The sequence below is a fragment of the Echiichthys vipera genome, assembly GCF_963691815.1.
Source record: "Echiichthys vipera genome assembly, chromosome: 3".
Taxonomy (NCBI): domain Eukaryota; kingdom Metazoa; phylum Chordata; class Actinopteri; order Perciformes; family Trachinidae; genus Echiichthys; species Echiichthys vipera.
Genome location: NC_139828.1, coordinates 13,791,525 through 13,852,897, shown reverse-complemented (window position 1 = coordinate 13,852,897; position 61,373 = coordinate 13,791,525). Strand labels below are relative to the sequence as shown.

At 39.9% G+C, this 61,373-nt stretch overlaps 4 protein-coding genes across 7 annotated transcripts; all 4 read left to right on the top strand.

The window, feature by feature from the left end:
- Nucleotides 1-7,302: 7,302 nt before the first annotated feature.
- On the top strand, nucleotides 7,303-13,078 carry rx1 (retinal homeobox gene 1; the record flags this gene model as incomplete). The annotated part of the gene is made up of 3 exons (XM_083940095.1): nucleotides 7,303-7,612; nucleotides 10,967-11,220; nucleotides 12,590-13,078. 3 exons carry the CDS (start codon nucleotides 7,303-7,305, stop codon nucleotides 13,076-13,078), a joined length of 1,053 nt encoding a protein of 350 aa, XP_083796221.1.
- A 9,860-nt stretch (nucleotides 13,079-22,938) lies between these two features.
- On the top strand, nucleotides 22,939-28,773 carry LOC310945122 (fizzy-related protein homolog). Of its 3 annotated transcripts, XM_083911119.1 has the most exons (14): nucleotides 22,939-23,053; nucleotides 23,724-23,829; nucleotides 23,927-24,055; nucleotides 24,228-24,291; nucleotides 25,005-25,135; nucleotides 25,366-25,448; nucleotides 25,542-25,725; nucleotides 25,817-25,882; nucleotides 25,976-26,078; nucleotides 26,596-26,780; nucleotides 26,874-27,107; nucleotides 27,756-27,860; nucleotides 27,967-28,059; nucleotides 28,161-28,773. In XM_083911119.1, exons 2-14 carry the CDS (start codon nucleotides 23,761-23,763, stop codon nucleotides 28,200-28,202), a joined length of 1,488 nt encoding a protein of 495 aa, XP_083767245.1. In that variant the 5' UTR covers nucleotides 22,939-23,053; nucleotides 23,724-23,760; the 3' UTR covers nucleotides 28,203-28,773. The 3 variants fall into 3 exon arrangements, with proteins under 3 accessions (XP_083767245.1, XP_083767244.1, XP_083767243.1); XM_083911118.1 differs by lacking the exon at nucleotides 22,939-23,053 and having other exon boundaries at nucleotides 23,640-23,829; nucleotides 25,008-25,135; XM_083911117.1 differs by lacking the exon at nucleotides 22,939-23,053 and having other exon boundaries at nucleotides 23,640-23,829.
- Nucleotides 28,774-29,643: 870 nt separating this feature from the next.
- On the top strand, nucleotides 29,644-36,869 carry haus5 (HAUS augmin-like complex, subunit 5). Its single transcript, XM_083911224.1, has 19 exons — nucleotides 29,644-29,956; nucleotides 30,518-30,580; nucleotides 30,820-30,852; nucleotides 31,079-31,103; nucleotides 31,279-31,411; nucleotides 31,508-31,667; nucleotides 31,774-31,870; nucleotides 32,474-32,565; nucleotides 32,670-32,724; nucleotides 32,821-32,948; nucleotides 33,031-33,112; nucleotides 33,250-33,404; nucleotides 33,723-33,885; nucleotides 34,061-34,141; nucleotides 35,067-35,212; nucleotides 35,284-35,380; nucleotides 35,977-36,115; nucleotides 36,302-36,434; nucleotides 36,710-36,869. The coding sequence occupies exons 1-19, from the start codon at nucleotides 29,859-29,861 to the stop codon at nucleotides 36,810-36,812; spliced, it is 1,983 nt and encodes a 660-aa protein (XP_083767350.1). The 5' UTR covers nucleotides 29,644-29,858; the 3' UTR covers nucleotides 36,813-36,869.
- A 1,465-nt stretch (nucleotides 36,870-38,334) lies between these two features.
- sin3b (SIN3 transcription regulator family member B) lies at nucleotides 38,335-59,458 on the top strand. Of its 2 annotated transcripts, XM_083911221.1 has the most exons (20): nucleotides 38,335-38,699; nucleotides 40,261-40,367; nucleotides 40,777-40,930; nucleotides 43,007-43,372; nucleotides 43,711-43,776; nucleotides 44,645-44,800; nucleotides 45,231-45,359; nucleotides 45,545-45,634; nucleotides 45,787-45,905; nucleotides 46,486-46,699; nucleotides 47,058-47,174; nucleotides 47,362-47,600; nucleotides 49,568-49,751; nucleotides 51,163-52,087; nucleotides 54,450-54,619; nucleotides 54,711-54,884; nucleotides 56,690-56,782; nucleotides 56,886-56,980; nucleotides 57,829-58,027; nucleotides 58,177-59,458. In XM_083911221.1, exons 1-20 carry the CDS (start codon nucleotides 38,586-38,588, stop codon nucleotides 58,411-58,413), a joined length of 3,948 nt encoding a protein of 1,315 aa, XP_083767347.1. In that variant the 5' UTR covers nucleotides 38,335-38,585; the 3' UTR covers nucleotides 58,414-59,458. The 2 variants fall into 2 exon arrangements, with proteins under 2 accessions (XP_083767347.1, XP_083767348.1); XM_083911222.1 differs by lacking the exon at nucleotides 43,711-43,776.
- Nucleotides 59,459-61,373: the final 1,915 nt, after the last annotated feature.

Below are 61,373 nucleotides of genomic sequence, written 5' to 3'. Positions count from 1 at the left end.
CAAACACGTATTTGTATTTTGCGTCAGGGAGGGGCGCTGAAAAAGATTAAACATACACATAGGAATAAAAAAAGATGAAAAGGGTATTTCCTGTGTTTAATCACAGATCGGCCAAATCTGCTTGTATCCCAAAATGAATGCTCAACACTACGACATGGACTCAGGGAAAAATATTTAATGTTATTGCTGGTTTACGGTGAGAGAAGAATTTATGTATACTTTATAATAATGACAATGATAAACAGTGTTACAGGGTGAAAACATAACAATATTAAGAGCAATAGCACTGTAAAAAAATGGCCAAATAACATAAAACACAGTAATAAAACATAATTAAAATGAAAACAAATGGCGTGTTGAGGAAGACAGAAGGATCCCAGGAAGGCGAGACGTTCAAAGTGCGTTCATCCTGATCTCCTCAGAAAGTCTGCTTACCACATAATACTTACTTTATAAAGAAAAGAGGTTCATATGCAGCAGATACTCCGTAGGCCTTTTGTTAATTCAGTAGTTTTTTGACCTTTAAAGATTAATTTGACTTTTTCAGATTAGTTATTTTAATTTATTATTTTTGGAAACCAATCTCCATACTAGCTATTTCTGACCCTCGCGCTCCAGCAGTCGGCGTACTTGGAGCTTGATTCACTTGATTCAACTTTATTTCATAAGACTAAATTTATAAGGAAAAATGTGTTTATTACTACTTTCTCTTCCCTATTTATGAGGATTTTGAGATTACGAGAGTGACTTTGTGTTATCCACCGTGATCCACACAGTTACGTATTCTATTTATCAATTTATCTGTGATTGTCAGCTGTTTTTTTTGTTTTTTTTAATGAAAATGTTCATCTTTCTGAGGAGACTACTATACTTTCAGTTCAAAAAGACCAAATTAATAATGTTATTTGATTTAAGTCTACGTAAGCCTGGTATTTGTCTTTGTCCCAGGAGACGGACCTCAAATTGAGGTTGGATCCTCCATCTCTTGCTTTCGTACAGTGCGAGCGAGGATCCTCCGTGATTTGTTCAATCTGCTCTGTGTTTCCCTGAAGCTCTCTAATGGGATGAGCAGCAATCTTCTGGACAAGGATTTATAAAGGAACCAAATGTAAACATAATAATAAAAAAGATGATAAAAGATGTGCTGTGTTTGATGGCAGATGAGTGATGAGAGAAGGAAGTGTGTATTTTCATATTGAGACCAGCTTTTATCCTGGTCTCAATATGTTAATGAATGAGTTCTCAAGATGTTTTCTCAGAGGGTCGAACGTGCGCTTTCTAAGATGTTAAAGTGCTGACTTTCAGATTCAGTTTTAGGGTGTTTACATGTGACCAGCAGGCGACCAGTCTGGTCTCAGATGCCTCTGCCTTTATAGTTTATTCACATATTCCAGACTCCAAATGCAAATGTCACAGTGTAACGCTGCTGTCACACTGTTAATGCCTCACAGGCCTGCAGCCTATTTACCCTGCACAGCTCAGACTTTCTTGCACAAGAATCGTGCGACCACATGTCATATAAACATAAACCATGTAACTTAAAAAACACTTAAATGTTGCACGGTGGCATTTAGTTGCATTGAACTGCGTCTTTTTGACAAGTCGCACTTTGTTTGTTGTATGTTTGTATGTTTTTTTCCGTGTTTTCAGCTGTATTTCATTTAAGCATTAATCTTCTATAGCGCTTATGTTTCTTTATTTCATTTGAAACTGGCTTCCTGCTCACAGCGAACAAACATAATAAATAATTGTGAACATGATTGCGTTTGTTGAACGTTAACAGCAGTTAACGATTGCACTTGAATATAAAATGTGGTTTATCAAATTTACATCTAAATTTTTATTGAACTTATAATAGCATAATTATTGTAGGAATTATCCATGTTTTTTTTTTAATCTGGGTTTAGTTTTCAGTTGTGGTGGTGCTTCAAAGGGTCTTAGGTCAAAAGTAAAGGTGCTTGCTCATAAGCTAATACGTGAGTTAAGATGCTTTTCGAAGAAAACGTCTGAGCTATCTGCTCATTCCAAGAATGGGGCTTCCCTTAGCTGCAGAAATTACCTATAGCCCGTCCAAATAAAGACCCCACCCTGTACAACCAGACTGTTCGGTGCCCTTTTACCTGTTATCCTTCTGTTCGCCATGACTACCATTTCACTCACGTAGTCCTTTAGAAACACCTCTAGCTGCTGGTGTCTGCTGGCTGAATCCAAATTTAAGAACAAGAAGACTTAAAAAGAAAGTTTCCCTTATTTATGAACAAAAGTTAAAAAAAAGAAATTTCTACCCATATTCTCTCTTATGATTGCTGTGTCTCTCGCTATGATGGTCCTCAGCTGAGGGGACCTGACTAGCTTTAAAGCGTATCGTACATTAATGTAAGGGTACAACTTTAAGCATTGTCGTGATAATGATCCTAGTGTGTAGTGAATCAAAACTGGAACCGTATGCTTCTGAGCTTCTCAATTCCTTTGATCGCTGCCAGCATGTTTTTCTGACGGCTGCTCATGCAAAACAAAAGCATCAAACTCGTGCATCTACACTGCTGGAAACTTGCAGCAACGCCGAGATGAAGAAACGGTCCAAGTGTGGTGTTATAATAACGTTAGCGCCACGGGAGGAGGCAGCAGATTTCTTCTTTGGAAAACCTGAAAACCTAAATAAAAAGAAAGCTGAAGTCCATCTACACTGTGTCCAGGCTCATAGATAGTTAAATAGATGTGTAGATAGTGAAAATCTGTGTAGGACTACTTTTTTCACACAGAAGATTGATCTTGCAGGAATCAATAAGGGAAAAGATAAACGATCGAAACCGATCAGTAGAGTCGTTACCCACCTGATCGATCCACACCCTGCAGGGGACGGTTTTCTGTATCCTGTCCCGCCTGCTCCTGCTGGATTTCTCACCACGATTAAATAATTTCATCCCCATTAAAGTAAGCTGGAGTACTAGATTACACTAATGAACTAAATTAAAAATTTAACTAATCTTTTTTAGACGTGATAGTTAATAGGAATTAACAGGGCCCCACCTTGAACGCTGTATCCATTTCTCTTTTCACATCCATGGACGTGACTAGAAGGCCAAAGTGGACGTAAGCCATAGAAACAGAATGAGTCGAAAGGACATTGAACTGTTTTCAGTTAGCATTTGGGGAATGGGGATTGTTGCTCGCCTGGAGGAGAGCGGAGGCAGCACGCTCATTTTCTGTCGAATGAACGCATGGGGGAACTGGTTAGTTTGCTAATTCCCCAATGCTTTAATGCTACACAAGTTACGGAAAGTGAGACGAACAAATGTCCTTTCATCTGGTGAGTATGTGGATAAAGCTTTAAAGATATAATCTGTAAGATTTTCATCAAGTTAATCATCGGCCAAGTTATTATCTATCAAAGAGTGAGTCAAAACAATGGTGACTGATCATATGACCCGCTAATGATAGTACTTGTACTTGCATTTTGCTGAGTATTTCAATATTCGTGTCTGTGGCGACATTTCCGGGCTAGATGTAAATGAGCCTCCATGTTAGTGACACTGCCTACAGCAGTTGGTCTGTCAGTACACCTGGTCATTGCCGGTTATGCTGCGTTCACATGTAATGAGAAATGAGGAACTTCCAACTTCTGCGTCAGGCTAGTAGTAAGGGCAGAAGTGTGTGTGTGTGTGTGTGTGTGTGTGTGTGTGTGTGTGTGTGGATTTTAGAGGGTAACATATAGGGGACAGACTGGAAGTAGAGAGGAGACTGCGTTTCAATAAAGTTTTCAAAAGAGCAATAAAATAAATAAACACACATAGTGACCATGAACTTGACAAGATGGAGGGCTCTGAAAGAACAGACTCGCCTGCAGTTACATCTTACCGCCAAGGAGGCAGCTAGAAACAAGATATCCCAAATGTTTCTGATCATGGCTTTAAGTTGTCAAATTTGACTGATTTAGCGGCTGCACGTCGGTTCTACGAGGGAAGCATGCGTGAACAAGTTGTCGGCCAATCACAGCAGTGTTCTCTATTTCTGCAGTGTATGCTTTTGCATGACAGAGAACTAGAGAATCACATGAATTCACCTTCGCCATCATCACCCTTTCTCTCCCCCTCCCCTTCCTCCCCCCTGTCGTCTCTCTCCACCTCCTTCAGTAAGCTGACACTGTGCATTTACACGTTAGCTGCTTTTACCTCTAATAGGATCAGGGAGACTTACATTGTCATCTGATAAAACTAAGCAGCTTGATAACGGCACTGCTCCTTCTTAACCTATTTATGTGAAATTACACTAACAGGGAAACAGTGGAAGGACAAGAATCTTTTAACAATGATCAGGGAATGAACTGGTTCCTAAGGCAATCATAACTCCGTAAGCTTAATGGCAGTGATTCACTTTGAAAAAAACAGGCTGGTTGCTCTAATGGGAATAAAAGGTTTTAGCAGCACAGCGTGAGTTTGCACTGACTGTCCCATCAACAGGACCGAGGTAGTGTAGAGGTTAGAGCATTCAGAAATCACTGCAGCATTATCTTTCTTTCTTGCCTGAATGATTTTGCCCAAATTGTTGTTGAGTTTCACTTCATAACCACTGACAAAACTGAAGATGTGGTTTCCTAAAATGGTGATCACAAATGCTTTTACATTGACTATTTGCTCCAATGCCATTTGAAACAGTGTATGTGTGATGAGATGCTGTTTCCTGTGTGAAAATTCTTTTTGTGCAGCTTTTTGAGTCAAAGGTTTTTATCTACAAAGGTATCTCCTGGGAAGAAATAGTAGAAATACAGCAACACTTTTAAAGATCTTTTCCATGACATTTAACACCTCGTTTTCATTCCAAACTTCAGTTTTACACATTGTTAATTTACACAAAACCACTTAAATTAAGTATGTTTATTACGTAATTGAAGTAGTCAACATTGACTTTTGGTTTCACACTGTTCACAAACAACTAGGTGAAGGTGTTTGTTTGACCCATCCATCCAGCTCGTCCTCCTCTCTATTCAGACTTTATGGTATGTATGTTTTTTGTGGTGGTGTTGTTGTTGTTGTATTGAATAAGACATTGTGCACTAGTTGGCACATGTTTTAAGCCAGTACCTTTAGACACAACTGGGGTTTTATTGGTTTTAGCTCGGATGTCTAATCTGTAACAGAGTCAATGTAAAGAGCCTAAGTAAACAACTAAGTTGGTGAATGTAATTGAACAGAGATAGACAAACAAGATGAATGGATTCTGAATTATGGATTCCCTGATTTGAAGAACCCACTTCACATTTTGTTTCTGAGCATTTACCGCTCAAAATCTCGCGCCCACGTGCTCGCACACTCCAGAGCCGCGGCTAAGTACCGGCCAGAGCAGTGAGACTGAACATAGTTGACACACAGGACATTTAATTTAAAACATTTTAAATGCTTTTTTGAATATTGCTAAAATAAGCTTCTGTTTCTTGCTCTTACTTTATTTTTTTATTTTCAAATTTATTTATTTATACCAAGATGTCTGAACCAAGACAGGTCATATTGTAGGAAAGTCACAGAAACTAAGATATAGACATTTAAGACAATATTACTTAGTAATGTCAGTTTTGAATAATAAAATAAACATTATGTTTTTGGTGAGATATTATGCAAAACATTTCTACTATGATTGAATAGGTTATCAACATGACGATGCTGATATAGTAGTTTTAACCCCATGTGTTATCATTTCAAAGTTTCCTTTTCTTTGTTTAGGTCCACGTAAGGGGGGGCTGGGTGTGCTTAGTGAAAACTTTCAGTGGGTCTTTTGTCTTTAAAACAATAAATTTATGAAAGAAAGTCTTGTGCAGGCTTCATTAGCCTGGGCCTCCTGCTGTGGGGGTGAATGAAAATGACATTTAAAACAATTACTTGAGCAGAAACCAGCTGCCAATCACTCTTACAGGGGAAGGATTCCAATTAATAACCCTCTCCTAATCCCCTCGTTTCACCTCCTACGCCCCCTCAGCTTTGTCCACCTCTCCCTCTCTGTCCTCCTCCTCTTCCACTCTCCTCTCTGAGCTGGAGTACATGGCGTCTGAACTCAGTTGTTGAACGCTCTTTGCACCGAGTGGCTTTATTCAGTTGCACTTGAAACAGCGTGTTCTTTCAGGACTGTTTGCTACATAGAGAAGTTATTCAGAGAGATGCAAGGTAAGCAAAGCCAGCTGAGTGACTGCGAGCGGTGCACGTTGCGGATCTGGGAAGAGTGAAGTTAGAGGGTGAGCTGCCAAGAGGAACAGGTGGAGCACCGGCATCAGCAACTTTAACAGCTCAACGTAATTACTTCCAAAAGGTAGGCTCTGCTACTGTCTGCTTTTATACTTTAATACTTTTCACTGACACTGAACTCACCATGCAACTGGATATTTGTGGGTCTAAAAAGATAGTGGTGTGCTCAGTAGGTAAATCTCAGCATGCACTGAACATCCATGCTGGAAAGGTTTTTAATCAAAACACCACATAATCCTGTTCCTCTGTGTGAGCACCTGGAATCTGATCTTTTTCACACATCTGTAGATTTATTTCTACTGCAAAGCAGAGCACAAATAATAAACAAATGAGGAATCAAAATTGTGCACATTTCTTCCAATTGCAATCCAGTCACTTTACTTAACTCACTTAATTAAGTATGTATATTTGTCAGAGTGATTTACTGGGTGTCCCAGATTTGGCCAAAAGGCTCTTTTTCGTCTTTTGCAGACGTATCTTTAAAAGCAAATCCAAATTTAATTTTTTCCTCAGCAACATGCATTATTTTATCCAAACATTATACGACCTATGAATGAATTGCTTCATAGAAACAGTCCAACACTGCAGACATTGCACCTGTAGATATGGAAATGTTTCTCTGATTTGGATCTTTTGGGATTCTTGTTATGAGTTTACAGTATTTTAAGTATTGGGAGGCAACATTATTAGTAGAATGACAAGATATGTGTCAATGGTGTGTCTAATAAAGTATTTTCTTTACTCCAATAGAGGGACTTTGATTTATATAAATCTAGGTTTAGCTATTCATAATCAACACTGTAGGGTCATTAGTGCTGATCATTCCTTAAAAAAAGTTCAAAAAGTATGGATTAAGGAGGAACTTGTGTCATTATTGTGCATCAGCATTCTCCTCAGTACGTACTGTACTTTGTTAAAGGATGGACTTCTTGTGTCTCTGCAGAGGATAAGCTGGTTTAGATAGATGGACAGAGTTGGCTGAGGCCACCAGGTGATCTCTGTCCTGCTACTGTACCTTTAGTCCTTCACTTAAACCCCTTTCCTCTGATTGCAGTGCCCAGACGCACGAATGCATTTATCACTGGATACCATGAGCATGGTGGATGACAGCTGCCTCTCACCCAGCAACTTCCACGAAATGGGCAAAGGTGGGGGTGTCACTGTGGGGGGCCGCGTTCACAGCATCGATGTCATCCTGGGTTTCAGTAAAGACCAGGACCCCCTGCTCAGCCCTACTGGGGCCCCACAACACCATAAAGTGGTCATAGATGTCCTGGCAGAGCCTGGGAGGCAGCAGGAGCCCTCGTCACACCCAACCTACAGCGGGCACCTTTCCTCTCTTAGAAACGGCAGCACAGAGCACCAGCAGCAGTACCATGGTGAGTCAAGCTGCTGCTGATTACATGACCTCCATCCTGCCATGTTTCTATCCCCTTAAAGAGCACTTCACGCCACCTTGTATCAACTTTGTATTGGTTGAGTTGCTTCAGTGCGGCTTCAGAGTTTTTTTATTGAGGATAAAGTTTACGAATCATCTGATCTTTTTCCTCAGAACATACACAAACAGCAGCACCTCTGCTCTGGGAAGGCTGAATAAGTATCAGCGCTGGGTTTAGTGTTTCAGAGATTTGAATTGGATTAGATATAGGATTGATTTTGCTGCACTGAAGTTGGGATATTGACACCTGTGAGCAAACATACGTGTTAAGTTTTCTGGTCACCAACACAGTTTCAGTCTTTCATGGTTCAGACTTATTCGAGAGCCAGAATCAACTTGTGATCTCATGAAAAACTTCAAAGCCTAAATATAAGTTTGCACCATTAGCATTGAAGTTTTTCATAAGGAACTAATCAAACAGCATGTATAACACACAGTGCATGCAAGGACATACTGTATTATTAATGAAACCTATGGCTTTAAAAACTGTTTCACAAATAGCTAAAACATTTCCTATCAAATAAAATGTAATGTTTGCATGTCGACAAGTTTGGAATAATATATGTTTAAGAGAAAGAGGCTACTAATAATCAGAAGCCCTAGTTACTGTAAAGACTGTAAACCGTATGTGTTGGTGCAGCATTTCTGTGCCGTTTGCATGCATGTATAACCACTCACTTGCGGATTCACTGTTACACACAGGGCTGTGTGGGCTGAGATTGAGAGATAAATCACAGGACAAGATGGTGGAGGGGGTTTATGTCCCCAAGCCCAATCCCATCCCCATGTGGAATTCCCCTAATCTTTTCTGTGCAGATTAGATTGTATTGCATTCGAGTGTTATTGTTATCGTTTTGTCTCAGAATCAAATTCATCACGTTTAATCTGAAGCTATTTTCACATGCAGGATCTGGCAGGTGGTTGGTGCTTCTGTGGCAGAAACAAAAACAACATTTTCCATGGACATGGATATATTTTATACAGAAAAATGAAACGGTTCAAATTCATTCTCTGAATCCTGGCAGACGCTCGTTTTTCGTGATTAACGTACATCAACACCAATGACATCACTCTTTTGTATGCAACTGTCCTGTGAAGTCAGCCCAGTTCCCCCTGAATGAGCAACTTTTCTGTGTTTGGTATCTGTCGGCCCCCTCCTCTCTGAGCTGAGATGTTCTGCTGGCTGATAAACAGTGGGCAGCCTTCAGACCAGTGGCTGTGATGGGCTGACAGGCCAAGAGCTGGTCACTGAACCAGACCTGACCTCTGCCTTTGTCAGAGCCTGGCCTTTGTCATAGCTGCTTAATGAGAGGTGGATAAATGAACCCCTAAAATCCTGGTTTGCCTTTGCCTCTGCTCCCGTTTACCAGTTGAAAGACCACAATGACCCCCCCCCCCCTTTATCTCCATCAACACATCTCTGTCACAGAAACATGCTCACATTTACATTTCTATACTGTCAGTTGTCTTGCTGAAGCAGTGACATGTGGAGAGTGAAGTTTTGGAAAACCTATCAACAATGACACAGAGAAAATGTCAAATATAATCAGAACAATTCATCTTCACACCGACAGTAGTAGTTAATCATAAATTTGTTTTAAATACTGGAAATTACAGCTATAATGTACATTTTTACACTAACAATGTATGAAATGACAATGTGAAAACTGTGGCCGGTATCTAAAGATAAAGAGAATTATAATTCTAACCTTCAGCTCCCTTTGGATTTACGTTAATTTACTGCTTTGTTTTTGGTCACTTTTTTTCTGTGAAAAAGCCCTAAAAACCTGCAGTACACTACCAAACATCAGACAGACACAGTTATCGACTAGGTGGTGAACATAATGAAGCATTTAACAGCTAAAGAGCCAGATATTTCCCTCAGGAGTTGGTGGAGACCTAACACAGAGCTAAAATAGAGTGAATACTGGACTCCACCAGGTGGACACAAACACAAGTCTTGACTCGAATATTCAGCTGTTGGGATTCAGTTTTCAATTTTAAGGTTTTAAATATTTTTTTTGTTATTTTCAAAACCATAGAATAACCACATCTTTAAAAAATAATGCACATGTTGCAGCACAGTGTTTCCATTTCAGCTCAGTGTTAGAGTCTTTACTGCATTTTGCTTTTCTCTCCTCCCTGTGCAGGAGCTGCAGGAGAGATTCCCTATCTTGTTGCTCTCGCTGCCAATATTAGCTGCTCTGTTTTAACAATGTTAGGCTGAAAGAAACGTTCATGCAGGCTAAAATTCACGGCGGTGCTCTGAGCAAATGAAGTCTGCAAGTTGTTAATTTTATACAGTGTAACATTGCACAACTGTGCACTGCCGTCTGTCTCACCTGAAAATTATTTATTTCTGCTTCGATGCCAAATATGCACTTCTTATATGAAATATAAAATATTAAAAATACTTCTACCAGGAAAGTAATTAAAAGTAACTGAAACATTGTCCCAAACAACCTGAATGATGTGCAGTACCTGATTCAGGTCGAGAGTAGCTGCTTCACAAGAGCGACTGATCTAATTGCCAAATCATTATCTTTGTACTTTGCTTAATTCAATTACTTACCAGTTAGACTAATTAATAGTCTTCTCTTGACAGGGTTAAGTTCTTCATTCGTCTCTATTTAATGTTTTCTGCATTATCTGGTGTTGAAAGAGGAGAATTATTATGGAAGATTAGGAATGAAGGGGACGAAGAACAATTGAGAGGAATAATAAAGGAACTTGTTTATAAGTGTTAGGAGGAGAGACAGCTGCAGTAAAAGCCTCGTAGTGTCAGTTAACAGATCGTCAGTGGCTGTTGACAGGACTTGGTTTTCATGTTATTGTAGCTACAACTTTAATCATAATCGTCTATACTGTGAGAAATTACTAAATTGGTGGTTTAATTGGTGAGTCCACTGTCAGTAATAAATACTGTAATATATTATATGTGATAATATGCAATTAACACTGTGGTTTACAGTTCAGTCCATACAAAGAAAGGGAACGCTCTTGTTTTTAAACATCTTTATGAGGACAGTTTTACCAGATCAACACTGGAAACAACTTTTATAAATCCGATTAGGAATGTTTTTGAGCTTCATTGAAGTTCAGGGGATTGCTTGCTTCACTGACCTACAGTAGCCTATTGTCGCAAGTGTTAAACTAATGTCTGTTCAACTGGAAAGTGGTCACTACATTCTTAATTTCAGTTTGCCACTATGCTTTTGTCATATTTGTAACAAATTTTACACTTGTATAAAAAAAAATATACAGTCCTGACTCATTTTTCTCGTGTGCTGAACAGATACCGGCTTATTCACAACCAAGTGTGATGAGGAGCTGAGTGAACTAGGGAAGAGTGTAGAGAGCGATGAGGGCAAGTCTCCAGACCCATGCAAGGACGAGCAGCCCAAGAAGAAGCACAGGCGCAACCGCACCACCTTCACTACCTACCAGCTGCATGAGCTGGAGCGTGCCTTTGAGAAGTCCCACTACCCGGACGTGTACAGCCGGGAGGAGCTTGCCATGAAGGTGAACCTCCCGGAGGTCCGAGTTCAGGTAGGAGGAACCACAACATCACCACATCAGAATCAGAATAAGCTTTATTACCAAGTAGAGTTTCACTTACGAGGAATTTACCTTGGTGTTTGATGCATAAACATATTAAGACGAAGTAAAACATAAAGGCTGAAACAGTCAAGCATAGAATAAAAAATGACAACAAAAAAAATAAAAAATAAAAAGATATGTCTAATATAGCTGTTTTAGAACGCTAAAGCTGCACAGTAGGGCAGCGTGTGCTAACACATGAGTCTATTATAAGAGTCAACTTTACAGACATAATAAAGCCAAATATATTTTGTCTGTACATAAATAAGTATGCATGTTTGTGTTTGTTTTCTTATAGTTTTCTCTTGTGTTGGGCCATATATTACAGCAGTAGAATAATTAGACAGCCACATTACAGGCTGACAGGTAACCTTGAGAGTTAAATTGGCGTGTTTCCAAATGCTGAGCTGCTCTTAAGGAAAGCACAAACATGCCAAAGTTCAGTCAGTACTCAGGTGAGGAGGTGAGGTGAGGAGATCGCACCAGTCATGCAAGCATACTTTCTAGCAGGAAGGTAACAGCAGCAGAAAACCACACTGACACTTTACTAAGCACCAGGTGCACCTAATAAAGTGGCTTGTGAGTGTATATGTATATATCATTCATATATATATAATTAATTTAAAGGAGAGTTCAAGTGTGTTTGTAGGAGATACTTATTGAGGTAACCTACAGTAGATGATGGTGGCGGAAACTCAACAGTAACAGTATCAGTTTAAGTGTCCGCTATTTTCACTGCTTTACCTGGCTGCAATCAGATTGCCCTTTCCTTTGGCACTACATTTTCTCAACGTATTCCTACGCATGTGCGACGCCACAGACCAGCTGTTTGAGTCAGACTTACAGACATGTTTATGGAATACACAAATACTTTACTAAAAAACGATTAGCCATTGACTGTGGAGACAAGAGGATAACTTTATGAGTCAAAGGGCACAGAAGAAGGACTTTTGCAGAGGGAGACTGGAAACTGGAAGATACTGCAGCCATAATATTCTAAATATAGCATATTTAAACTGAGATAGATGATTCTAGGTGTGCCTTTTTGAGGTGGCTAAAATATGCTTACAGCTGCCCCAATCCGCAGCAGTACATTGCTAAGCTTCAGTGTCAGGACACCTGAATGCTTCTCTAAACTGCCCATGTGCTTACCGTCATCTAATGTGGGTAACACACTAATTATCATTAACAACCTCATACCACCTCGCTTCAAAAAAGCCAAACTATGCCTTTAAATGTACACTGTGATCCCTTTCGCTCTCTGAGGAGAATGTAATTTAGGTACACTTCATGAGAACTTGTTTGTTTTGTGCCCCAGGTCTGGTTTCAGAATCGCAGAGCTAAATGGCGCCGGCAGGAAAAAATGGATGCCAGCTCCATGAAGCTCCACGACTCGCCCATGCTTTCCTTCAACCGCCCAGCTCCAGTTCACACTAGCATGGGTCCGATGACCAACTCCCTCCCTTTGGATCCCTGGCTGTCATCTCCCCTGTCCAGCGCCACACCTGTGCACAGCATCCCAGGCTTCATGGGTCCAGCTCAAGGCATCCAGCCCAGCTATCCCAGCCACAGCTTCCTCAACTCCACTCCTCACCCTCACCCTCCTCATCATCATCACTCTCATCCTCATCCGTCCATGGGCCAGGGGATGCAGAGTATGGCTCCTCCTCCCTACCAGTGCACGGCACCGTACCCTGATAAATACCCTCTGGAGGACGTGGACCAGCGCAGCTCTAGTATTGCTGCTCTGAGAATGAAAGCCAAGGAACACATCCAGTCTATGGACAAGACCTGGCATCCCATGTGACTAACAAACCTGGCTGTCCATGTGCATGACTTTGGGAAAGGGAGACCTTGAAGTTGTTTCTTGGGGTTCAGGGTAACAGACGTTGAGTAAAATATTGTTAAATACGGCGTGTGACCTGTCTAATACCTACGGAGAAAAGGAAATGGATTTTGAACTGTGAAAACTGAGAATTTTAGGACATTCTTTGAACTTTTTATTTTTATGTTTCCTCATCTCAAGGACAGGAAGCAGACAAGTGAATGCTATAGTCTTGTTAAATTTTAAACTGCAAATTACCAGACATCTGTTATCCCTCCAATCTAAAAGTGTTTCCTTTGGTGCTCTAAAAGCAAACGTCTTCCTGGTGACTATTGCACCCCCGGAGCACCGTCATTTCTTTGCTTATCAATCAATTTGTTTTGTTTTTTATAACAAACTATAGTAGCTTTACAGGCACACATCCCTTTTGGATGAATGCATAGTTCCATTCATATTCATGAACAGTTTGTGATACAGGCAGGTTTCCATGGGTCAGAAACGTACTTTGAATGCAGATGTGAGAAATGGTAAAAAAAACGTTTCTAATGTCTCAAAGTTTAAATGGAAGCTTGCTTCACAGACAGGGATTTAACTTGAACACATGAAAATCACCTAAATATGGGGATAATTATTGTCCTCATCACTTTACTTTGAACCGTCAAACATTGAAACTGACAGAACATCCTACATTCAGCCATTCGTTCTTTCTTTTTTCACTTTTTTTTTTACCAAGTTTGTATTTTTACTAGTTAATCCAATTGTCTCATATTCATGGGTCAGCTAATCAGATTTTAAGAGGACTTTGATGAAAGTCCAGTCTCAGTTAAATGTGAAAGCAGCTTTTATGAATCACAGTTGCTGTGGACTCATAAAAAAACGTGTTACTATCTTGCAGCTAAACTCCCAATCATAGCATGGTTTGTGTTGCTGTCCAGTTTAGAGAATTGAGCGCGTAGCTTCGATAACCTGTTATGACTGGAGGAAGACGCCAGCCGAGGATCAGTGAGGCATAAATGTCTGCTGTAAAATGTACTTTCCTTTGGTGGGAAAGCGTACTAGAGTCAAAAATGTGATGGCACCTTTAACGTGGACCACAGCTAAGAATATACCAAAAATAATTCTGCACAGTTATAATCGTTTTTTCTGATTTGTGCTGAGATGCTTTAAAGAAGGACGCAGAAAAGAAACAAAGGCAAGTGAGCGGAGTTACCCTCTTTTTTTGCTTGAGTGGCTGTTGGAGAAGAAGACCTGTTGGCAGCTCAGTGTTGGGTGGCTGCGTGTACGTGCAGGGCAGCAGAAAGAGCCCTGTGTGATGCATCACCCCACATAGTTCAGTCTTTGTTCGGCACAATTGATCCAAGTGTATCCTCTTTGTCTGAAATTGAAGGGGCGGAGGGAACGGCCTCGGGCTGCACTAAATAGGCCCTTGTAAAAATTTTGCCATGGAAGTTTTTCTTTTCTTTCTCTATAAAAGGAGGAAAACATGGATTGTAGCTGCTATGATCATTAGTGACACAACGTTGGTCTTTTCCCATCTGTTACAGAGTCAAGCTCTAATCGTCTTAAAGGTAGATCAAACCTAACTGGTTTCATATGAGCAGTGGAGCTAAATAGATTTGCTTCGAGACACCTACAGGTAGCATCTGACATAACTGAATATGCACAGCCAGAAATGAAAACTTTTTTGACTCTGTTATGGAACAAGGGGAAGAGAAAATCCTTTTGCCTAAAGTACAATTTCAGACTCTTTTTTTATTAGTTTTTTTTTTTTAAAGGAGACAAAAAATCCCTGACCATGATGTGAAAGTTGTGCTGACAGCAAGTCATACATCAGAACAACAAAATTGAGTCATTTCTGGTTTTAAGCCCCATTGTTGTACTGCTGAGAGAGGGACAACGCTAATTATCTGCTGCTCTTCATTAGTTCTCATGTAGTTTTTTAATTTTTTTTTAAATGTTGTTGGTTAGTGATGTTTAGACTCCCTATTACACCTTACACCATAGAGGAAATGAGGATTACCTTGCACATATGAACAACTTTAGGATGCTGAATATATCCATCCATCCACCAGACAGACAACCATTAACACCTACGGGCAATTTAGAGTCATCAATTAACCTAACACGTGCACATCTTTGGACTGTGGGAGGAAGCCGGAGAACCTGGAGAAAACCCACACAGACACAGGGAGAACATGCAAACTCCCCACAGAAGGGCCCCAGCTGGGATTTGAACCAGGAACCCTCTTGATGTGAGGTGACAGTGCTAACCACCACCCCACCTTGCCACCCTATACTGAATAAAGCATGTGATTTTGGACCAAGAATAAGCCAAAGGTTAGATAATGGACAAAAATGCACTAGAAGTTTGTTATTTTTTTATGTGAAAATGTTCAGGATATTTCCCTGTATTGCTATTATGTTTCTTACATGTCCTATATATACGGTATATATCTGTCCTAGTGATATCATTGTTTTCTTTTGTTTGATTTTGTCTGGATCATTTATGTCCATACTCTGGAAAGATTGAAGATCTACTGAAAATAAATATAGTTTGATAGAATATGAATCTCACTTTCTCACTGCAGTGCCTTCATGTTGACCTGTGCACTCATTCCCACACAGTCACTGTAAAGTCTCAGTAAGTCTAGATTACTACGGTATAATCGTAATCATCTGACATACATGGGGCAGAGACAGTTTTCTTTCTTTTCCTCTAACACTTGTGCCCTGTCTCTCTCTGTCATCTCCTTCTCTTTTTCACCACTCCCAATCCTCTCTGCTGTTCCATGGTTTGGTGGCAGGGTGCCAGCCTGTTAGGAAGATGAGACTCCAATCAATCAGGGCTTCCCAGGGGGGCCTCTGACCGCAGGGCCCGACTCCCTAATTGCCCCCAGGCAGGGAGGCAGGCAGGCTCAGCCGCTGCAACACATGTTCACAGAGGGGCCGGTGCCGCCGTGCTAGCTGGCATTCTCAGCGTGTGAAACACTTTCTTGGACAGATGGAGGCCTGGATGGACCCCACTACCAGGGCCATATGGATAGGCCTGTGGATGTGACAGTGAACTGTTTCTGATTAGATACTCAATTGTGTGTTAACCCCAGTTTGTGCTGCTCCTAAATTACTATTGCATTCAAGTCACAGAACATCTGATAGTCCCAAAATAAATACTTGGTGCTCTTTTATGAACCCAGAAGTTCAATTAACAACACTTACCGCTGTTCTGAAGGCATTTCCAGACTTTTCCAACCATCTGGATTAAAAAATATGATGTCTGTTGCATAATAAAAACATATCATTTTATTTTTTCATTAAAAAAACATGTGTTGATATTTTCTGTGTGGCAAGGTCAAGGTTGTATGTAATTAATCTAGATTAGGAAAGATTGGCTGCAGCTTATTGGGAAACTGGTTAAACATATTTTTTCTTGTGCAGCAGACAGAATATTTTACCATCCAGATGTTTTGAGGAGTCTTGAAAATACATCCAGAACAGCAGTGAGTTTTGCGGCTGGTTGTTGGTTTGGAGCAAAAGTAAAAGCATTTATTAATCATGTGACAGAACTTGATCTGTAAAGAAAAAAAATAAAAATAAAACTTGCATTTGAGCTCAAGTTTCAGGGATCACACAAATTGCATTTTACTCTATACAAAGTGTAACAAGTGCCGAGGCAAGACGAGAGAGATTTGTTGCACTTTCACATGTTTATCAGATCACATCTCGTGTTGTTCCCAAAGAGATGAACAAACACTGAATGGATGAAAAAAAAGGGTGTGGATGGTGCTTTGGACAAGAAAGGATAAAAGGAGAGATGTGAGGATGTCAGAGTGGGAGAGAGGAAAAAGAGAAACATTAAGAAAGATTAAGCAGAAAAAAAGTGTGGGAGTGAGGGAGAGAGGGGGAGTAAGAGTGGAGAGGAAGAGGAGGAGGAGGAGGAGGGAGGGATGGCTGCTCATCAGAGTTAATGATGTAGAAAATCCCCCAATTAGAGCGTTTTCCTGTGTTGCAGGATGAGTTCAGAGCGGGGTCCTCTGACAGCCCGAGGATTAGTACCCGGCCAGGCCGGGCCGGGCCGAGCCGAGCCGGGCCTGAACAGACACTAACTAACTGCTGGACATCTTGGCACTGCTCAGCTGGGGCCGGGTCGGGGCTGTAGCCACAGCCAGGGGCCCAGGGTAGGCATGCGTTTAGTGAGTGTCTCAAAGAAAAGCATGGGAAAAAGAGCAGCGGCAGATCAACAGAGAGAAAAAAAGTTCACTCAAATGTATTCAAATGTGAGCCAAATAAGATTTTAATAAGATCTGCTGTTTCTGTCAGTTACTCTCTATCTTACTCTCTTACTAAAATAACCATACCATATGATGCTCCTTGCTGACACATCAGTTTTGTAACAGCATCCGAGACATAACCTAATCTAGTCTGGGCATCTGGATTGTACTGAAAATCAATCTTTCCACATGCTGCTTGATGTCAAACAGCAAATAAATCACAAGATGGCAAAAATCCTGCGTCCTGTGGTGGTAAAACACAGCCTTTAATTCTGCTGGACAATAAATCTGAACATCAATCTGTCTCTCTCTTCACACAGATGAAACATAACCAAGAAAAGCCTTTTGCCTTTCATGAGATATTTGCCTGCAAGAAGACGGAAACAAATACATGAGAGCAGAGATAGTGACTTGTGCCAGAAAAATGCAGACTTGAGCACATAGATTCATTATTGACCTTGTGGAGACACGGAGTTTAGCGTAAATTCAACCAGAAAGAAAATCTAATCTTACTCACTCTCACTCCACCCCCTGCCCCCCCCCCCCCCCTCCCCCCGACCAGCTGATGAGGAGTGTTTCTCATCTTAATTAAACCAACCACATTTAGCCGTGATCTCTATCAGCCGATCACATCTTTGCTGTCAACATCAGTTCCAGCACTCGGGGCTGAGCTCACCAGAAGCTCGCTCCTCTTCTCATCCACCCAGATCTCAGCATCCTCTTCGTTCATCACCATCACCACCAGTGTCTGGACTCGGGTTTCCGACACTCATGGCGTCTCTAAAATCCTTTAAAATATGATGACGTCATGGTCGGGTATCATTATCCTCTTTATTGTGTATGTGTCAATAAATAATAGTTGATTATTTATTGTTCAAATATATATTATTAATTCTCTCCTAATTTAAATGTATGTGGTAAATCTATTTACTCTTTACTATTCCTGCACCTTTTGACCCACTTTGGCCCAAGGGCCTTGGTCAGTGAAGAGACTCAACTGCCTATAGATTAGAACTGACTTGAAAATGACAAACTGTATAATTGTCTTGCATAGCTTCACATCTTGCACATTCATATATATCATATATCATTAGGCCTATATACAACACTACTAACACAGGAATTATTCAAATGTCCAAAGGTATGTTGCTCTGTCCATAGGGACTTGGCTGGTACGGGATTAATGAAGGTTTCTTTCCTTTTTTTCTAAACACCTAAGCAGCAGAAGGTTAACACTGAAAAACTTCTCCTCTACTATATGACATGACTAAAAAGTAAAATTCAAATCAGCTTTATTGGAATGAAAGCTCAGAAACCTAAACAGGAAATTAGTAATGATTAGCAATAAATATATTGTGTAAAAATCCACAATTGAATCAGATACAATATAATAAAGGCTTTAAATAACAATATTGTGGGCAGCTGGAATACTTTTACAGATAATCATAAACATTTACGAAGCTTGTTTGTTCTAACTTATGACATACCGCTAATATGGCACGCTGTCTTTTTTCTCCGTATAGATAGGGCACTTTCTGAGAAACATGCAGATTAACTTAGGATACCCACTAAATAACACAGACACTTTAAATTCTCTTGTATTCAACTTGTGCCGTTTACCAGTTTGATCATAGGTCACATCAGATAAGATCTATGTGCAGACTTTTACTGTTTGATTTAACTCTATAGACCTATTGTAAGTGGGGGAGTAAAGTTTAGGATAGATTGTATTCTAGTCTTGGTTGTGAAATTAATTAAATACATAATAGTAGTTAATACAAACTCCAACTCCCACTACTGTCTTTTTCACTGTCAACATTCAGTGACTTGAGCAAGAAAGGTCAATATTCAGACGTTTTGAAATTTTGATTTGTTAAACATTTTGCTTGTGAATACTTGATATTTAACTTGGTCTACAGTAACGCCAAAAATCTAAAAACATCTCTGCAAATAAGCGAGGAAGGCAAAACAAGCCTGGTTATTATAGGAGCAGAGGAAACGTATTATAAAGATCATTTTCTCATAATTATCAGTAACAATATAAAAGCCTAAAGGTGATCCATTCTAGCATTTTTGCATGTTCCTGTTTTCCTTTTGTGGTCAACTATAAATAAATATAGTTAATACCATGACCCCAATAGGGACAAGCAGTTGAAAATGGATGAATGAATTAATTAATATAAATAAATAAATAAATAAAGATGCCAGTCTTCACAATAAAGGATGTTGACTAAATTGTAAGACAAGTGGTTTTGAGGAAGCACTAACTCGCCTCCACTACACAGTCACTGTGTTCATTAACAACAGATGAGTCCCTAATGACTAATTGATTAATTGTGCAGTCTATTATTTCGCTCCTGCACCTCAGTAGATCTGAAAGGGCCACGGCTGGAGTTAACAGTCTTATTGGAGAGACGCGTTCCTCGCAAAGGACAATAAGGGAAAATAGCGGAATTAATTGGGTTTGATTAAGAGAGCTTTTCAATGGGACACAGCTTTTTCGCATGACATAATTAGAGGTCAGTTAAGGGGGCGGGGGGTCTATGGAGGGGGGGGGTTGCCTGTTGGCGCCAGCGTTGTGTGGGTGTGTCTGTGAGAGAGACAGTCAGACACACACACACACACACACACACACACACACACACACACACACACACACACACACACACACACACACACACACAGAGGTAGGGGGTGCTTCCTTCACACTTGTAGAACCATGTTGTGTGTCTGATGTGGTGAATTTCTATAGGCTCAGTCACCAGAAAACACACAGTGAAGTTCACAGGGGGCCCTCTGTGTGTGTGATTATCACCACTGCACTTGTCAGCATTAAAGACACAGTGCTCAGTCTTTTGTAATAGCTGCATGCTCATTAGCAGTGCATTGCGGAGATGCTATTGTATAGGTTGGTGGCAGAAGAGGACATTCACAAACTGTAAACATTTGTTCAAGACACAAACACACTCATTTTGAATGCATAATCCTGTTACAGTATAATCTGAAATAGGAGGAAGGACACCTGAACTGTCATGAAGCAAAACCAGGCTTCACCGCTGATTAGATTAACAAATATTTCATCACAGGTTGAATCTGCAGTTATTTTTTCAGAACAGTCGTGATTTCACTGTTCTCTGTTTTACTGGGACACTGAGCCCAAAACTGCTCGGTGGAGTGAGTCTTTAATCCCACAGGCAAAACATTACACTACAAGCTACATGAAACATCCGTGTGGTCTGACAGAGGGAAAGGACACTCTCTCCTTTAGATATTGTATCATTATAGTAGAATTATGATTATTAGGAAAAGCTACCTAAAGTATCAAAATAGAAAATGGCAAATTATAGGCAAAATGGCTCCTTTCATTGTGTTATATTATTATAGAATATGGCATTAGTCTGTTATTTTATCAATAACTCCATGTAAGAGCATTTAATGTTGTGGTCGTCAATGTGGAGCCAGTTCTAAATACTTTGTACACTGCCGGGTTTCATAGTGGTATAATACGGCATCATATCATATGAGCATATCATGTGGGGGTTTTATGTAAAGAGTAAAAGTGCAAGTTTTTAATGCAATATTGTTTTTGATGTCCAGAATTTGCAGACATCCATCATGTTTTGATTATAGCTCAAGATGGATTTGGTTGTCAGGCTGCAGGTGAGGATGAGGTGCAACTCAATTGTTGAAATAAGTTAATTATAAAAACATTTTTTTGAAAATCCCTAGCTATTGAGGACTTAGGACACCGACAGCGTAGCCTTTTACTACAGCAGTGGTTCTCAGACATACATGACGTAACACCTCAGTAAATATCAGGCTCTCTCAAGTACCACCACTAAGACCAATGTTAAAATACGGCAGCGTAGGCCGACACTGTTAAGGTTTATTCCTAATCAGAACATTATTTATTGTTGACTGTCTTCAGCCACAGGAAGAACGCTGCAGGAAGAACATCAGAACTGACTCTTCAGTGTTTTCAAACCAGTCATTTTACCTCTGCTCACTCTCTTGCCATCACAGTTTAGCTCGTAATTCAGCTCTAATTACATGACTGAACTATTTGATCAAACAAACAAAGTGATGTCGTTGGTTTCCTTCCAGTTACCTTGCATTCTTAAAATGTGGTTAAGACACTAGGTGACCTATCACAGCTGGGGCTGCAAAGGGGCGGTACATTTTTGGTAAATTGCTGGAAATTATGACAGGAAATGCTAAACTTATTTTAAATTGCATTTCATGGATCAGAAAAGTTAAGTATTTTCTCAGTATTATATTAATTTAGTAATCAGAGATTCCTCCAAGTACCACCAGAGAGAGCTTGAGTACCACCAGTGGTACGAGAACCACAGTTTGAGAACCAGTGCGCTACAGCACGCCTCAGCAGGGCACTCCTGTCTTTGTCTTGGTCTGCAGGGTTTGAAAGTAGAACCAGCACGCCCTCTATGTTCGGTACTTGGACATGACAAGAACCTCACCCGCACAATAACAGAGACACAGATGCTGTTTATGAGCTTTGTATTGAACCGGTTCAGTTTTCCAGTTTGATCTACATCAGAGGTTCCCAAGATTTGACATGTAGTTAGTTGACTTACTTTAGTTTCTAGTTTAATGTTGCAGCCATTTGATAAGATTTATGTAGTGGATGAATTTGACTGTTACATATTTGTATTGTAAGCGGGGAAGTACAGTTTAGGTTAGATGGTAGTGTACGGTACTATAGGTTTTGTTGTGAAATACTTGAAATACTTATTCATGTATAAAGAAAAATCCGAAACCGTCACTAAATTGGTTTAAATATGAATTAAATAAATATCTTTCTTCTTTGCAAACAAAAACTGATACAAACCAGCAATTTAAAAAAAAAAGCCACTCTATGTCATATTTTTCGGTGTTTTGAATAAGACCGTCTTTTTCTGTTATAAAAATTCTCTCAAAATACAAATAATGTGTGATGCATGGATTTATTTGTCATGAAACTGCCTCGTCCAAGAACAAACCCCTTATCACGATCTTTTATCTAGAGCCGTGATTCTGGAATAATCTGCCTCATTATGCACTGAAAGTAACGTTTAGAAGGAGACTTAAATCTTGTTTGAGATTGTAAATGTTGAAAATCATTAAATGTTGTGTGTTTTAATTACATTTTGAATTGAATTGTTACAGGAACTTTTGTTTTGAGACATTCTTCGTGACTGAAAAATGGGAAGTACAAATATTATGAATTATTTTAAAATAAATTTCTTTAATTGTGGGTTACATTGGTTCATTTAATAATTACAATGTAAGATTTTTCATGATCCATGTCACGAAAGTTTGATATAATATCAAATGATTTAGGGTGTTGATCACACGTTAGTATTTCCCTCACGTGATTATTATTACATTTATTTTCAAGGGATTTAATTCCTCCAATATATAAATTTGGTAGTGTTTAATATCACTTCTTTAGCCAAGAGTAAAAATGGTTTGGGAATAAAAAAATAAAATTAAAAAGTAGCATTTCCGTGTTTTGATTTGAAAGTCTTACGTCACAGGGGCTACAAAACTCCCACAATGCAATGCAGTTTCCCCCTGAATAACACTATTAGAAACATTAGACATCTGAAAGTGAATAACTTTAAATACCTCCTTAATCTTCCTCTGAACACCCGTGAACTGCTGCTCCTGTGTGGTGACCGCGTCTGTTGTATGTATTTTGTTTATCGCAGGTTTTAGATTCACCACGAGCTGAAGCAGCTAACGTGAGCTAGCTTCGCCTTCTCTGTCAACATGGTTGTTTAAAGACAGTTTGATGACATTAAGTCTCTTACAGCTTTCTAAATGCTTTTGTTTTGAACCGGTTCAAAGTTCACGTTAGTCGTAATGTTTCCGTAAAGTTAATGTAATTAAAGTGAAGTCAACTGTTCTTTCCAAATGTAGCATCAACTTCAAGAGTTTTAAGATTACACTGAATAAATTACTATTTATTTCAAATAATCAGGGTGTATTTTATGATGTAGGATATGTTTTTTTTAAGTGCTGTTATGTGAAAGGTTATTTTCCGTTTATTAATATATTTTATTAGTCCCCACCCAGCCCTTACAACAAACAAACAAAAACATTTAAAAAAATAAAAGATTAAATACTGTAGAAATTAATAAAATAAAAATAATAATTTAAAAACAGGTTATTTATCAGCAACATGCAAGATAAAAGTATAATTCCAGACCTAGTTTACTTTATGGTTTTACAGGTTTAAATCAATATACATACTTTCCGACCTTGCATTATGGGATACCCTCCAGAAGACGAGCGCTGAAACAAAACAAAATGCTTTTCCATTTAACTGTTGAAGTGATTTCTCTGTGTGTTGCCAGGTGTCCGGCCTGCAGGAGGCTTAAACATCAGGTTAAGATGGATCCAGAATATGAACATCGCCTCCTCCGCCAAATCAACATTCAAAATGACAACTTGAGCCCTATTGTGAGTTGTTTTGTTAGTTGTTTTTCTGTGTTCCTTAACTATACATTAACACAAGACTTAATACACTTATATTTCTAATGATTTATTGGTTTTGTAGAAACTGACACAGGGTCTGCGCAGTCGGACGCCCACAGGTTCCCCGATATCTTCACCCAGTAAACTTGGAGACAGATTCATTCCAGCCAGAGCGGGGGCAAACTGGAGTATCAACTTCCACAAGATCAATGTATGAACTGAGTGTGTCTGTGTGTTTGCAAGAGAAAAGTAATAATCATGTGTGTAACGCAACACAAGAGTCTAAAGGTAACAGTGTGTTTGGTTGAAGTTGATTACTGTATGGATGTTCTATCTGAGAAAAGTTTGTATCGCAAATTAATGACAGTGTCTGTGGTTTTTAGGAAAATGACAAATCACCAAGTCAGAACAGAAAAACAAAGGATACCTCTTCTGATAACATCAAAGGTAATTAAGGGCGCACTCACACTGTCCGTCCGTACCGTGCCCCGTGCTTTTAGGGTACTTGTCCCCCCCTCCTTCTCCCCCCTGCGCCCCAGGCCCGTTTGTACTCACACTGCCTGGGCCTCGGCGGAATGCTTCTTGCTGCCTATACGTCATCACGCCGTACCAAGTCACACGCATTGATTGACGTCATCGCGATGCGTCGCTTTGTTTACAAATCTTTCCATAGACCTGAGCTTTTGTCCAAATGTTTTTTTGAATATTTTAGTCTGACCAAATCTGCAGTAAACACTCCACCTGTGCATCACACAAACGTGAACCTTTCGCCACTATTGTTTTAAATGTCCGCGCATGGGCCGTCCTTCTTTTTTCTATGTCCAAACAGGCGCACATAAAATGACGTCAGAACCGCCGTAGGCCTTGTGCTCGTACACGTGCGCACGCTCGTGCTCATACATGTGCAAACGTGCTTTACAAAAGCCCACCTCTCCCAAATGGTCTGTGGCCGGCAAGCGTGTCGCACCTAGGCGCGGTGGGGTTGCAATCACACTGGTCAAACGAACTAGACTTTAGCTGTGAAACATGCTTGGGCACGGTACGAAAGGACAGTGTGAGTGCGCCCTAAATGTCATTTGGCAGACTCTACGTCTTGCTTATATGCACCCAGGATTGTAGTTTTGTGCTTGTTGTTTTAAATAGTATTTTGTTGCATGCAGCAGACGGGCTGGCCTACTCTGCTCTGCTGAAGAATGAGCTGCTGGGAGCAGGAATAGAAAAGATCCAGGACCCTCAGACGGAGGACAGGCGCCTACAACCATCAACCCCAGAAAAGAGGAGTCTCTTCACTGTATGGACATTTCATCTCATTCTCCTTGTGTATTTAATTACATAGCACGTATGATCGTACAATATCAGAACAGATGCACATAAAATACACTATCTGAGTCTTGAGTGGGGGTAAGAAATAATAGTGGAATACCACTATTCAGGCAATGTACAGTTTTTCTTCAGTGTTTTATGTTGTTTTAATGAAGCGGGTTGAGAACATGATTGTCTCTGCTTGTGTGTTCTTTGCAGTTTTCACTCAATACCAAGAGGTCGTCTACAGATGATGGCACCAACATCTCCCCCTACTCTCTATCACCTGTCAGCAACAAAAGGTAGACGCTTTGTTTTGGAAATTTTGTTTTTTGATCTCTCATAAAAAACTTTGGCATCAGGGTCTCACAGTGTCAAACTTTTTCTGGTTGCAGTCAGAAATTGCTGCGTTCACCACGAAAGCCAACTCGCAAGATCTCAAAGATCCCTTTTAAAGTCCTGGACGCTCCAGAGCTGCAGGATGACTTTTACCTCAACTTGGTGGACTGGTCTTCTCTCAATGTACTCAGTGTCGGACTGGGTACATGTGTTTACCTGTGGAGTGCCTGTACCAGCCAGGTACTGCAGTGTGTTTACACAACTGATTTTTTAAATATATATGTATATAAAATATATTTGTGTTTCTTGACTGTGTTTGTCTTTTCCTCAGGTAACAAGGTTGTGTGATTTATCAGTGGAGGGAGACTCGGTCACGTCAGTTGGGTGGTCCGAAAGAGTAAGGACACACAGCTTATGGCCTCCAGGAAATTTTCACGGAGAAATTTTAGCAGTCAGTTTTTCTTAATGGAAGGATTCTTCATGTTTTTAGGGTAACCTGGTGGCAGTGGGGACTCACAAAGGCTATGTTCAGATCTGGGATGCTGGTGCTGGAAAGAAACTCTTTGCCCTGGAGGGACACACAGCTAGAGTCGGTGAGAACATGGGCAGTGTTTAAACTCTGAACATGGTGTATAAAGTGTCTTAACAGGAATGTACATAGCAGAAATCTTGAATAGAAAGCTGAATTAATCAGGTTTCGCACAGGTGCTTGAAATCCTTGAATTTAAAAAAATGTTCTGTTTTCAAGGTGTGGAAAGTGCTTGAATTTTGGACAAAGTACTTGAAAATTAAAATTATCCTTCTGGTATTATGAAACATTTTTGGTGTTTAAAGTCTAATACCGTCTCTTTTAACGTGATTTTAATGGAGAAAATAAAGGTATAATAATAATCTTCAATATCTATATGTAGCCGTGGAAATATGTAATTTACCACAACTGTAAGTTGCTGGAAAAGCTTGAAAATGGACCTTGAAAGTGCTTAAATTTGACCTCGGGAAAAGGTGTACGAACCCTGACTAATGCTTGACATTGTTGATAATTGTGTCCTGATAATTGAGTCGAATGTTGAGAGTGACCATGTATAACTTTAATCTTAATTCTGTCTGCAGGAGCGTTAGCCTGGAATGCGGACCAGTTGTCTTCGGGAAGCCGTGATCGTATGATTCTTCAAAGAGATATGCGAACCCCTCCAGTCCAGTCGGAGAGAAAGCTGCAGGGACACAGACAGGAAGTGTGTGGCTTAAAGTGGAGCACTGACCACCAGCTGCTCGCCTCTGGTGGCAACGACAACAAGGTACAGTTGTTTATTGTTATTAAACATGCCTCCATCTTAGTTTATATAGTTCATGATGGTGTTCATGGATGTGATTGTTATTTTTCATTTCAGCTGTTTGTTTGGAACCACTCGTCGCTGAGCCCCGTGCAAACATACATGGATCACCTGGCTGCAGTGAAAGCCATTGCCTGGTCCCCCCACCAGCACGGCCTGCTGGCCTCCGGGGGCGGCACTGCCGACCGCTGCATCCGATTTTGGAACACATTGACCTCACAGCCGCTGCAGTGTATGGACACCGGCTCGCAGGTCTGCAACCTGGCCTGGTCCAAACATGCTAATGAGCTGGTAAGTGACTCCAGAATCACTGTGCACTCATCATGAATGTCACACTCGCTTTGAGAATAAGGCACCATATGGCCTTTATTAAGATTCAAGGCAATGCCTGTAAAAAGTTGCCATTTGTACTTAAAGTGAGAAATCTCAGCAAACTGATATAACTTGACAGTAGACCCGGTCTGTCTGAAGCCAAAAGGGTCGTAATACTCTTAAAAGCATTGTATATCTATGTTAATTGTAATACATTGGCGTATTTCAATAAACCATGCTTAAGACAATTGGTGGTCTCATGTGCCAGTGTTTCACAAAATTCAGACGACATATTACATTATGAGGCAGAACATATAGGCTTACGCTATTTCCGTATTTTGATGCAAGATACTCGTAAAAAATATACGTAAAAGATGTTGCTTCTTTTTGTTTTATATCTTTGTCACACAATGTAAAATTTACATTGTTTCAACCATTACAACTGTCAAAAAACAAGACCTTTACTGGTTTTGTTACAGGAAAGACTTAGGAGAAAACTTTATTGTCTGACTAAATTTTCATCATAATATTTAATCAATAACATAAATGTGTCTTAACTGTCATTGACGTATTATGAGTGAATTACACAAAGCCTCCTTTGAATGATCATATTGCCTCTTTTTCAAGGTGAGCACTCACGGCTACTCTCAGAACCAGATCTTGGTGTGGAAATATCCAGCGCTCACTCAGGTTGCCAAACTCACGGGACACTCCTACAGAGTGCTCTACCTGGTTAGTGTGTTTTCTCTCTGATGATTTTGCTGTTGGTCATGTTAATGGAATAGCAGGCCATATTTGCCAGAACTTGTGGTAATTATTATAATTTTCTAAACATTAGGCCATGTCCCCGGATGGTGAGGCAATTGTGACAGGAGCTGGAGATGAGACTCTACGCTTCTGGAACGTGTTCAGTAAAACAAGGTCCACTAAGGTGAGAAAGCAGGTTTTGGGAACAGCAAAAATGTAATAACAGGACATAACAAACTCATGTCTGCCACATAATAAACCAAGTTTCTTTATCTTTTGTTTCAGGAATCTGTATCCGTTTTAAATCTCTTCACCAGGATACGGTGACTTTAATAAAAGATTAAAACTCTGAAACACTAGTTTGAGTGGACGTCACCACTGGATATCATCCTGGTGCTAAGTACATTCAATACAATCTTGTGACATTTTTTCTGCAGAGGAAATGACAACAAGAACAACTGAGCACTTTTTTTTGGATTTTTTGTGCTCTTATTGTGAATGTAGTATTTTTTTTATTGTATAAGTGGGTTAATTTCCATTTGTTATATGCCTTACTTATAAATATTGTATTATGGAATCTATGGAAAGAGCATTTTTAGTTTTTGTTTAACTCAGGTCTTATTTATTTAACGGTGAGGTGGATGCTGTTGCAGTGAAAGATGTCATGGCTTCAGTGGAGAAAAATGCCATTACATATTATGACTTAAACGTAAAAACTTAACATAATCACCTGTTACGGCCTTTACAGTATGTACACCATGTTTACTGTGATCCTTAGTTAACTAAGGTTGAGAGTGGTTGGCTGAAATAATGCAGTTTTGCTCCTGTGGACAAAAAGTCTAATGCTGTGCATCTAGACATATACTACACGGTTTATTCTTTGTAGTAAAGGAGGAAATAAAAGATGATGGAACTAAAGAACCAGTGTATTATTTCCTTATTGCCTTTACAAGTACCATTACCATTTATTTTTGGACTTAATTTAGTTTAGTTGCACTTTTACTGTGAAATTGGATTTGGTAATAGTGCATAATAAGATTCTGATTTAAAAATCATGATTGATAACGTTTATTAGCCTCATCTAAAATATGTTGGCACATTTAATTGTCAGCAAGATTTTGTTAATTTCAAATAAATGTGTTTATTGTTTATATCATGCCATTTTTATGTGTTTACCAATGTAACACAGACAAAGCGATCATGAGGGGTATAACCAGAGTACTTAAATAGATGAAATAACAAAGTTGAATTTAGTTTAATTATGTGGGATTTTACCATTAATATAACCACATCCATAATACTGCGTAACCATGGCAACAACCGTCTACAACCTACAACCAGCAGGGGCGGTGACGCGCTGTTTCTGGAAACGGATGTGCTGACCGGAAATACTGAACGGTCATATTTAGTATTTTGAATATATATACATGTAATATAATATGTACATTATAGAATTATATGTAATATAATATACATATATATGATGTAATATTGAATTAATATATTGTTAACTAGTTGATTTTATATCGTAAATTATTGCATTTGTACAGATGTAAAAAATAAAAAACTCCCCAATTTCATCGCTTTCTAAATAAAATTCCAGGCTATGTTTTACGGAAATGTATCCCCAGGTTTATTTATTTTCCTTTTTTCCAGTGTATTGTGAAAATCAAATTTTTTTGTACGTCTGAATTGTTGTATATGTGAAATTTGTTTTGTTTGTTATTTAAAGACCGGAAATACTGTGAACGGGCGGGAAGTTGAAAGTTTATGTATATCAGATTTTTAAAAAGCCACTACCGAGTTACCTTCCGTGTATTACTGTAAATGCGCATCTTTCACACGAGCATAGTAAGATAACTGTATAAGTTAATTAATTAAGTTAACGTTAAATGCGGCGACCGACTCGAGCTAACAGACTGAACCGTAGCCCGTTAGCTCCAGCTAACGTTAGCTCCTAAGAGTTGTTTACGTGTTTCCAGGATGGCGGACAGAAATCTTGTGCAGGAGTTGAAACGTTGGGCGATAGAGGAGTTCAATCTGCCCCCGGACAGCCTGCCAAATGACGGGTATTTTAAAATGTGAGTATCAGCTGGTCTTTAATTAAACCAGGGTTCGTATGGGTGCTGGAAATCCTTGAACACACTTGCATTTTAGTGCTTTATGTGTTTTCAAGGATTGGAAAGTGCTTGGATTTTGAATAAAGTGATTGAAATGTAGGTTATATAGGATGGCACATATAATAAAACGTAAAACACTTTGGCATTAAAACTTACTTTTGACTACTAGATTGTCAAAACAGATGGTGATTAACTTGCAGCTCTGACAGTAAATCTATTTTCAAACATGGTTGATTTCCTTTAAACTTGTCACCTCTGTAGAAAGCTGTATCGAAACATAATTTTGGTTGTTTACATCACAATAACATGTAGTTTAATGAGATGAAAAAGTGCAATAAGTATTCTACTGTATACAAAAATGTAGTTTAACACAGCTGCAAGGTGCTGGGAAAGCATGAAAATGTACCCTGAAATGCTCAAATTTGACTTACTGACTTGAATTTAACCCTATTAAACGTATTCTTGATGCTTCATTTACACTGTTGAATAAATAATCCTTAATGCTGATCATTTGTTTTCTAGGCTCTGTATCGGGACGGGGAAGTCGATATGGAAATATGTCATCCAACACGTTTTTCAGCAGAGGTTAGTCTTTACACTGCCTTCTTGTTCTGTAACCCCTTGATCCCTTAATGGTCACTATGAATAGGCTAAGGCTGATTTCTTTTATGTCATCCCAGACCTCACTCAGTCCCCATCTATATGTTCAGAATAAAACGGACACCATCTAATAAATGGCTTAATTTATCAAATAAACAGCAGTCTCATCCTGTGTACACTCTTTGACCGAGTACAGCTTCCTGACAGTTTCTCTGTTTTTCCAGGAACGTGAGGATCATGCGAGGCAATCTCCAGTGGTATCCCTTTTTGGTTATGATATAGGATTTTAAATCCACCAGCATCTTTACAGTGGACATGGCAACGTCATGTGAACATTTTGGTCATTTAGTAGCTCTTGTAAATGTCAGTGAGAGGTCACTCAGACATAGGAGAGTCTGCTCTTGCTCATACTCATTGATGTTTGTATGACTACTATGTGTTTAGCATTTATCCAGTAATTTCCTTGACATTTTGATCTTAAAGGTACAAAGTTATTCAAGACAAAGAGGTAGGTTACAACAATATTCTCCTTTCTAGTGGTTTGTTTCTTTTTCAAGATATATCTGCTCGATGTAGTACTATATTAATCTTGAGTGATCACACTGGGGAATTTTTAATTTCAGTAACAAAGACACAGATAAACTGGAATTTGTTTTTATCTGATGGGGTTTTTGCATGTTCAGTTGAAGCAGGCTGAGAACCAGAGTGAGACTGCTAAGCAGAGAGAACTTCAGAGCAAGATAGATCAGCTGAGAGCCGAGATCAGTCACCTGGACTCTCAGATCAGTGGAACAGAAGAGCAGCTGGCTACACAAGGTTAGTCAATCACATGCAATGAGGTGCTGGGAAATTTGTGAAAGTGCTTGACCGAAGAAAATGTGTAGGAACACTGTTTTTACTATTTACTAACAGAGCAGTCCATCAGTCATAGCTGGGCCCAGGTGGAGGACACCCAGCGCAGAGAACTGCTTCTGCAGGCCTTCAGGCAGCGTTGTGTCGTGGGCCGCAGGGTGCTCTCTGATGACACACAAAAGATCAGTGGGCACTGCCAGGCACTGGAACAAATGGCCAGGTAAGCCAGGACATTGAAAGTTGAAATAAAATGAAAAACAATGTGAGATAATTTACAAACCCGTACTAATGGTGTAGTATGTACATATGTTATGACTGTTTTGCAGGAAAGCAGAGATTAAAGTGCTGTTTGATAATAAGCCCTCCAGCAGCAGTGATGGTGACAACCTCAACTCTAAAGTCGCAGCAGAGGCACAGGTCCTGGTAAGAGCTGCCTAAATCTCTGGACTGTATTTTACTGAGTAGAGCTGGGTAGGGTGCATGTTCTCTGGCAATTGAAGTTTTGACGTAACGCTGCTTTCCATTAATGCATGTTTCAGTCAGGCAAATAGTGAATAAGCCAACTGACAAAATGCTCCACAGTGGTTTTGTCTGAAATTGCACCCTATACTATATACAGCACAGTAGTTCACTGTATTTACCGTCTCTGATTTTGAGTGTCAAATTCTGTGAAATGTATCTATATAGTTCCCTGAAAAACTGCAGAGTATATACAGTATCATACTGGGAGCAATCAATGAAGGAGTGATTTCAGGAACACAATTCCATTTTAGGTGGGAAACTGTAATGGATTACTGCTGCTTAATATTATATATGTATTATGTCATCTTGGGAGTAACCTAATAGTACTACAGATTTGATGTTGTTTGCAAGTTTTTAAAATATCAGTTGAAATCTTCATATTTTGGAAGAATGTATACCAAATGATCAGAAATGATTCATATTAATCTGACTGGTGTAAACCAAGATGCCTGATCAGCTGCTGACTTAAGGAAACCATCCATCTTTCTTTTTTTCCGCCGTTAGCGTGAAGTGAGAGAACTGTGTGACGATAGGGTCCACTTCTATCAGTCTTTACAAGAGAGTGAACTCAAAACGTCACATCCTGCAGTCAAACAGTAAGGACTCTAGCAATGGCACAGTATTTGAGAAATCAATGATTCACAAACTGTCTTTAAGAATATTATCAACTTCTTTCGTGTATCTCTTTGTTCCTTCTCAGTATGACTCGTGAACAAAGGACTGCTGTGTTTCAGTACTGGCTGAGTGCTGTGGAGGTTGGTGTATTAAGATCTAATTTCACTAAATATTTTGGTACCTGTACTAATAAGAAGTTTTACTTTGAATTAACACATTGGTTGTCGTGTCATCAGAACCTGTTGGGTAGTTATCCTCCAAACCACATCCTCTCAGCATTGGAGTATTTAGCTTCCAGAGAGCAGAAGGAATTAGAAGAGAAACTCGCCACTCTGGATGTGACACGGGATGTGACGGCTCTACGGTAAACTTCAGTGTTAGAATAAAGTGCCCCCTCCCCTAATGTTTTCAGTGTTAGAGTATTTATGTAGCATTTTTATTTGCAGGTTCCGCTTTGAAAGTAATCACCTATTGGACATGTCAACAGAAGAGGATAATGAGTTGCCATCGGTTAAGAGCCTGTTAGAGGTGCTATACACAAAAACACACATACACACTGTATCATAATATTCAGGGATTTAAAGTAGAAGAAACATGTTCAAGTGTTTCCTGGCATTTGTGATTTTTTAAATATTATTGGCTTACATGTTTGTTGTTGTTTCCAGGATGCGTGGGAAGAGGTGGAGCAGAGTTTGTTCGAACTGGCCCAGACTCGCTCCAGAGTCCAGCAGCTCCAAAATCAGCTACAGGTCCGCAAGAAGGAGGCTGAGCAGGAGGTGTCGGGCATTGCAGATGAGCTCCACAACGACTCCTTGGCACTGTAAGCAGATGGACTGTAGAGTTATGAGAATCCCGCCAATCATAAAAAGAGAGTTTTGCAGTGTTTCAGTGAAGAAGGTGCAGATTTATTTTGTAGTAGGAGCTCACCATTGTCAAGCATTTTTAAGATAGAAAGATTTCTTTTTAAAAAAAATTAGAATTTAGTCTCGTTCTTTTTTTTTTTTGTCTTTTTGCATTTGTTTACGTTTGTTAAAAACCAAAAGAGTTGCTAAATAGTCAAATTAGAGACTGATATGATCTGGGCAAATGGAAAAACTTGATTTTAAGCATGATTTTGTTTTTTCCTTGTTGCTGTCAGGTCAGCTCTGGAAGTGGAACTTCAGTGTGTAATGCAGGCGGCAGCCAGGGATCATATCAGAGACCGGTGTATCCAACTGGACCAGCAAGCAAGAAGCAGACAAGAAGCTCTTAGGAACCTCCATAGCCAGTGGCAGAGCATCCTTGACTTCAGACAACTAGTGGTGAGAGTAAATCGACATAATTATTTAGGAAAATGTGGTCTAGAGGATTTGGTTGTGTGCTGTTAACTGTCTGTAGATAAACATACTGATTTGACGCTGATTTATGAAATTCAAACACAGAGGTGTCAGTATTTCTCCAACATGTATCATTAAACATATTCTGTCGTGTCTCTAGGTTCTCAGACAGGAGCATATTAGAGGTCTGATTAAGGGGAACTCCACGGCCAAGACGGAGCTGATGCGTCTGCACACAGAGGTTTGGATCTATGACACTCTTTTGGCCTCTTTTTCCACACTTTGCACACACAATTGAGGTTCCCACACTTACTACAAATTATTTCAACATTCTCCAATTGGCCTTTAGCTGAGAATGAACTACTAGACTATCCATCCCGAGAGCTCCCCAAAACGGATAACGTTTCCATCTTAAGGGGCTAAGTTGCGTTCAGGATCATATGAACGTTAAATAGTAGTTTATGGATGAGAGTATTTTGAATGGGCTCTGGGTTATGTTGTGGAAACGCTGTGAACACCGCCCTAAGTCACGTCACACGCCTGCATGTGCGGGTCGGATGACATTACAACTTAAAGGACTAGTGTTTATGACCTTTAGGATCACAACTACTGTATGTTTTCATTATTGTTTAATCACTTGAGACAAACAATCGCTGCATTAGCTTAGAATGAGTTCTCATATGTCAATATTAGTCACTGTTGGCTGGTTATTGGTGGTTTTTATTTGTTTTATAGATTTACGTTGCTTTCTTTCCAACTTGTTTTGAACAGTTGAATAATATCAAATTGGGTAATGTTAGTATGGTTTCTTCAGTTGTTAAAGTTGACATGCTTGTTGGCTTGTTTTGCCTGTTGAGAGAGTTGAATAATTAATGGGAAGCTGGACTTAAAACAATAAATAGGTACCCAAGTGTATGTGAGTCACTGGCTAATTGCACTTTTTACTGCTTTTTATAGTACAAAGTATAAAAAGAATATGCAATGTACAGAGATATAGTCCAAAGATTTATATGGATGTAATGCATATAGAAGTGTTGTATAGTGTAATATATGGTGCGATCTGTCATATCAGCTAGATCCTACCTGAAAAATGTCCTGGAAAAATCCTGGAAAATGATTTTGAAAAAAAGTGGGACCCTGTTTCTATCCCTTTTGTCGTGTTTCAGTTACAGGAATTGATCCGGGGCAAACTGGTGCCACAGTTTGAGGTTGTCACCACTGCAGCCAGCAGTCAAAGGAACTCCATTTCCAAGGAGGCCAGACAGTTGGGAACAGTTTCACTTCCAGCTCTGGACCGTAGGACTGTTGAAGGGTAAGAACAAGTTGCCTGATGCCGGGAGGGGTAAGCCCCAGTCATTCCACATTTTTTTCCTCTTGTTTCAGAATGCAAAAAATCCCTGCATCGTGGCTTTCCATCCATCGCTTGCAGTCCCCGACCTTTGGCAGCTTGTGTCAGAGCCTTGCATTCCCACTGTACAGGGTGAGTCTGAGCATATAATGCATCAGTCTGTTTAAGAATGAGATCTCCTTTTTATTTGTATTCTTGGCCAAGGAAACACTATAAATGCTTGTTAGTACTGGGTTAAGTCAGTTTCATGGTTGATGATTTAAAGTTAATTCAGCAACTATGAGCTATAATCTTGGAACTAGAAGAAAATAATTTCTCTATTTAAATGGTAAACAAATATGATACATATAATTGAATAGATGATCCTCAAGTTATTAAGTGTTAAATTACTGTATAAAAGTGTTTTAAAAATGTTTTTTTGTAAATGAAGTTTGCCTGTCAACATGCTTTTCATTCGTATAACAGTCGTGCTAACAGCTCCTCACACTACTCCTTAAACGCCACATGCCCAGAGGGTTCTGATTAGCGAGCTGCTTGACCACAGTCCTCTCACCAGCAGAGCCGATAAAAAACATCATCAATGAACCTATATCCTGTTGTGAATGAACTTTTTAAGGATATCTGCTGGTCTAACAAACATGCTTTCATGTAGGATGCATTTCATGGAATTTCTTCTCGTTTCTCTCTTTATTTGACACAAACCAAATGTTCTTCTTCTTCCACTTCAGGCTCCAGAGGAGTTGTGCTCCCAGGCGCGCTCCCAGCAGCTTGAGTTATGTTTTCTCCGTCAGTCATTGCAACTTCACTCTGCTACTCTGCAGAAAATAAAGAAGGAAGCAGAGTTGCTGCATGCATCTGATCAAAAAGGTAATGATGGGAGCTTATTAAGAGTGAAGATTATTCTTATAAAATACACAGTAAGAAGTGCTGTATTTAGCTGTTAAATAGTACACACATTGTATATGATGATAATGTTTGTTACCTGAACAAAAATAAGTTTTAAGAATTGTTAAAAGTTTCAGTAACGACCCAACTGCTGTTTGTGCCTCTTAGCTCTGCTGTCCAGAGTTGTGGAGGAGGATCAGAAGCTTCTGGAGGTTCTGTTACCGAGAGTAAGAGGCCTCACCCAACGTAGCGCCCAAGGCCTTTCCTATGGAGTCCAAGTTAAAACCGCCATCTCTTACTGGTGAGGAAGTGTATCTAATATTTAAACTGATTTTATGTTTCCAAATTTTATTCATGGTCAGAACTATGAAAGGGCGATCCTGGTTGTTTTCCTTCATTGTTCATTAATACAAAATTCTGGATATAACCTTTGCTGTTTTAAATGCAAATAGATCTTTTCTTAACATGAATATTGTGTTGTGCATTTGTGTTATTTTGGATTCCTATCTGCAGGCAGGAGTTATGGGTCTGGTTTGCTGTTTAACTTTGTCTGCTTTTGTGTGTTTATATATTTAGGTGGGATCAACCAGTCCAGCATGTCCTGCCTGAGGTCAGTAAAGGAGGACTGACTTTTCAGCAGTGGCTTCAAAGGTGGAAACTTGCTGCCAAAGCCTCTTAGGGGACACTTTTTAGGTTTTAAAAGAGCCCTTATTGCACCTTTCAGTGGCAAAATGACCGTACTACACTAGTTGGAAAATGCACACTTCTTGTTTCTGTTTTTCATGTTCATAACTCCTTTCTCCGTCAATAATAAATAATTTTAAATCCAATTATTTGCTCCTGTTTTACTTGAGATGCATTAAAAATACAATATAAGTTGTTGAAAACTGCCTCTTGCTCTTGTGTTGAACAAGCTGAATCCGAGCTGCATTTTTTCCCCCTGTGCCCACGAATGAGCTGTGGATATTATCATCAGTGTTGATCTGTCTCACGGTCGGTGTTAGGAAGTATGCAATGGTGAAAAGTAACTAATTACATTTACTCAAGTACTGTACTTAAGTACAATTTTGAGGTACTTGTACTTTACTTGAGTTATTCCATTTTAATCTACTTTATACTTCTACATACTTCATTTTAGAGGAAATGTACTTTTTACTGCACAACATTTATTTGGCAACTTAAGTTAGTCACAGTAGTATATAGAGTAAATACAATTAGCCCTACGCTGCAACGTTAAAGTGATACCTGTATGGACCATGAATGGAGTGTAGACTGGTAGCTGAGGAGGTGCCAGTACATCTCCTGGGCACTGCCGAGGTGCTGTTGAGCAAGGCACCGAACCCCCAACTGCTCGGGGCGCCGATCCATTTGGCAGCCCCCTCGCTCTGATATCTCTCTATTAATTGCATGTTTATAGGTCCTGCATGTGTGTAACATGAATAATATATTAACAGAGTGAAAAAAATGAATTTCCCCTTGCGGGTTTAATAAAGGAATTATTCTTCTTAATATTCTTAAATGGGCCATTCTTCTTGAGTACTTTTTTTATTTTATTTTTGTTTGCACAATTTAAAAACATTTATAAAAATTACAAATAATAGACTGTGCAGGATGAGGAAAAAAAAACCCAGAGGGCTGATTTGAATCCTTCACCAAAAAACAATTCACGAAGTTATTGAGGTTTCAAAATTCACAAAATGCAACACTTTAACTTTTTGTACTTTGATTCTGATTCTGATTTAAGTACATTTTGATACCATTACTTTTGTACTTTTACTTAACTTTTACTTTTGCTTGTAACAGAGTATTTCTCCAGTGTGGTAATACTACTTCTCTGTAAGTAAGGGGTGTGAGTACTTCTTCCTCCACTGAAAGTATGCAGCTATCTTTCTGCACGGAGCAACATTGTTCCTTTGTAGCAGTGAAGGGGGGAGTGGAGCAATCTGATTCTTGTTGAACTCAGCTCCGCCCCTCGGTTGCGCCTGCGCAGTTCAATTTTTCACTTTTTTTTTTGTAATTTTCACTCCTATACTCTGGCTTCCGGACGCCAAGACAGACCGCTGCCGCCGAATTTAAAGAGACAGGCGATAGTTATTTTAAATACGATAAACGGCAACCATTGTCCCCTTTAGCTTACATATTCCCGACGCTTCTCGCCTCGGCTTGTTAAACTCGATGGTGATGTTTCATCAAAGTCGCAGCGAGTAGCAGCTTGTCTGTCATCCCTCCTCCACTCTGCTGGATTTTCCGTCCTTTTTTTGCGCTGTGAACGGAGACTGTCCAGCTAAAAGGCAAAGTAGGGGGGTTGCTTGCTTGCTTGCTGGCTGGCAGGCTGGCTTCCCGACCGAGAGGAAGGTTTGTCGGCTAGCCAACACCGAAGCTTCCCCCTCTCTCAAGTTGTTGGTAGTAGTGGCTCCTCTCATCAACAAAAGCCTCCTGTCGCCGGGATATAATGGCGAAGATTCAGGCGCACAGCACCGCCGCGAAGCAAATAAACCAAATCCAAGACAAGCCTTACGTTATAACACAAAAGCAAGTGCAGCAGCAGCACTTCCAGAAGCTGAAGGTAAGAAGACAAACGGACACGACACAAGAGGGGGAAAAGTCCCTCAGAGTCAGAACCATTTTGTTCGTTGCATTGGATTTGAGGCTTTTCTCTTTTCGAACGTCGAGGGGTGAGAGCAACGGCTGGCTAACGTCTGTTAACGTCTGTTAGCTCGCTGGCCTGTTAAAAGTAATTCATTGCTAAAACAGCCACACCATTATTATTTAAAGGTTAAATGTCGAGGCTAATGTTTCATTAATGGATGTCTCGTAAGTGACAGTCACAGTTGGCGGTTAGTTTCTTATATTTTACGGTGTCAATAATAACAGCCTGACTATGTGAGCACAAACGTTAACTCAAACCTCGGTTGTGGGAAGTTCCTCCTTGTTCGTGTTTTTTTCAGCCAACCTGAACAAAGTGGAGGACATCAGCCGGGGCTAGCCAAGAGCCAACAACGGCTACTTCACTTGATTAGCAGCTTCGTTACACATGTCTTTGTTATCGGAGTAGTTTAATATTACCACGCTGTTTTTGCATACGTTGGCTTAAGGAGCAGCGGTGACTTAAACGTGTATAAATGTGTATGCGGGTTAGGTGTTTGTAAGAGTTATTATCGCCAGTTGACTTGCAGTTGGCTGCTAACGTTAGCTTCAACAACCCTCTGTAGATGTGGACTGTTTGTGACAAACGCTTTGTGCTCACACATTTGTACCGTAACCTAACCTAAGCTGGGTTGATGTTGTGAAAAAAGAAAAGCTAAGGTCCAGTGAACAAAAGCTGCTCGGTGTTTCTCCTATTCGCCCATTTATTTATTTATTTATTTATTTTTGTACAGCTTGTAACGTTACAGCTGACTAGTGCATTTGTTGATACAGCACTCCAAGCTGACAATGAAGAAAGCAAAGATTACCAATAAACATAACTTCATGTACCAATATGTCCGCCAATAGTAATGAGGGATTTAAATATGTCTCTTTGTTAGTGGCATCCATTGGAATTTGGCAGTATTATTTCATTTAATGTATTTATTTGTGCATAATAAACAAGATTAAAATAACAGAAATAAACACGTACATACTTAAATGCACAGGTGTGATAAAAGAAACCCCTGGGGGCTTGTAAGAGATGCCCACCTAACATTAATATTAAAACATCAGCCAAAACACACTACAAAAGCAAAACACAAGCTGATTAAACTCTTCTAAAGAATCTGAAAGAAGGAAGAAGACAATTATTTACAAACAAGAAAACAATTTACAAACAGTATATATGTTTACACACTATGCTTTTGAGATGAGATTTTTAAAGATGTTTTCTAAATAATTAGAGGTAAGTGTCTGCGGAGTGAGTAGTAGTAGCTACTTCCCATTATATGGTTATACAATTATTAATTAGACACAATGCATACAAGCCATTGTCCTGTTCAACATGTTCAAGTGCTCGATGGACATTCCTGTAAGAGCCGTCGTCGTCAACAGCACAAACAAGGATGTTTATTTAAAAGCTTCTCCTCAGGTCCAACTGGCTGTACTATTTATTTGCTGCATTGATGGTTTTTCTTCTTTTCTCTTCTGCGTTTTAGGTTGAAGATGCCTTGTCATATCTGGATCAAGTCAAAATTCGTTTTGCAAATGATCCTGGCATATACAACAAGTTTCTCGACATCATGAAAGAGTTCAAGTCGCAGAGGTATTTATCCAAGAAGATACTTACCAAATGAGTTTTTAGTAATACATTTTTAATGAATGTATTCCCTAATACAGTCTACAAGGGGGAGCTTGTGTGTAGATTTTGATTACGTTGCAAAATATATGTGCAGAGGGATCAACCACACATTTTAAGGCACTTATCAATAAATTAGAAATTGCAGCTACCATCCCACTTTCATTATCCAGCAGTTTATATTCTCTTAAAATTTAATTGTGGGATGACAGAAATTATTATTATTATTATTATTATTATTATTATTGTTTTAAACTAAGCTGCAACACTCTTCTTTTTTATTGTTTTATTTGTTGTGTTCATGCAGCATATGAGAGAGGAAGCTAATCTTTACCCCACTACTAATATGTCTGTGTCTGCCTGTTCTCTTGATTAGTATTGACACACCGGGGGTGATAAACCGCGTGTCACAGCTCTTCCATGGACACCCGGACCTAGTCTTGGGCTTCAATGCCTTCCTACCACCGGGGTATCGGATAGAGGTCCCCAAGAATGGAGTGGCTTTCCTTCAATCTCCGTTCTCCACACAGGTGAGACGCTCTTCAACAGACGTTGATACGATCTCAAAATCTCTTTATTTTCAAAGCTATGGAACTTTAGCAGGTGCATCGTTACAAACTCGTGGTATAATGAAAGGTACAGTGTGTGAACTTTTAAATCCTTAAGAGGAAACCGGCTTCTTCTGCACTAAATACCCATTTGGTGCTCTGTTTTAAGATCACCTGGTTTCGAAAGATCTAAAATTTGGCATGCTGAATTGTACATATAAACTCAGTTGGTAGTTAATTTATCATAAAGTTAAATCAACAACTATTTAAAATAGTTTGAACCAAGACTGAACATTATAACTTAATGAAGGTAGGATTTATTAGACAGGTCTATCTAATAAACTGACAGTGTTGTAAAGTGTACTAAAAGTGGTGCAGTGGATGAATATCTCTCTTAGACAGCTTGATAGATAAGAAAAAAAGAAAAGAAAACAATCCTTTTAGTGCCAGTCTCATTCATATACACATGCATTAATGGAGAGATGTCAGAGCGAGAGGGCTGCCCCATGAGGAAGCATCAAGTTGGGGGTTCAGTCCCTTGCTCAAGGGCACCAGCAACCCTTCAGTTCTCAAGCCAAGTCCCTAAGGACTGAGCAACATACGTTGTCTACAATTGGATCTAAAACATATACAGAATAAGTTAGTACGGTTTAGATGCACCCTGACTCAAGGCTGATCCAGTGTGGTTTGCTTTAAAACCCTTAGTTTTAAAATGCCTTTCAGTGATCCGAACACAAGTGGAAAGCCGAGACACATCTCGTTCACACCTGTGTCTGTGTATCATGCATCTCCAGCTGACCACCTGTGTTTAGATGTTGTTACTCCCTACATCACTTCCTCTGGGTGGTACAAGGACCATGAACACAGTGCGAAAGCATGACCACACGGCACTTTGTCCAAATCGCCGTAAATGGGCAATTATAAAGCGCTGGCGCACTGTCAACAAAACAACCACCATGTCCTTCATGTGGTCAAATGTGTCCCAGACCACCTCGGCAAGTGGTTTGAGTGATTGGATCTTAGTTGTTGTTTAAACTTCTATTTAGCACTGTGCAGTAGTGATAGGATCTCCCAAGAAGCATTTTAAAACAAAGTGTAAACAGGGTCTCAGATGAGGTTATAAACAAGATGAAACCATTCCAAATGTCACCTGAATTAAAACTGAATCTAAGTGTTTTCAGTCACTCTTAGGTACCCCCCCTGCCAGATTAAATTAAGGATTTAATATACTTTTCCTGCATAAAACATTCCTCTCTGAAAAAAAAAATGCTAATGATGTTTTCTTGTGGGAGAGATTTTCTTCTTTGGACGACTTGACTAAGGAATTTGTTTGGGCAACCTGAGGACCCGTGGAGGTGTGTGCAGAGTGTTACTTGAGATTTGCAAACTGTAATTGGCAGCCGTGTCACTGAATATGGTCCGAATTAATGTTTTTGTAAAAAAGAAGCCTCCCTTATTGATTTTCTATTTGACTTAATAGTGCATCAAAAAACGTCATGTAGGATGTAAATGTTTCACTCAATATTAATGTGATATTATTGAGTAAAGTAGAGTAAAAATATGCACAATGTGTTATCTAATCGAGTGTGAAAAATATTTTGTATAACAGGAAACTTAGTTATAAACTTAAGGGAAACACTTACTGTGTCAGAAATTCCTCCATTTTTACTGTATAGTGCACTATATTTACTGTCTGTTTTATATGAGTGTCTGAATTGTCAGTGTCACGTTCATGCGCTATAAAGTGCCCTAAATAATTCTCACAAAGCAAAAGTAATGTCCACAATGCAATCATTATCTATAGATTAGAAAAGTGACCATTCTTAAAATTGTTTTGGTAACTCAAAGTTGTAGTTTTACTTAGTTTCCATTTTGTTTCTCCTCAAATTATTTGAGTGCAATGTACTGCTCACAACAGTGTTTACAAGTTTACATCATTAACCTTGCTTAACCACCGATATTATTCCCCAAATCTTATTTGAAGTAAACAACTTCATTCACCTAAATTAATGCACATCTAACCATGCGGTTCAACGTCGTTCTGCTTCATCTGCCCAGGTGTCCCCAGGACAGCAGGGGAAGAGTGTCACCACCTCTGCAGTGACCGCAACCTCAGGTAGTGCCTCTGCTGCCAGCGTTGAAGCTGGACCTGCCCAGACCAGTGAAGTCAAGGCTGCCCCAACGGAGTCCCTATCCTCCTCAACCCCCGCAGGACCTCCAGAGCCTCCTAGCAGGCTTTCTCTTCCTCTGACTAGCAGAGAGGGCCAGAATCAGGCGACCACCTCATCTGTATCCCCACCTGCCTCAGAGACAAGCCCCGTAGAGTTCGACAGTGCCATCAGCTATGTAAACAAGATTAAAAACCGTTTCCTGGATCACCCAGAGATCTACAGAGCCTTCCTAGAGATTCTTCACACATATCAGGTACTGTGGAGATCAAATGTTGTGATTTAAGTTTTTAAAAACAAAAACAATGAAGGGGAGTTGTAGTTTTTCTTAGATTCCTCCTGTTCCAACTGAAAGATTGGACTGTTCTTGTAGGATTTTAGCTAGGGCTGCCCCCGACCAAGGATTTTCTTGGTCGACAAGTGGTCGTCATGTAGAGTGATTAGTCGACTTTTTAGATTTACTGTGTATATACCCCCCCAAGTATAGCCTCAGACTAAATAACATAATTCAACATAATTAATAACCATTATAAGTGCGTACAGCTGCTTGCTACAAGTCTGCCGCCTGTTAATGACACCGGCAAATTATTTCAGATTCTAATTCTGAATGTGTCAGAAAAAATCAACAAGGAAACTGTCGGAACGGGCCGCCATTGGCAGGTAGGTAGGCTAACGTTACTTGCATGATTAAGGTAGGAGGTCATGTTCCTCGTGGACGAGTGTGGCAAAGTTTTCCTTGCAAAGTTTGCATGTGACCTTCTTGGGGTCATCCTTGTTCTTTTCAATGTGATCCCATATTTTATACATTTTTCCCGATATGACTCTTAACTGTTAACTGTCTATCTGCGAAGTACAGCCAAGGGACCTGTCAGCAGCGACCAATCGACCAATGAAATTTCGGTCTGTTAATGATTTTTTTGGTTGGCCAGTGCTTGGTCAACTATTTGGGGGCAGCAACAGTTTTAGCAAAGCCCAGGTCTCACAGCACTGTTATTCTCAATAACAACGATAATATGAGCCCTTTCTAAGTTGCTTTATGGTAATTTAAATAAGAATTGCAGTTAGATAAAGGTCATAGTTGATGTGTTTTTGTCCTGTGTCAATTCCTACACTAGCCTCAAGTCAAGTCAAGAGATCTTTATAGTCCCCGGAGGGCAATTTGCAGTACAGTCAGCAGCAAAAACAACAGTAAAATGTACAATAATGACATACACGATGACAAAGACCTAATGATTAAAAGAGATGGAATACACGACGACATGAGTGACATGGGACAACAATTAACGATCATCAATCAACAAAGTGCAACAGTGCCTCACTGGATAAAAATAAGGAGTTAAAGTGACCACAGTGCTATCAATTGTTAAGAAGGCCAACAGCCACTGGAACCCCTCTTCCTTGAAGGACAGTTTGTGTCTCCTGCACCAAGACTATGACTACCATGTGTAGCCTGGCCAAAGAATTTCTACTTTTTAAAATTAAGTTTGAGGCCCCTCTGATCACCACTTGTTTCCTTGCCACCCCTCAGAAGGAGCAGCTGGAGGTGAAGGAGAGTCGGGGCAGCCGGGGCAGCAGCGGGATGACAGAAGATGAGGTGTTTTCTAAAGTCGCCAGTCTTTTCAAGGGGCAAGAAGACCTGCTGGCTGAGTTTGGGCAATTCTTACCCGATGCCAAGAGATCATTGGTCAGTAAAACAGCAGACAGTGTAATGTGTATGTATGTAAAAATCAAAATGGTTGTGACTTAATCAGTGGAATGTTTAAACCAAAAATACCATATTTTCAATGTGATTTCATCTTATTTTCAGTGTTTTAACATAGATCACAACTGAATTACTAATGGTATTCTTGGTGAATGTATTGCTAAACAACAAGTAACAACAGAACATTCGTTGTCGGCTATTTAAAAAACAAATTGATTTATGAAGATCGTCATTTTCCAAGCAAAAATGTCAAAAGATTCACCGGCTATTGCTCCTCAAATCTTTGTGTTTTTTAAGTCTTCTATGAAAGTACATTTAAAGGACTGTTGGTTGCACAAAACAAGGTATTTTAACGTGTCATGTCATGTTACGGGTATTTTTCAATTTGTGACACTTTTTCTACACTTTGTAGTTCACAGGGAGCTCACTGACAGGAGGGAAAGAGCAGCTGAAAAGGCCAGAGGAGGAGGACACGTTATCCAAACAGAACAAAAAGAGGCCCAGGCCCATCCTACTGCAGCACATGTCCCCACTGCTCAAGGTAAACTCTCAATTTAGAATAACCACCTCAGGCAATTCACCAGTGTAGGCACACATGTCCTTGCAAAGGTTCAAATTGTTGTTGTTCCTAAAGAAACACTTGGAAAAAGCTTCAACTACAATAACTTTAACAATGTATATGTAAAAAGACCATGAAGCATTCATTTCTTTTCTTTTTTTATTTAGAAAAAAATGAAATATTCCTGTACCAAAGATCAGTCTTTTGCTTCAGTTGGCAAACATGGAGTCTTAAGAGAGTTCTCCTTCTTTGATAAGGTGAGGCTTCAGTTTCCATGGCAGTGATGTTAGATTTCTTTCTTCTATGTCTCATACTATTCTTTTGACCCACTGCCACTGTTTTTTAAATGGCTAATTAAAGAAAAGAAATTAATTGGTGTGACTTCTCTGTGAACCTCCTCGTCATTCAGGTTCGTCGCCTGTTCAAAAGCCAGGAGGTTTATGAGAACTTCCTGCGCTGCATCGCCTTGTTTAACCAGGAAGTAGTTTCGGGAGCGGAGCTGCTACAGCTAGTCACTCCTTTCCTGGGGTGAGTGGATGGAAAGATGACTGAGCTGAATAAATGTGTGAATTGGTTCAGTTGGATGAAATCAGACAAATAAATGTACAAATGAATGGATACAGTAGCTGCAGGGAGTGAACAGGAAGTGTAGAGGCTAATGTATCGTCTTTTAGAAGAAGCATACAGGTATTTCTGCAGGCTGGCAACTACTGTTAAAAATGTTGACATGTCTAAAAGGCTTTCTGGATCATTTAAGATTTTTAAAAATAGTGATAGCTTGGAGAGAGTCAGGGAAGGCAGGAGAAAGAGAGGGGAGGACATGCAGCAAAGGGCCACTGTACTAAGGATTCAGCCTTGGTACATGGTGTGTAAACTCGAGCAGGTGAGCTACCAGGGCCCTTTTAAAGAATGTTTTAAAGGTATATGCAAATAGTAGTGATATGATCAATAATTATCGAACTTGTATGGTCTTATCAATACGATTTTTTACTCATATTCTCACTAGTAGGATTATTTGATGGCTTCAGACGGGTAACACTTGTTTTTTTAATCGGTCGTCCTCCTGATTCATCTCTCAATCATGACTCAATCATCCATCTCCTTCCAGGAAGTTTCCCGAACTGTACACACAGTTCAAGTCATTTCTGGGGGACAAAGAGCTCTCTCATGCTGTGTCAGGGCTGTCGGATCGCTACATGGAGGGGGGAGGGGGCAGGGAGGTGGATTATGCCTCCTGCAAGCGTCTGGGGTCCAGCTACAGAGCACTGCCCAAGACCTACCAGCAGCCTAAATGCAGCGGGCGCACTGCCCTCTGCAAGGAGGTACACCCACTTACATTTTCCTAAAGAGTTGGCACTAGATCAATGACGAGTGGAGTTTCTGTTTACGTTCAGTGTTCCTCACCAAGATGCATTGTGTGTATCCTTCAGATAGATGTGTTGAATGGATTTCTTTCCTAATAAAATATTTGCGAAGTAGATTTTACTAAAAAGCTTGAAACATGCACTGTCTACATACTAGTAGTCTTCTTCTTTCCTGTCTTTTGCTGGCATATTACTGTGTTTCCTAGCGTAAATGTAGTAAATTACAGAAATGCTAGAATGGCATGTCATCGTGAAATATTTTCCTGTAGAAAGAGATTTCCCATTAATGATTTTACATTGATGTCTATGTGTGTAGGTGTTGAACGACACCTGGGTGTCATTTCCGTCTTGGTCAGAAGACTCCACCTTCGTCAGCTCGAAGAAGACTCCTTATGAGGAGCAGCTGCATCGCTGCGAGGATGAAAGATTCGAGGTGCGTACATCCTAACAAGGATTCTGTTTACAAGAAGGGAGGTTTATATAAACATCACAACTTCCCCGATGTGTATTTGTTTTTAAAAAAATCTCTCATAAAAGAGGAGAGATCATAAGCTTTAGCACAGAGCACTTGGCACTATACTTTAGTCTTAAAAGCTTTGTCTGTAACTCTCCACTTATAGTTGGATGTGGTTCTGGAGACAAACCTGGCCACCATCAGGGTGCTAGAGAGTGTCCAGAAGAAGCTCTCCCGTCTTTCACCTGAGGACCAGGACCGATTCAGATTAGACGACTGCCTGGGCGGCACCTCCGAGGTCATCCAGCGCCGTGCTGTGTATCGTATCTATGGTGACAAAGCCCCCGAGATCATTGAGGGACTGAAGAGGAGTCCCGCTACCGCTGTGCCTGTGGTGCTCAAGAGGTCAGGACTTTTTATTTCTAGTTTCTTCACTGGTAAAATGATTAATGGAAGAAATTCACTGGCAGAATTGTTTATGCATGCATTACTTTTATGTTCAACTTGACATAGTCATAGAATGCTCAAATTTTCTTGTACAACAGTGTGTTTAGATGGACATGAATATCCCGTTTATGAGGCTTATCCTATGATCATTTTGGGATATGGTGTTTACATGAGCACAGAGAAATCAGGTTATTCACATTCCACATATGCATGATGAATACTAGGACCACGGTTACTGCTGACTGTATTCTATTTATGTAAGCGCTGTGTTTACAGACACAAACCAGCGACAATATAAAACCATTTGCTACCACTTATCAACTTTACTGCTAATTTCTAATTTCTAATTTCTGCTCTGATGGCCAAATACAGCTGTCTGTGAAAGTGATTATGGTTTAATAGTAATATTGTCAACGCAATACATTTTAATACCATGTTTATCAAAACTACCATATCCACGTTTGATGATCGAATCTATAAAAAAAAGCAGACCTGCAGTCAGATTTTTAACCCAATGCCGCACAAATGTACAATGTTAATTAAGTAAGAAAGTTGTCGAGGTATTGAAAGAGCATCGTTTCTATGCGTCTGCGCTGGTGAGAGCGCCATGTCCCGAGGCATTATGTTTTCGGGTTGTCCATACTTATCTTTCCTTTTCTTGTGAACACATTATCTCAGTGTGACCTCACAAATTGCATTTTAGGCCATAAGTCAATAATTCCTTTGCTAATTGTGACAATATTTGACACAAATTTTTCATAGGATATAAAATGATGACATTTATCCCAAAGGTCAACTTTCCTGTGACATCATAATGTTTCTGTCCATTATTAAACGCCATTACTCAGGAAGAAAAGGAGAGACATTTTGTCAGATGCTGAGTTGGTGACACTAATCTTGAAACTGTGGTGGCTGTTTAGATCTTCTGCACTCCTGAGTTGAATACGTGTGTGAAACATCCACGTTTCACCCAGGAATACACTTAATATTTTCATAAAATCCCTTCAAAGTCTTCATTACAAAAATGATGTAAGTCTTGACAATTGGGATGTAAACTGCAACTTGACTGTCTGGCGGAGGCATACAATTGCATGGTGGCAATTCTAGTTTTATGATAGTATTTTATCAGAGTTTAAAATTCTGCTCTTAGACAACTTTACAATGAATGGATTCATACAATAACCAGTAATCACTTATGACCCACTAGAGCCCCTGCCCTCTGCCTGTGGTTTTTCTTTTTTATCATTTGCTGTGTTTCAGACATTTCGGGGCATTAGCCTTTGGCCACTGGGAGTGTAACTGCCACACATGTGAAAGCATGAGTCCAAAAAAAGATACGAAAATGGTAGATACAGTGTAGAAAAAGGCAAATATATCAACGCCAAGCGGACAAAGCTCGTTCCATAACAACAGGGAGTCTGGGATTGGCTTTCACCAGCTGGTGAGCAGGAGTTTGGGCGGTCAGTGTTCTGATGTCAATAAGCCAGGGAGGAGGCAACCTTGCTGAAGCAAACTTTTAATGTTGTGTCTACAAACCGCACCGGAGAAATCCTACTTATTTAACGGACAGTGTGATAGAAGTGTTGATTTGCTGACCGTATGAATAAGATCCTTGTATCAACAGGCAGGGATATTTGTGCATCCTGCCAACAAAGGTGAACTATACCAACAACAGCTTTTTTTAAAAAAGTGTTTGTGTATTCGGTGTTCTTGACGTGGGCACATGGAAATGTGTGTTTAACACGTGGCAGGCTTTCAAATGGAGATTGCATCCTGACAACTTGACACGTTCCTTCCCGCAGATACTTGAACCCCTATAATCTGTCATGTGCACAAGAAAGTTCTGTGACAGACATGTTAACACATTAATAGTCATGGCTGTGTTTTGTGAAGTATTAACATTACAGGTGTGTCTTCCTTTACAGGTTGAAAGCCAAGGAGGAGGAGTGGAGGGAGGCTCAGCAGGGTTTCAATAAGATTTGGAGGGAGCAGTACGAGAAGGCTTACCTGAAGTCCCTCGACCACCAAGGAGTCAATTTCAAACAGAATGACATGAAGGCCTTGCGATCGAAGAGTCTTCTCAATGAGATTGAGAGTGTCTACGATGAGGTAAAAACTTTCTTCCTGTCTGCCATCCCAACTCAACATCTCCTATAATATGAATAGTTAATCATTACTTTAATGTATGATTTTTGGGCTAGGTTGTAAAGTTATACTGGAAGCTGGTCACAATGAAATTATTGATTATAATTTTAAACTGTTAAGGGCAAGTTAACTCTCCTAATACCTTAACTCTTAAAGCCCCTTCACATAAAAACAATAGTGCAGAGCCCAGTTGGGGCGTACCTGTTCAGAGGTGCTGCTAGCTGCGTTCTCAAGAATTGCTTATCTGAGTTCAACTTCACACTCAACACTGCACTCCCTTCGGTCTTCAGCAATACATCTGCCAAGTGTGAAGATGATTGGAAGAAATCTTGAGATATGTGTAAGACTAGAGCTTAATTTCTTTATAGTTAGATGATGCTGCTACAGCGCCACCTATTGGCCAAATTGACTATATTTGTCATGGCCACTTGGACAGCATATCTACACGTCCACCAGAAGTGGTTGGAGATATATTTTTGTGGTATGAGCCCACAACATTTGAGCAAAGTTTGAGAACCAGCTATAGTGACATCAGAAAAGGTCACGTCCAGAGATTTTCTGTACCAAATTTGGTGATTGCTCAAATTGTGTTGGAGGAGAAGCAAAAAAACCAACCCAGATTTAGACACAATTAAGGTGAAAAAACAATCTAGATGCCAGTTGGCGTGGCCTTCAGGGTTAGATTCGTCTGGACCCACATATTCCACAGAGTTGTGTCTGAGATTTACAGATCAAAAGTTACAGACCAAAACACAAGTTGTTGTTAAAGTGCCACAAATTGCACCAAATTCAACACAAAGTACGTCCCCAGCAACACATCTGCCAGGTGTGAAGTAGATCGGATGATTGATCTTGATCCTTATGTGAATTAGAGACACACTCACCGAGATTCTTTTCTTTATAGTTGTAGAGCCCTCCAAACAAAAAGGATTCATCTTATTCTGGTGGTCATATTTGTGATAACTAGGTGACTTAATACCCAGTATTCATTTAAGCAAATTAGTCTTTGCTCCTTTTTTCTGGTTTCCTTGTACAGTTCAGTCTTGACATTGTAAACAAAAGTTGACATACCGATTTAAACTCAAGACTGAATCACAAGAATCAATTACAAGTTCATGGTTATACACTTGCTGCTGATGGGGATCGTTGATAGGACCGAAAGCTCCAGTATAAGAAAGAAAGTAAATGGACCTTGAGTTGATATTATTTTGTCATTTCCTTTTATGTTTTATTTTCATCCTTGTAGTGCTGCTGTTAGAGGAAAACTTCAGAATCAATCATATTGTTCCTGTAACATGTATATAAAGTAGAAAGTTTGTGACACAGTATGTCTTTCTGAAGTTGCCGGCATTCATCGTTTTTCTGTGTCTGGCAGCGTCAGGAGCAGAGCACAGAAGAGGGCGGAGTTGGCCAGCAGAGCCGTAACGGCTCAGGAGCAGCCGCATCCAGCGAGCCTCACATGGTGTTTACGTACGATGACAAACAGATCCTGGAGGACGCTGCCTCGCTCATCATCTACCATGTCAAACGTCAGCCCACCATCCACAAAGACGACAAGGACCACATCAAGCGCATCATCCAGCACTTTGTCCCCGACCTGTTCTTCTCCCGCCGTGGCGAGCTCAGTGATACTGAAGACTGGACAGATGAGGAGGTTGAGCCTGAGGAGGGGGGAGAAAGAGGATTAGGTGGTGGAGCGGTGGCGGCAGCAGCAGCAGCAACAGGAGGAGGAGCAGCAGCAGCAGCAGCAGCAGGAGGCGTGGGAGGAGGAAATGGTAATTCTAATATTGCATCAGGAGCAGCAGCAGCAGCTACAGGGAGTCAGTCTCAACCCCAGCCTGCCCAATCACAGCCCCAGGCCCAGTCCCAACCCCTGCAGCAGTTCAATGGTGAGTCCAGGCGGAGGCGCTGCAGCCCATCCCAACCTCCAGACACAGAGGCCTCCACCACCTCCAGTAGCACGAGCCAGCAAGCAGGGACTGCCTCATCTACCCCTGGATCTACGCCCATGGAAACGGGTTCAGGTGCCCCCGGGGAGAAGGTGGACCTGCGCGACCCTGAAGCAGAGCATCAGAAGGAGCTGGACGGTGTCTACAACCTTTTCTTCGTAAACAACAACTGGTATTTCTTCTTGCGGCTGCACCAGACCCTGTGTTCGCGGCTGCTGCGGGTTTACCGGCAGGCAGAGCGGCAGCTGCTGGAGCACCGAGCTGAGCAGAGCAGGGAGAGGCTGCTGATGGCCGAGGGAAGGAGAGAAAAAGCATGCGACCTGGCCATGGAGCTCCGCCTCAAACAGCCCAGTAAGTTCAGCTCCTGGTTAGTTATGCAATACTAGAGTGGTACAATTAAAGTGTAATTCTGGCACAAAATTACCCATGGACTTTTTCAGCACTTACAGAAATCAAATAAGCCACAGAGACAGTTTTTGTGTAACAACTATTAACGGAGAAATTCGGCAGAGTCAATGACAGACAGACGTGGCTAACACTGATTAGCTCTGGGCAGTACGGTGAAGGCATTAAAATGGCTTTTTTAACTTTTTTAATATTGCCCAAAATAACACAGAGCTTATGCAGAAGCATGAGAAGAGTCCCTACACATAAAACAAAGCACCAATGGGCTCCTTCCTTTTGGGTTGCATTTGGTAATCGACTCGACATGAATGGACTTTACTACGAGAGGAGTTGGTACCGGGGTCAGTTGTTAAGTCTTTTAATAAACTTCGGGTTCACGAACTACGTTGTTGGTGCTTTGGTTAATGTGTCGGGACTCTTATCATGCTACTGTAGCAGTGTTAGTGGTTAAAAAAATCAGCTTTAATGCCTTCACTGTAATGCCCCGATCTAATCAGGCTTTTAGCGACTCTACCGGTTTGCTCCGTTAATAGTTCATGCACGATGGCTTATTTGATGCATGTAATTGCCAAAAAAAGACCAAGGGAGCATTTTGCGCCATAATTTCACTTTAAGTTGAGTTCCACTGCCTGCGACATACGACTGGACATGGTGAAATAAGCTCAGTGTAGGTTTTGTTTTAGATCCTTGAACCATGATCAAGAGCTGTAATATATGCATTACCTCATCGGAGAGATGAGTTAATTACTTCTAATTAATGAATGCTAAATCAGAAAGTGAATTTAAATCTATTTCTGATGTCAGTTCCCCTAAATGATTGCAGGATTCACAGCGTTGAGTCATACTCACACTACGAGAGGAAGGGTTTGTTTGACAAGGATTCCACATGTTGAAAAGACTGTTGCTATTCTTTGCTTTGCCAGAATTTTAAATGGCATTATGTTGAAGAGAGAATAACAGATAAGAACAAAATAACAGATAAAACTGTTCAGTTGGTTTTTATTTCACTGACCCTTGTTAGAAGCACATTAGTGTAGTATTATATGACATTTTGTCTCAGTGTAGCTCTGTTCATACAGTATCTGTTATTGCGCTGAAGTGGTGAAAAAACACGGCCATTTTTGAAAACCACTGCTTTACATAACATACAAGTCTTTTTTTTTTTGGCACACCGTTTGTGAGAACAAGTATTTCAGGGGCACAGCTGTACGTGTGATTCTATGCAAGTCATACATAAGACTCATTTCAAGGCACACCTGGCCAGCTCCCATGGCCCAGAGTTTGAGAATCACTGATGTAAAGCCTGATCTATTTGCTAATATCTGTTTATTGTAACCCATTGAGCTCCAGTTAAACCAGCTGCCATAAACAGCAAAATTGGTTATTTTAGAAGTCAGGTGCTATTCCTAATGTAAAGCAAGTAAACCACAGAATGGGGCTGCAACTACCGATTGTCTTAATGAATCTTCTATAAAACCAACAACAGTGGAAAATGTCATCACACCATTGTTGAGGGTTTAGTCCAACACACAGTTCAGAACCCCAATATTATATGTTCTTTACTGTGCGTCTCAGCTGTTCTTTGTTTGAGCCGTAGTAACAGCAGGCGGGGTCAGCTTGACTCGCTTACAAAAACATTTAGAAAAAACTAGCAACTTAAAAAAATTATTGTTTATTTCACACTCCAAAAATGAACAAAACGTTCTTCTAAATTAAAGAAATAATACTGGGAAACAAATAAACCATTATGAGCTATGAGTGAGCTTAATAAAGCGGTCGAAAGACTTTTTCCAACCACCGCCTCTTTCACTTGACATTTGGCTTTCTGCCTGACGAACACACACCTGCCCTTATATTACCTGGGCGGTTTCCTGAGCCGCACACAAACCCCTACAGGCAGCAAAAAGCAAAGCAGACTTAACAGTATTAAATAACACGTTAAATAAACTATTCAAAACTTATCCTGCATGTCTAATGTCTATTTTCATACAACCTAAACAAGTCAAACACTGTCTTAAACAGGAAATTAATCGAACATTTTAAAAGGCTGCGACATTTTAGCAATTAATAAATTATCAGATTTGTTGCGGAATACTTTTTTTCCTATTGGTGAATTGACCGCAACGCACAACTCCTGCTTTTAGTTCTGACAAACTCAACTTGAACTTCATCATTTTATTCATATTGGAAGTGAAGACGAATGGTCCAAATCCCATTCAAGCCTTCCTGTCATAACAGATCCACACAGGTGACTTTATTAGAGTGGGACATGCTGTTGTAACACATGGGACACCCTTTTCTTCCACAGGTGAGGTGGAGTTAGAGGAGTACTACCCAGCCTTCCTTGATATGGTGCGCAGCCTGTTGGATGGAAACCTTGACTCCACACAGTATGAAGACACTCTGAGAGAGATGTTCACCATCCACGCCTACATCGGCTTCACCATCGACAAGGTCATCCACAACATCATTCGGCAGGTAGGTTAACTGTCACACGGAGCCCTCATATCACACAATGAAGACATTTACAACGTTAAACAGTCTAACCCCCACTTTTCTTTGGCTTCAGCTGCAGCACCTCGTGAGCGACGAGGTGTGTCTGCAGGTGGTCGATCTTTACCTGGCAGAGAGGAAGAGGGGGGCAGCGGGTGGAAACCTGTCCTCGCAGTGCGTTAGAGCAGCCTGGGAGACCAGCTTCCAGTGGAAAGCTGAGAGAGTCATGGCCGAAGAGAACTGCTTCAAGGTGAGCGCAGTCCGGGTGAATGTATGACTGAATTACATTCGTGGCCCTGATATTTTGCTGCTGTTTGATGCAGTGAAACTGTTTTCAATAATCAACCACCATTTTCGCTGCAGTGGAAAAACGCTGTAAATAGTTGTTCAGTATTTTTAGAAAACAGTAGAAACACCCCAGAACACTCGCAAAAAAAACACATCACTTATCAATATTTATTATAAAGGAGTGCTTTAATAGAGAGCTGCTTTACTTTGGGTTAATCATTTTCTTTATGTATTTCTTTTTGTTTGACAGGGACCGTGCACAGCTTCTTAGGTGTACCACAGTGGGCTGTAAACTAATTTAATCTGTAGTCCCTGAGCAGGATACAGAGAAGCTCTGACGTCAGACGGTCTTACAGAACTCATTTTCTGAATTAATTTCCTTTTTAAGTTGGTTACAGTTTTTCCTTCTGTGTTATGACTGACAGGGATGGGTACCGCAATATCCATACTGATTCTTAACTTAATGATACTTACTCTCCATAATTCGGTCCAAAACCTAAAGACATGAAAAAATGCACAAATATTCAACAGTTTTTATATCTAATCTTTTCTTCTTTTTTTTTATAAAGTTAAATTGTTTCCTGACTTTCCTGTGTGTATATGAGAGGAGCATTTACTTCAGACACCTGGTCAACAAATGTCATAAACGATACAAACTGAGTTTTCTCTAAACTAAGCAGTCAGTGACTGTGTGCATACCTAAACCAACTTACCTCCACTGCAGTGAAGGGCTGTTAATCTTTCACAGTAATCATGGTGACTGTGACATTTGTTTTTTTTTCCCTGTGTCATTTCCCCTCATCTAGTGTTGGACTTGGGTGACTTCTGCTATCCACTGACGAAGCTGTGGCTGCAGCTTGATCGATGTTGTGTATGGGATTATTTAGGAACATAAATTAGACAAAATCAATGCTAACCATGTCCTGAGTTCATAACTGCAGATTTATTTAATCATGTTTTATAATGATAGGAGTATTACCCTGACTTGACGAGGCTGAGACAAATTTTGAGTTTGGCAAATCCCCTCAGCGTCGGAACAACAAACAGGCTGCGCTGAGCCGCTTTACTAAAGCACTCAAACACGCTGCCCTGTCTCAGATCTGTACAATGTTGTATTTGTGTTTCATGAGGTTGCTGGTTTTAACCCCTTTGCACACGACTACCCTTTGTACATATATTGTATTTGAATGCCTCTAGTAGGTAAAAGGCAAAAAAAAAAAAGCCAGAGTCTGCAGCAGTGAGATACCCCCCCCCCCCCCGTCCTGAGAAAGTTTTTGCCTGCCTAACTACTACAGGTTTGAATTTAGTAAAGTGAGCCAACGATTGTGCAGTTTTTCCCCTGTCAACCATGACTGGAGAGCAAGCAAGCGGTTCATCTTCATTACGGGACAGTTAGGAATGTACAAATACCTGCAATGTTAGGATAATTAATGTTGCTTAAATTCAGATAGCAGCACTCTTTGTCCAGGATCAATGTTTCAGTACTGACCAGGGGACCTGATATCAGTTTAGTATCTGTTCTCGATGCCCATCCTTAATGACTGATCTGCATTTAATTAGACTGGGATGTGACGCTGCTTATATACACCCAGTTATACTACACCAAGATAAACATGGCCCCTTTAATTCACTTACAGTTGGAACCCTTTCTCTTGTGCCAACGCCTTCTTTAGAGATTTTAACAGCTTTAATCTCCTGGTTTTATTCAGCCGTTGTAAGTTGGTTCGAGGTGGTTTACTGATGTTTCTCTGCATTCTGTGTCATCAGGTGATGTTTCTCCAAAACAAGGGTCATGTGACGATGACCATCGAGCTGCTGGACACTGAAGAGGCCCAGGCTGATGACCCGTTAGATGTACAGGTAAACGCACATTTAAGACACTTTGAAATGAAAAGTTACACATTTATTAATCTGACTGAATCTTTGCCGTACAGTAAATAACCTTTCCTGTCTTCTCTCTCAGTGCCTGTCGAGCTACATGGAGCAGTTTGTAGGAACTGAGTCCAGTCTGTGTTCTCAAGCAGAGGGCTACTTCTTCAAACCCGTATTTCTGCCAAGGTATAACACTTTTTGAGACTTCTCCAGACCACTTCTCATTTTCAGCCGTGCATTTATAAATCTTATGGCCCCTCACCTTGTATGAATAATACAACCAGATCAGCTTGTGATCGCTCCGTCAATGCACTGGCAACAAATATTTATGGGCACTTCTTTTTTCATTTGTTTATAGTGCAAAACAAATGACGAACATGAAACCAAACAAAACCTATGACACAGAACTAGACTCAAATGGGAACAAAAGCAAAAAAAGAGTTTGTTTTCTAATATTTTGTCCAAATTGGACAAGATTTGAAACAGTTTAGTACAGTAGTGCATTCAGTACATTAACACCAAAAGAAAGTTGAATTTCCACACACTTTAAGCACAACTACACATACAACTGATGCATTTTCAGTGACATTCATGATTTCATTTTACTATTCACCTGTCCATCAGGTCTGCATTACACTACTTAATTTGATGAGTAATTCAACACCACAAACAGTAAACTTGTCAGTAAAATCAGCATATTACTGACAAGGTCTCACAAACAAAAACTACATTTACTAACCTTCAAGGGAAAATGTTGTGGTATGCTGTGCTGATATGTGTGTGTGTGTGTTAAATTTTTTATAATATTTCCTGTTGGCCCACATTTAATTGATATACAACATTTTTTTAATTAAATAAAATACACATCTGAGTCGAACCAAGACAATATTAAAAAGTTATTATAAAGTTATTGTTTTCTATTTTATATGTTGAGCCTTTGAGAGAACATTTTGGTGTAGCTGATATTTCTTTCAATTGTCCTCAAAATATGTCCGATCAGCACGTTAAAGTCTAATTAATGGTCTCTTCTGTAGGAACCTGCGTCGTTTCCGTCGCTGGCAGGTGCGGCAGGTGGAGGCGATGCGCTGCAGGAGAGAGTGGCACCGCCAGCTGGGCGTGGAAAACGCCGGCAGTCTGGACTGTCGATTTAAACTCAACACTCACAAGATGGTGTTTGTCATGAACTCTGAGGATTACATGTACCGCAGAGGAGCGCTGGTCAAGGCCAGGAAGGTAGGCTGGAGTCTGCATTTAATTTCAGTCTCTAGTTTCCTGTGAATCTGGGTGATAATGTGTGTCGAGAAAATCAAATCTCACTTGTTCATTTTCTGCTTGTTAAATCTTGTTTTGGTGTCTGACCGTTTTTTAATTTCCCCCCACAGTCGCAGCACAGAGTGGCAGCGAGCCAGCATGAACGCTTTGACAAGTGGCACCAGGGCTGGCAAGCCGATCACGTTACGGCCTCGGCTGATCGCTCAGTGCAGAACTGGCTAATGGGGGAGGAGGAAGAGGACATGATCCCCTGCAAGACGACCTGCCTTTCGACTGAGGTGAAAGGGCAACCGGTGAACAGATACCAAGTTCATTACAGCGGTAGCAAAGCCCCAGCCTCCCCGTAGAGAAGGACATACAGCACACACAGGTAAATGCATGGACGTACAGGACATTCATACACTAACACAGACATAAACGGCTGCAGTCCCCCACCTCCACCTTCCTCCACGACATGTCCACTCATTCAGGTTCACTGACGGATGAAGACACAGTGCAGACTCTGGACCGTTTAAACCGGTGGACAGTGAGTCAGTGAATGAGTGCACAGTGAGAGGAGCGACGCCGTGGAGTAAAAGGACCAACACAGACAGCAAAGTAATCAATGACAGTGAACTCGGCCCTGATTGATGGCACGAGTTGGACACGACGGCACAAATGGAGCTCTTCTTCTTCATCATCATTATTGTAGCTTCTCTGGTGGCACTAAAAGTTGATGGACACCGAGACGGTTGATCAGGCGAGAAGTTATGAGATCATGAAATTTGTTTCAGAAATGTGAATGTCTGTTTCTTTTTTCTTCTTTTTTTTAAGTCGAGTGTAGTTTTTAGCTTCTAAAGCCAGAGAGCCTTCTGTTTGTTGGTTGGTTGGTTTATGCGTGTTTATATGGAGAGATAATGGTAAACGTGTGTATGTGTATCCTGCTCTCTTCATTTTGTCTGTTTGTATGCCCAGTACAGGCTCTACAACTCTAGTGATTGCATTGTTACTGTATGTGCATATATATATATATAAAGCAGGGATCCTGTATTTTTATATATGCATCTACATGAGTTGATTGATACATCTTAAGATCATGTGGTTCTTTACAGTGTTTGCTGTCAGCCAACTCTTGATGTTTTGCATTTTGTTTGTTTTGATTTTTTTCTATTTTATCCCTTTTTTGTGTTGTAGCTAAACAAGTTATCACCAAGGCAACAAGGAGTCCTTAAATTAATTGGTTTAATATGGAGAAAGCAGTCAAATTATGTATCATATTCATGATACTCAATGTTTACTTTGTATTGTCTTTTTTTTGCATACTGACATTGAAAATAAAAGCAAAATATCAGTGTTAAAATAGAATGTATAACATTTATCCTGTATCAGTTATCATAAAATAAACAACCTAGTTGTGACCTTCTTAGATGTTGACTGGCAGGCTGTTTGTTTGTTCTGACACTATCAATAAAAACTTAATATGAGCTGAAGCAATTCATTGATTAGACGATCGGCAGATTGACCAATTACTCATATTCAAATATTAATTTACTTTTAAAGCAGAAATATCAATAGCGCCTTAAATCTTATATCACTGTAAACTGAATATATTTTGAGTTTTAAACTGTTGATGAAACAAAACAAGACGTCACCGTTTGCTCTGGGAAACATATTTTTCACAATTTCCAAACATTTTCTAGACAAATTGATTAGTTGGGAAAATAAAACTACCAGGGTTCCTTGCTACACATTTTCATATTTAATATTTCTGTACTTTTTCAGGCTCAATATTAAACATCTGAATACCAATTGTTAGATGCTTATTATGTAAATAAATGGTTTTAAAATCCAACTTTTAATCTTAAATTCTGACTATGTATGCCGTTATGTTGCCAAGTAATCACAAGACATTGTACAAACGTATTGTAGCTCATAAAAATAACCCCAAACAGAGACCTGTTCAATGCACAGTATTTTATTTAAGCTAAATTCTAAAAGGGTGAAATTAAAAACTGAACCTGTGACAGAAACAGAAACATGGACAGGATGGACATTAACCAGGAACTACAGAAGAAAACATGAGTCTGTGCGTAACTGGCTTTAGATGAAGTAAACATACTGTAAATAAATAAAATGATAAATAAAAATATGTTATGAATGAAATGCAGACGACACGATGGAAAAACGGTAACCATGGTAACCTGACACCATTCTACAGCCAGCTCGATTAGTTTCATATCATCTACAGGTCGACTGTGTTGAGTTAGTAAACTTCTTTTGATTTGTAAAATTCGTAGAATATTAGTGAATTTAACGTTAGTAAACTTGTTTCGATTTGTATATATTAATATATTTTATGTTAGAAAGAGAGATAATAGTCTGGAAACAACACAAACAGTTTTCCAAACTCTTTTCCCTTTTTCCAAATTTATCCACACCTGGAAATGACTCAGATTAAATTCCATACTGCGGAGGAACCCTATGACTTAAGTCAGGAAAGTGATAGAAAAGTGCGTCCAAAAATAAGCCGAAAAAAGAAAAAAAAAACACAGTATAGTATGTCGAAAAAGTCCAAAAAATTCAAAATATAATAAGTCCAAAAATTGCTTGACTCAGTCATAAGACAGCCTGTCTAAAGCAGTCGGGCAGAATTTATTGGAAAAAGTCAAGTCATAGAAAAATGTGTCCAAAAAATAAGCCCCCCATAAAAGTCATAGAATAGTAGCATCTTAACATTAGTAAAGTTGTTCTGATTTGTTTATGTTAATATATTTTATGTTAGAAAGAGAGATAGTAGTCTGGAAACAACACAAACATTTTCCCAAACTTATCCAGACCTGGAAATGAAATGACCTACTTTTCCATACTGCGTAGAAACGACAGTTAACAGCCCCATAGTCTACGCTTTGGAGGTTTTAGTCGGAAAAAAGTCGTCTTGTATTTCACAAAAAAATATTAAAATGTCATAGTATTTGGTATGTCGTAAAAAAGGTCAAAGAAAAGTGTGTCATAAAAAAGTATGTCATAAAAATAAGTCATAGTAGGGATGTGATGATAAAGTAATAGTTTAGTCAGAATGTCAGAGTAAAAAGAAAAAAGTCAGGACAGTCATCGTATGATTACAAGTCATAAAGAATCATTCCATTCAATTTTATTTACAGGGCCAAATCATAACAAAAGTTATCTCAGGACAGTTTACAGAGTAGGTATAGACCACACTCTATGACTTATTTATGATTTACATAGAACCAACAATTCCTCCGTAGCATGCGTAGGCAACGAAAACCTTCCCTTTAACAGGCAGGTACATCGGACAGACCCAGCTCTG

What these genes read in the sequence shown, in the direction of transcription:
- haus5 (XM_083911224.1), top strand. Translation starts at nt 29,859, where the DNA reads ATGGCGGACAGAAATCTTGTGCAGGAGTTGAAACGTTGGGCGATAGAG. An exon ending in TTGACTTCAGACAACTAGTG is followed by an intron (nt 33,886 to 34,060) that starts GTGAGAGTAAAT and finishes TCGTGTCTCTAG; the next exon opens with GTTCTCAGACAGGAGCATAT. An exon ending in GACCGTAGGACTGTTGAAGG is followed by an intron (nt 35,213 to 35,283) that starts GTAAGAACAAGT and finishes CTCTTGTTTCAG; the next exon opens with AATGCAAAAAATCCCTGCAT.
- LOC310945122 (XM_083911117.1), top strand. Translation starts at nt 23,677, where the DNA reads ATGCTTTTCCATTTAACTGTTGAAGTGATTTCTCTGTGTGTTGCCAGG. An exon ending in CAGTTGGGTGGTCCGAAAGA is followed by an intron (nt 25,883 to 25,975) that starts GTAAGGACACAC and finishes TCATGTTTTTAG; the next exon opens with GGTAACCTGGTGGCAGTGGG. An exon ending in GTAAAACAAGGTCCACTAAG is followed by an intron (nt 28,060 to 28,160) that starts GTGAGAAAGCAG and finishes CTTTTGTTTCAG; the next exon opens with GAATCTGTATCCGTTTTAAA.
- sin3b (XM_083911221.1), top strand. Translation starts at nt 38,586, where the DNA reads ATGGCGAAGATTCAGGCGCACAGCACCGCCGCGAAGCAAATAAACCAA. An exon ending in AGATTCTTCACACATATCAG is followed by an intron (nt 43,373 to 43,710) that starts GTACTGTGGAGA and finishes AAATTATTTCAG; the next exon opens with ATTCTAATTCTGAATGTGTC. An exon ending in CCGATGCCAAGAGATCATTG is followed by an intron (nt 44,801 to 45,230) that starts GTCAGTAAAACA and finishes TACACTTTGTAG; the next exon opens with TTCACAGGGAGCTCACTGAC.